The sequence below is a fragment of the Chaetodon trifascialis genome, chromosome 5 (genome assembly GCF_039877785.1).
Source record: "Chaetodon trifascialis isolate fChaTrf1 chromosome 5, fChaTrf1.hap1, whole genome shotgun sequence".
Classification (NCBI taxonomy): Eukaryota; Metazoa; Chordata; class Actinopteri; order Chaetodontiformes; family Chaetodontidae; genus Chaetodon; species Chaetodon trifascialis.
In genome coordinates this window covers 12,263,940-12,336,028 of record NC_092060.1, presented here as the reverse complement: position 1 = coordinate 12,336,028, position 72,089 = coordinate 12,263,940, and the positions used below count along the sequence as shown (strand labels likewise).

The 72,089-nt window shown below is 42.5% G+C and overlaps 3 protein-coding genes and 1 non-coding gene across 10 annotated transcripts; all 4 read right to left on the bottom strand.

The window, feature by feature from the left end:
- Positions 1 to 12,685: 12,685 nt before the first annotated feature.
- On the bottom strand, positions 12,686 to 14,183 carry LOC139331460 (homeobox protein MSX-2-like). The gene is made up of 2 exons (XM_070962929.1): positions 13,883 to 14,183; positions 12,686 to 13,236 (listed from the first exon to the last, which is right to left on the bottom strand). Exons 1-2 carry the CDS (start codon positions 14,166 to 14,168, stop codon positions 12,788 to 12,790), a joined length of 735 nt encoding a protein of 244 aa, XP_070819030.1. The 5' UTR covers positions 14,169 to 14,183; the 3' UTR covers positions 12,686 to 12,787.
- Positions 14,184 to 19,471: 5,288 nt separating this feature from the next.
- Positions 19,472 to 19,636, bottom strand: LOC139331889 (U1 spliceosomal RNA). The gene has a single exon (XR_011602230.1). It is a non-coding gene; the product is annotated as a U1 spliceosomal RNA (small nuclear RNA).
- A 7,003-nt stretch (positions 19,637 to 26,639) lies between these two features.
- Positions 26,640 to 37,815, bottom strand: LOC139331098 (cytoplasmic polyadenylation element-binding protein 4-like). Of its 7 annotated transcripts, none has more exons than XM_070962414.1 (12): positions 37,672 to 37,815; positions 35,594 to 36,710; positions 35,379 to 35,477; positions 34,463 to 34,553; positions 32,755 to 32,805; positions 31,722 to 31,745; positions 31,126 to 31,302; positions 30,773 to 30,862; positions 30,554 to 30,672; positions 30,116 to 30,230; positions 29,828 to 30,009; positions 26,640 to 29,667 (listed from the first exon to the last, which is right to left on the bottom strand). In XM_070962414.1, exons 2-12 carry the CDS (start codon positions 36,653 to 36,655, stop codon positions 29,440 to 29,442), a joined length of 2,238 nt encoding a protein of 745 aa, XP_070818515.1. In that variant the 5' UTR covers positions 36,656 to 36,710; positions 37,672 to 37,815; the 3' UTR covers positions 26,640 to 29,439. The 7 variants fall into 7 exon arrangements, with proteins under 7 accessions (XP_070818515.1, XP_070818511.1, XP_070818512.1 ...); XM_070962410.1 differs by having other exon boundaries at positions 34,463 to 34,556; positions 37,672 to 37,799; XM_070962411.1 differs by having other exon boundaries at positions 34,463 to 34,556; positions 37,668 to 37,779.
- Positions 37,816 to 41,864: 4,049 nt separating this feature from the next.
- On the bottom strand, positions 41,865 to 48,499 carry stc2a (stanniocalcin 2a). The gene is made up of 4 exons (XM_070963446.1): positions 48,167 to 48,499; positions 45,979 to 46,121; positions 45,154 to 45,365; positions 41,865 to 44,923 (listed from the first exon to the last, which is right to left on the bottom strand). The coding sequence occupies exons 1-4, from the start codon at positions 48,303 to 48,305 to the stop codon at positions 44,572 to 44,574; spliced, it is 846 nt and encodes a 281-aa protein (XP_070819547.1). The 5' UTR covers positions 48,306 to 48,499; the 3' UTR covers positions 41,865 to 44,571.
- Between the last annotated feature and the right edge of the window lie 23,590 nt (positions 48,500 to 72,089).

Sequence of the window (72,089 nt, the reverse complement as noted above, 5' to 3'; positions counted from 1 at the left end):
TAAAGTGAAGCACTGCGTGTTTGAATATGAAGAACAGGATGCTTTGCCATAATCATTAATAATTACCTCGAATTTGATGTACTGTATTTATTTTTTATGTGCTAACTAGCTTCATGAGTTAGCATCAGAGAGCATTCACAACACAAACAAAAGATGCAGGCGCTTGCACTTGGCTAAAAGCGATCTCTTCAGAACATGCAGGTGTTATAGAGGTCTGACCAATGAACACATGCTTTTATGTTAAACTCATAACAGAAGAAAACAGCTGCAGCGTCTGCTTCAAGCTTAATAAAGGTGTGTTTGTCCAGTCAAATCCACTGTGTGGTGTATGTGTAATAAGCTGTGCAGCGCTGACCTCCACAGATCAAACTTCCTGAAATATTTTTCACACCATAGTTTAAAGGGAAATACTTAGGGGGACCAGCTGTGTCTCACATCCAAAATTTCACTCTGCAGCTTCATGTGTCTGTTCAGCCTGGTGATGTACTGCCATCATTAGCAAAGTGAAGGGCCCAGTCTGGAGTCGTGAATAGCCTTGAATAATAAAGTGAAGCCACCACTGTGGCACCTCTTAATCTCCACTGTTGGCTTTGCTTCTTTCATTCATTGTACTGAAGTTGTTTTTCACCCTCAAGTGATTGATTGAACACTTGCAACAACACCCAACAACTAAACATGACATCTGACCCACAGCTGGAACGAGGACACCGAGGTGATTCTAAATTTCAGTTTTCACTGTTTCAGTTGCTTCTTGAATGATAAATTGATTCAAGATCAGTAGATTTGGAATAAAGTTTTGCTTATTAAAGCTCATGCATATCTCTGCAGATGTGCCCGCTCTTCAATAATCGTAAAAATCTGAATGAGATGATTTTCAGTGCAGAACAATTATTATGTTTGATCACAAACACTGCAGAGTCATTACAGAGTCATGAGCGACTCTCATTATACAGCAAGTCTATAAAGAAATTTTCAATCAAATTAAGTTTATGCTCTTTGGAAATATGTAAAAGTAAAAATACTGTGATGACAACTCTCTCTCTCTCTCTCTCTCTCTCGCTCTCTCTCTCACACACACACACACACACACACACACACACAGACACACTCTCGGACTGTCCTTGCCTCTCTGAAACCTCCTCAAGCGTGCCACGGGAAGGGAACAGCAATTAATTTGACTGACATCATTCAGAGTGATGGCTGAGGTGGCGACAAGACTTGGTGTGTGTGTGCGTGTGTTTGTGTGTGTGTGGTGCAGCACCTGCTTCAGCACCAAACCCAGAGTCCCTGCAATGTCAACTGTACTCTATAAATACAGGGAATTTGTTCCGTTTCTCTATATTTTTGTTTCAGTGGAGCTCATGAGATTCTCAAAGCAATACTGGCTTTTTAGATTGGCACATCAGAGAAGTGACGTTAGACATGGCAAGTTCAGATGATGCTAATGACTGGCCCTGGGGAAATGATTTACTAAGACAGGGAGAGAAAGAAAGGGGCAAGGAGAGTGACAGAGTCTTACGTAAGTATCAAGCAATAGCAACAAAAAAAAAGAGATTCAAAGGATGCTCTGTAAATATCACATAACCCACAAGTATCATCAAAGTCACACTGCTGTCCCATCTAAAATGAACTATCTTCTGTGGCCACATGCTGTTTGCTTACAGGCATCGAACGCCTGGCCCTGTGAAAGTGGATTTTTAATGTAGTTAATGATTTCCTCGTCACCCTCTCTCTTCAGGCGGGATCTTGAGGAATTAAGATGCAATTAAATAGTTTGCAATAAGCTGTATTACTCTCCATTAAATATGTATTAGTCACAACAGGCAGAGCTATCATAATTGAGCTAGAGTCTAATGCATTTTTAACACCTCAAATGACACCGAGATAAGCATAATTGAGAGTGAGCTCATTGGTGACTCCAGCCAAAGTGCGTCAACGTGGCTACACGCCGACAGATGTGAATGCGCTCTGCATGTAGAAGAATGTCGCTCTGTCAGCCTCTAGTCTGCTCTCCTTGGCGAGGTAAGCAGATGCTCTATATTCATTTCCAACTGATAGAGAGAGGAGACATCAACAAGATGAGCACACATCAGGCCACCGGTGCAACACTACTTACTCATTGAAAATGTAATCACTTCAGGCTTCTTCAACCTTGGAATAAATAAATAAAATACATTTAAAAAGGATGTAAACATATGATTTGATCTCAGCAATAGAGTCTTCTATCCAGCACTCCAAATAGATACGCAAGCCTCTGCGCATCTCTTGACCTTTAGTGTTCGTCCTCTGCGGCAAGCCCCCCCGATTCCTCTTCCCAGTTTACTCTTGCTCTTCATTTCTCTTTCTTATCACACCCCTCCGCCGTCTTCCTCCACCCTCACCCTTGCTCTGTTTACTGTTTGTGCTGCGGGCCGCTGGCAGTGCCGTGTTGCCATTCGTCACTCCAACTGGCTCCAGTGGAGAGGACAGGCCCTCTGACCCCACCACTGGGAAAGGAGCAAGGGAACGAGGAGAAGGGGAGAATCACAGAGGGTTCTTAAGAGAGAGAGAGAGAGGAAAGCATAATCACTGTAGAGGACAGAGAGGGAAGCCACGAAAATCGAGGATTTCCTGACTTCAGCAGTGCTTTTTCCACAGGGCAAAAAAAATTTCAATACCCAGATGCATCACAGATTAAGGTGAAAAATGGCATAAAGTGACTTCTTAATGTGTTGAGCCACTTCAAGACACCAGAAAAGCTTCCCTGTGCCACGACTCAGTAAGTCTCTGCTGGAGGGAAGAACATATTTCTCCAAAATATATGTGATGCTGGTGATGAGCACCATCTACAAAGCAGCTCCAGAATCTCCCATAGAAGCTATGTCTACTGTGAAGGCCAGATCATATGATTCAGATCACTTTCATCAAACCATTCAGTTGCCCTCATGGTGTGCGGATGCATCCACATTCATTATGTTGTTTTGCCTATTCGATCAGGTTTTTCCTGTAATTTGTCCTACATCTGTAAATGGTATGAAGGGAGAGCACAAAATGATGCAACAGGCTTTATCACTTCATCTGTTTCTTTGTAGCTTTGTCATACTTGTGTGTTTTTTGTTCCCCTCACAAACCTTAAACTACCTCTACTGAGGCCTAAATCATCTGAACTAAATGTCAGAGAATATAATCCCTCGGAAATTGACACAGATTGCAGTGTCACACTGTGTCATGGAGTGACCTCTACTGGAGAGGGGCCGAAAATGGAGATGAGTTGACCGGGGTCTTTGCTAAATTCAGCACAATTAAATCCTCCAGAGAAATAAAGACAGATTTAATTCATTGGCCACATAATTGCTCGTATCTCTGGCCTATCGCAGATTGTCAGCGAGGCAGTTGTAGAAAACATCACTGAAGCATGTTAAATGAGTCCTAAGCCATGTCAGTGAAGGCATATGAAATTATAAAATGAATAATAAGATGGGTGCAAATGAGGCTGGCTGATGAATACTGTTTGCAGCAGGGGTGACGTCCACTCCAGCCACATTCGGCAGCTTAGCTGGAGAAAGGTGGTGTCTGGCAAAGACGGCTCTGAGTGGAGATTATGCTATTAATGATGCCGATGATAATGCTCATGCTGTTAGGATGCCTCATGGGTGAATTGTGACGATGTGAATGCTAATCAGCTAGTTTGTGGGGGAGAGCAGATGTGTCTTATCTCTTTAAGAGGACAACATCAGCAGGAACTGACAGAGACAGTGTGACAGTTACAGACAACTATGCAGGGAAACTGAGATAGTTGTCCTTTCCACGTGGGTTTCACATAGGTGATGGCCTGAGTGTTTTATTAGACAGCGCTGGCTATGAGAGGACTGGAGCTGATGCAGGGCCACGCCATCACCAACCACATTAATGCAGCACTCAGACTGAAAAAACGTTAAATCATTAGATGTTATAGTTCCATCCACAACACCTTTTAAAGGAGAATGAAAATAACAAACAAAGCATGTGACATATGATGCTTCTGTGCCAAAGGCTGCTTGGGAAACTACTGCTCATCATCAGAGATAGATGGATAGATTAGATAACTCACACTGTAGCTTGTAATGGTAATGTGTTACTACTGCAGTTTCATTTTTCAGTGGAACGCCCACATGAGGTGTTGATGCAATTTCATAAAAATGTGTCAAATTCTGTCTTCTTTCACTGAAGTTACTGTGATCTCACATGGCCACGCCTCCATCTCTCACAAATGTCTGTAAAGCAACTCTCGGTTAGCTAATCCAGGCCCAGTCTTTCGCTGCCAACAGTCAATGTATAACTGGGTCAAATATTAGGCCATTTTTTATTGCACATGGGTCATGTGACAGGTGGTAAAAAAATAAAATATATTTTGTTTTCACACAGTAAATGGCTGATTAAAATATTTCTTGCAGGAATAGAAAAACACACAGGACAGGGTGGTGTAAACACCAACTAAAACCATAGCCAGGGTCTCTCAGGAGAATGGCATATTTTTTAAGTTCTGCTTTGTGCATCTGAAAAGGGGATTAACAGAGCGGGAGGGGAGTACAGAAGAGCACTCAGCAGCAGACATCCCACTCAAGTGACGGCATAGTGACAAGCTGAACAAACATCCCCGACAGAGAGACAGAAAGAGCAGGAAGGAGAGGGGCGGGAGATGAGGACGGCGGGACAGAAAAAGGCTGCTTGGGATTTTGGATGGACACTGGGAGCAGACAGAGACATGGGGTACAATAACGAAATAGCTTCTTGAAGGAACTAACACTGAATCTCTGACAGACAATGAAAAAAAACATTAGGACATAACCTTGTTTATACCGTCAAAATGTTTCATTTTGTGCTTATGAGAAGCTAAAATGCTGCCATACTTTGATGTTACAGGTTAAGTGAGGCATCAACACCAAATCTCCAGGTTGCTTTCCTCTGCCATGCGTGAAATTGTGAAAAGCAGCATTTGCACTTTACAGCGTACTGAGCAAGATTCAAAAGTTAGAGGAAAGAGTAAAGAGTTCAATGAGTCTTCCCTTCAGAGGAGAAGAAACTGGAAGTGCTGGTGGCGAACAAAAATCCATGCCAGAGTGAGGTGCATTATTATTCTAAAAATCACTGATTCAAAGCCTTTTCAAACAGATTCATGCCTGATGCCAGAGTGACTCATTCTATCAGTATCTCTTAGCATACTGAAGCAAGCGAAGCTAATATTTGAAGCACTGAGTGAATCATTACACCAGTCATAATAATGAATAAAAGTAAAAGACATGACCAAAGAGGAGAGTCGGGGCAATGCAGCTTCCCTCAGATGATCCGGGAATAGAAACACCTCAAACATTCATTATAGCAGGAGGATGTGGCCGTGCATATGTGCTGCTTTTTAATTCCATAGGAGGTGAGCAGACAGCAGACACAATGTGGTCTATTTTAGGAAGGGACTTGTCAAACAGGAGCACAGCGGGAGCCTCTTTCACCCTCTGGAAAGTTCAGATGGGACCACAGGAGCAAACAGGCTCACAGGCGCACGCACACACACACACACACACACACACACACACACACACACACACACACACAGAGGAGACGCAGCTGTGAGACTGTGGGAACAACAATTTTGGATCCTTCATTTGTTCGAGTCAGAGAGCCAAAAAACATTTTACTACCTCTGTTTGTGCCACGTAACGGTTTAATTGAGCGTCACACTCTAATCATGTGAAACATCAGGCCTTTCCTCTCACTGTCAGCGATACCACAGAGAGAGAAACTTAGACGAGAAGAGAGGGCGGCTGACGGCTTTTCTGTGGCTTTTTTTTTGTGTTAACTGATCAGAAGAGCCCATCGCTTTTACAGCCATCTGTCTTCTACACTTATGCAGCAGCTACATGACAGGAAGTAAAGCCGTGAGCTGAAAAAAACAAAACACGCAATTCTCCAGCTGACCAAATGCTGCTGTAACCCATGTAACCTGCTGTAAGCCACTTTAGGGCTTACTGTGCATGTAACAATGTAATATGACTCCCATGGGGAAAAATTCTCTTTTCCCTGCTTCTCCTCCATGCTGAGGTCAAAGGTCAGGGCCAATTACAGAACACTGTGGCCAGCGAGGATTCACTGTGCTGCTCAAGGACACGGCAGCGGGGTGAATGCTTGGGGGCTGGAACCCAGATCTCTCCACTCATTACACCACCCTGATGCCACATTACATTACCTCTAGTGCACAAGAAGAAGCACTTTCTAGGAGAGTTCATTCAGCGGCAGAGTTTGTGTGTTATTCGCCAGATCTCCCTTCGGCTGTGTCTTAATCTATCACAGATACATCAGTATCTGAATGCAGGCTGACACAACTCGTCTTAAGATTAAAACATCAACCTCAACTGATCTGACACGGTCCTGATAATCTTCATCTCAGGTTATTCTGCTTCTGTTTGTACCTCACAGTATGGAAGCATATTATGATTATCAACTGCTTGAATTAACTGTGATTTAATAAGATAATACGCTCACATTACCCTTAGATATATCAACTAGTTACCTAAGCCAAAAAAAGAAAAGAAAATAAAGAGCCATGCTCTGGTAGCAGCTCTTTTAGGCCATACTTTCAGCTAAATACTAACATTAGCATGCAAAGCTGCCAATGCTAACATTCTGATGTTTAGCACGTGGAACCAGGATTCATCCTCTGGGGACAATGAATGTCTCTGTTGTTGAGCATAGACCAAAATGGTGGACTGACAAACTGATCAACCAACAGGCGTTAAAGAGGTGGTAGCATTGCTAGTAAGGCGAGTAAAACAAATAGATGTTCAGCTGCAGCCCTCTATTTAAACAAAGGATTTGTATTCATTTATATCGACAGTGTGGAGACAGAGTGCAGCAGAGGAAGTGGAGATGAATGCTTTTCCTGAGGACTATGTTCATCTTCTTTAATTATCCCATCTGGAAGTCTGCTCCCCTGCTTAGCCCACCGTCTGTTTATCAATAATTCAATATGTGGCCAAACAGGGTTCCAAGCCTGCTTTGCTGAATTATTTGCTTTACAAGACCGACTTGGGTCTTATTTACATGCAAATGTGGACGAAATTGAGCACAAACCCTTCAGTCATTTGATGATGTTTTGCTGGTGTGAAATTGTGGACGTCATGGGCCAAATGACTTCTTCCAGCTGGATTCTGAAGTCTCTTAACTTCAGATAAAACCACAACATCACCGATAAAGCTAGCCGACTTATCTCTTTTATCCAGTGCATAGACGATAAACATCTTCACAGATGAACCTAAATGAAATGGATGGTGAAGTATCCAACTTCAGATTTCAGATGCAAGTCAGAGACTAAGAGATGAAATCAGACTTCAGCAGTTTCTCAAACAAAAAAAAGTCACATCGGTTTAAGAGAGCCTCTGCAGAGAGTTACAACACAGTCGCTCTTCTCCATATTCACCATAACTCAGATTACAGTGTTTAGACCATCTGTGGAGTTTAATCCCCATTGCATGTGTCCGTGCGAGTCAGTATTTGAGTGTATCTGGGTGCATATCTCATGTCAGCGAGTGTGTTATTAAGTAACCAGGAAGTGTTGGAGGGCTAGGTCTCCTTCAGTACAATAGAGGCCATGGGGGAGATTGATGACTCACAGGATCTCGAGAGAGAGAGCCGGTGCACAGATCTGTAAGGAGACACGGACAGCGGTGAAGGCTACAGATGGCACTGCTCTGAAAAGGCTCGAACACGGGGTAAAAGCCTCCCACAGGGCAATGTATGGATGTCACTACAAGGTGCTTATTCAGTTGACATTGCGGTGTCCGATCTGAGTCACTTCAGAACATAAAAAAAGACCTAATCTTAAAGCTATGGCGTTTTGTAGGTTTAGGCTGAAACAAATCTGGAGAAAATAGGACCATATGGACCGAATGTGCAGTCCTTCAAACAGTAACTAACACGGAAGTTCATGCTGTTCTTCAGTCTCAGAGGTCAGCAGCAATGTGAAGCCCAGATGCGTTCATCTAATGAATTCAAAAAATCATGTCAGTGCACACAATGCTAGGCTGCTGCTTTGGAGGGGGTAAGCAGAGTTTTCCCACAATAACACCCTGAGAAATAAAAGATCCACAGGGGTCGAGAGTTAGAGACAGAAAACACACAGGGTGAGACAGAGGGAGAAGAAAAGTGCATGTATTTCAAGCCTTACACATGAGAAGAAATAAATAAATAAATAAATAAATATTAACCTGTACTCTACTGTTCTTATTTCTGTGATGACTTCTTCCCTTGTGGCCACTGGGGCCCCAGATCTTAAAAAAGTAAAACATAAAAAAACAGCCATAACCCCAGAGAAAGCTTTCTGTCATATAACCTAAAAGCCAAAGCTTTTAGGTGTGTCTTTATGCTTAAATAGGTCATGTTGTTTGGCTGACCTGACTGAGGGGCATGTCTCTGGAAAACCAGCCAAAAGAACGGAACAAAAGACAGAAACTGCTAGAGGTGGGATTCCTCCGAGCACAGCGGAGGACGTGTGTGAGTGTGTTTCACTCAAGAACAAGTTCTCCCAGTGAGGAATCTGTCAACTTGTTACCGTATCGGAGCCTGGTTTCATCGATCAGCACAAAAAATGGACTTTACAGCAAAGTGATGGAGGCTGACTGGATGCTGAACTACATTAGGACTGTTAACCCTGCGCGCATCATAAATAAATATGGGGAGAAGGTATAAATACAAGGGACAGAATGAAATTTAAAAAAAAAAAGGTGTTAAGCGATGCAGAACCTGAAAATCCAAAGTAAAAATGGGGGATAGAGCTGGGATTGTTTGGGGGAAACACACCTGCTCCACAGCTTTGAAGAAGAGATGAAAGCAGGTCCTCTAATTACAGCACTTCCAGCACAAATATCAATGCTTTTACTCCTCTGGCCCATGAGGTGTGTGGAGTGAAAAAAACAAAAACAAAACAGAGCTACTCTCACTCTCACCCTCCTTTATTTGTCATAGCTCACATTACTGCCACCCTTGTGAGAAGCAATCCTCAAATGTGTGTTTTTTTTTCTGCTGTGCGATGTAGCGCGTGCTGTATCACAGCTTCGCTCCTGCGTGCAGTTAGTTGGTGAAATGTTCCTCTGAATCTCAGTTTGGCCTAACAGGCTGGGACAGGAGAGGAGCCAGCCAGTGAGAAATCCCAAACTGCCTCTTCTTCTTCCTCTTCTTCTTACACAATGCCTCTGACTGCATTGTTTTGCCTTAGACACATTGGAACAGATTCACTGGATTCATAAACTGCACGATCATGTTTAATGAAACGCCAGCGTGGTAAGACGGAGAGGAGCAGGGAGGTGAGGAGGTCTGCACACTTTTTCACTGCACTTATTCTCAAGCAGATTCAATCTTGCTCTCAATCTGAGCAGAAATTATGCAATGTTGCTTTATGATGCATGTGTAAGGACCCAAATGCGCCCGTCCCCGCAACACTGAACTGAAATCCCCAATCCTCAAACTCGTGCCATTTACCACCAGCACAATGGAAGAGGCCATAAGAGTTTCATCTTTTATTCACTACGGCACTCATGATGAATTAAACAGACATTATCTAAGAGCTTGTAAGTTGCAAGCAGATGTAAATCTCTATCTAAGATGATATGTTGTTACTTGAAGTGTTCTGAAATGTCTTTTAAATGCCAAGAATAAATTTATTAATATTAGAGTAGTCAGGACTGTGTGGCCTTGTTGGAATCAGTGAGCAGCAACAGATGGGAAGCTGCTACACCTAGTGGATTTATGACAGAACCGCAAGAGTTTAGGAGCAAGGCTTATGTACTGACGGGCTGATTGTATCTCTTTCAAATCTATTTACAAGTTCATGAAGAGGAAATGTAAGATTTCAGGAACAATACAGTTCTTTTGCACAACATAATGCTGAAAATGCAACAAAAAGCAGACCTTTAGGGCAACACAGTGTATGAAAAGAGTTATCAGTTGCTGCAGGTGCTGCTGCTGTCCATCCATACTGGCCCTGAAGAGATCCAGAGATCCTCCGAAAACAATTACAGTCTAAGAAACGGGAGACAAAATCCACAGTCCAATAAAAATGTATTCTACAGTTCAGCCAAAGTTTCAAACCATTTTAGCACAAAATTTCCTCTTCAAGTTAATGGAGCGAGAAAACGCTGTCCAGGCAAACACCTAGAGGGACTTTGGCACTAAAACGGCTGTATTTTTGCAAGATATGCACTTGATTTGTCTAATCCAGACTGCTGAAGCCTCATATTATCATCAGATGAATATTAGAGAGTATTTTTGCACAGGACGACGGTGGTGGATTTTGTGGTCCATTGATTCCCCACATTGAAATCGAGTTAGGAAGGAACCTCAGGAAGGACCCGATCATTGAGGCCTCTATGGATTCCTCTGGACTCTTCCTTGCTCTCTTGTCTGAGGATATAAAGCTTGCATGACTTGAACCTCCGCTGACCGTACTGCCTGTGAAACTCACTTTTCTTTATCATTCTTTTCTTTATCAGAGGTCAGCTGCTCTACTTTGGGCGGTGATCATTTTCTCCACCAAGGCTTCACATTGAAAACATCTGAAACTAGAGGCTGGGGTTATTGGGTAATCAGGGCCATTAAAGACCCCACTATCAGCCTAATGCTGAGTTAATTTCAAAATGGAGGGGAGCAAATGGACTGTGAAATATGTGCTAATGGTAACAGGCTTTCCCAAGTTAACAGAAGGGGAGAGAAAGCGAGGCCATAGAATGCCCTGTGCTGTTATCACTGAGTCTACACATATAATTTCACAGAGTTTTGGAGTCAGAATTCAGGGACAAGGACAATTAAACCAGGGACGGCCTGCTATATAATGCAGTGTTGCAGAGTTCACAGAGAGAGACTGAGGTCATTGAAAGTATACGGTTTAAAAATACAGCTCAGATCAAACGAATAAATCCCAACCTCTGTGATATCCAAGAGCAATATGAAAACACATGTTTGCAATTAAGACAAAGTGAGATGTGCTATTTGCCGCAAACACTCATTTTTGCAAACATAATTTCACATCTTTAGAGGAGATTTGGCTGGATAAATATTCATTAAAGAGTGCAACACCTCCTCTCACTCAGGCCACCCAGTTCAGCATCCGCCCATACAATACATACAGTGGATCTTAACTTATTCTGCTTCATACATGTGAGGTGCAGACAGCGATACAGTACTATAACATGCTTTTAATCTACAGTGTAAAGCTCTAAAGCAGATTAGTGGGTTCAATAGTTCAGTGGTTCAACTAATATGTTTTGGTTCTCTGTGCACAGCTTCCTTACTTCAAAGATGCAAATGTTTCCTTATCCAAAGCTGCCCTGGAATATTTTTTGTTTCAACTGAGTTTAAGAATACAACCACAGCAACTCCCTTAATACATGCTAAGTATTTAAGATTGCTCCACTGTTGTTAGGCCAAGATGATTTACTGTTATTATAGTATGGACAGCTAATCAGCTTACATAATACAATATGCTCTAAACTGTAAACTGCAAGATTTGCATACTTTTCTTCAACAACAAATCCAAAGTAGAAGAGGAGACGCAGAAAGAGTGACCAGTCTGCACAGCAATGTGCAGAGCAGTCACTTCTGTCCAGGGTGGAACCATTTATGATCAAGAGTTAAAACCCAGCATGTTGAAAGTCGGTCTTGTAAAGCAGATAATTCATTGTAAATAACAATGTTAATGTCAGAGTGTCATGGCTTACTGGCACACTTGAATAGACCAGAGTCAGCCTTCATGTTGTTAGTAACACTTGTGCTTTTTTTACTATGACAAGTCAAAATGTTTGCTGTGAAAATTCTAAGATCATCTGAAATAACTGTGATCCATAACACCAAATGTCAAGAAAAAATCAATCTGGTGGAGCTCACAGTGCGGTGAGAGGAGGAAAAGCCACGAAACTATCAGCCCCGACTCTATGACTGCACATACAACTGATCTCAAGCACGTCTGTTCACCATAGAGATCTGATCAGAGGCTTCCTGCCACCATCACCATGCTGATGTCTAACTGCTCTGAGCATAAAAGAAACACAAAAAAAAAACACACAGCTTGCAAGTACCAGAGAGCATCTTGCTGGATGTGGAGAACAGAAGAGGAGGCAGCAGGAAGTCAGGAGCAGAAGGAGCTGAAACTCCCATTAAAGGTTGTGTTACATTAAACAACTGCATTGTGCGCCACAAACAAGCAAAGAGAACAAAACTGAGAGTAAAGAAAAAGCTTTAATGTAATGTAAAACACATAAAATATTACCTTTAAAAAATGTAAATATGCATCACGGCATAAATGAATCTAAGGGCCATCATAAATAAATGTGTGTCATTTGGGAATGCTTTGGCTTTTAAGCAAGCGTGCACTCCACCAGGCCAGAATGTGCCCTGCATATTCAAGGCTAACAAGTGGAAAATAATATTCCCAATGCCGGGAATATTCAACTATTAGAGAAAAGGCTACAATACATGCAATCTGTTATTCAGGGCAATGATCAAACACACGGGGCCTGATCAATATCCCATTCATGATCAGTGACCTCTGCTGAATCAGCAATAACAGACACCAAAGAAGGATCTTTGAGACGCTGCATCCTTGTGCCTCTGTCGCGAAAAGTGAGAGAACTTCTAGAAATTCTCTTTGTAACTCAAGACCAGTGAAGATCATGAAGCTTCAGCTCCACTTCAGGTCCTCGGTCAGGTCTTTAATAAGGTGCGTGACTTCATGATATACTCTTGTCCTCAGATCCACAGCACTTGGTCTGTGTATTGCTGCTTCCTCTCAGGAGAGATGGAACAGGCTGTGCCCAACCTGCGAGGCGTACATGGCCAGATGTGCAGCAGGGAGAATGGGGCTGCGGCCGTACGAGCAGCCCAGTCCGTAGAGTGCTGCTGATCCAGCCTGCAGGTTAATACTGAGGGGGAAACCGAAGGACGAGATGCCCGGGTGGAACACAGCTTTGGGCCCGATGCCAGCCGCTACTTTGAGTTTCTCCACCTCGGCCTCCTGGAGCCTCTTGGCTTTAGCCCGCCGGTTTTGGAACCAGATCTTTACCTGCGTCTCGGACAGCGACAGGGAGGAGGAGAACTCGGCCCGCTCGGCGATGGACAGGTACTGCTTCTGACGAAACTTTCTCTCCAGGGCCAGGAGCTGCGTGGTGGTGAAGGGAGTGCGAGGCTTACGGTTGGTTTTGTGCTTCCTCAAGGGGCAGACTGCTGGACTGAGCTGTCCTGGAGGACATGAGACACATGTTAGGCAGAGTTAGGTGTCCACTTTAATGTTAACATACTACTTCTTTGATTTAATATCCAAAAAACTGAGTATGAGCTAAAACGATGAGTCAGTTATCCAATCGACTGATAGAAAATGACATGACAAAAAATGTTGATCATACTTTATCAATGATAAATACTAACCCTTCCTTATTTGCTTCTTCTCAAAATGTTTGCTGCTATTTTAGATTTTATATCAATGTAACTGATTATCATTGGAGTTGCCTAAACTGAGCAATTCTAAGAATAAAAAAATACTGTAAAAATATCATCAGACTCCGCCCTAAATAGAAAAATTACAGAAAAAAGTAATAAAAATTTAAAAATTAAAATTTAATTTACTCTTATATCAAATTATGTTTTGTTCTGCCTTTCGTGTGTGAATTCCTCTACTTAAAAAAATGAACTGAACCTGTTTATTGATTTATATTCATTAGACGAGCGCATCTCTCTCCTTAATTGTTATGAACTATGAAGTTTCATGTTACTTTGGATTCTTCCTCGAGTGATTTAAGGCACCCAAAGACGTCCAACGATTACGTAAGGCGTTCTTAAACAGTAAAGCCGTATCATATGTTTCAAGACATGATCCGGGATCACTTACGGGGTGGTGTTGACATCTTAACGGGGCTGGGTATCCAGGGCGCACAGTCCCCTTGTTCCGATGGCTCTGATTTGATGGACAGTAGCTGTCTGGACAAGTCGTCCGGCCTGTGCGCCTGATGATCGGTCACAGAGTTACTTCCCTCTTTTCTGTCCGTCGCCTTCAGCGGCCTCCTGTCCGACATGAGCGCCTCCACGCTGAACGGCAGACACGACACCTGCGCCAAGCGCTTCTTCAGCCGCGGTGGTTGGACACCGTCGTCCCTCCAGTCTCCAGGGGAAGCCATGCTTTCTCGTTTGTGGCCGAGATCGATATTTAATTCCAATGCAGAAAACACATAACTTCTTGGCCACGGAGGGCAAAATGCAGCGAGGACACGTTGAGGTGTTAAGTTGACGGAGTTGGTGCTGGAAAAACTTCGGGAGGCGCTCGGGACTTTGAGCCAATGATGCGTCCTGATCCCGGGGATGGGGGGAGACTTGTGATTGGACGGTGTGTTTGGGGTGCTCTGCATGGGATCCCTGTGGTGCCACACCCTCAGCTAGACAGCCGGTCAGCTGCACATCAGCCTCATTTAGCAGTAATTGCGCTGGGAGAAGATTGTTTCTGGAAAATAGCTCACACTGTTTTATCATAATTACTGACAGTAACAGCCCGTATTTTATTCACTTTGCAAACTGCAAACCCTCAGCTGACACTGAAAGCACGGGAAAATAGTCCTGAATTAATGCAAAGGAATTTTGGACGTGGGTGAGGCTTGTATTTTGTGTGGGGGGAAGAAAGCCCTGCTAATAGAAGTAAATCAGTCCCCTGTCTGCTAAACTCTACTCCATCCTGCAATTAGGCTGGTGGATTGTCCGGGCCGTGTCTCCAAGCATCAGCGGCACCAGGATGAAAAGCATCAGTGTGACATCTGGAGAGCTGTACTTCCACTTAACAAAAGCTGACAGAGCTCCTAATTCAAGCCCTGACTCGCAGGGACTGACACACCAAGTGTGGGAGTAATCACAATGGTAATCAATAAGAATCACAGTGCTTTTAAACTTCAGATATCACTGTGCAGCAACCACACACTTAAATGTGAGAGGCAGTTGGGAGATGGATTATGGTTTTGGGAAGGCTTTAAAATGACTGTCATTACATTGTTATTATTAACACCTTGTAATTAGGCCTGTGGAATCCGGTTCTTTTAAGCAGGATTTAACGGTAATGATGGAAAATTGCTACCTTCCTGAGGTGTGTGGCGCCCGCTGCGATTAGTCCCAGTCTCTGCTCTGTCGGTGGAGACAGAGGCGTCTCATGACTGTTTGAAGCTCATACCTGTAGCGCTCCAGAGTATTAGGAAACATCATGAGAGGTACAGCAGCAGCTATAGCCTTCTTAAACATGGCCTCTAACCACTGGCTGACAGGATAAGGCGATGCAACATCCTGAAAAGCAGCCAAAAAGGGCAAGGATGTTACAGCTGACGTAAGGAGATGAAGAGCAGACAATTTAATGCCACTCTGAGAGAGATTTAATGCTCATTCAGCCAAGACGTGCACAGCAGCTGATGCAAAATTAATGTGCTCATTGCATGCTGTACCCTATAGTCTGCTCCCAGTTTCTATCTATACTCTCACGTCTGCCTCCTTGTCTGCTGTATGTCTCGCTCTCTCTCATATACACATGCCCACGCACACAAAGGCCACCAGTGAGGTGACTTGAGTGTGCTGTCCAGAGCTCTGTGATCTGTGTGCTCTCTGTAATCAGCAGGATTACAGTGGCATCAGGGGCTCGACTCCCCAGCGCCTCAACATCATTAGTCTCCACATGAAGCAAAGTGCTCAGGCAGCGTGAGCTCACTCTCCTGTAAACACAGGCAAATCAATCAAGGGGCCTAACTGTCATTTCAGCGTGCTTCCTATGGGTTTATGGCGAGCGCGGACACGTGGGCGTGAGAATGTGTCTGCATGTGTGTGCATGTAAACAAAATTGCAAAATTAATCAGGGCTTACTGGAAACATTTGGCCACAGGTTGATAAGAACGAGATTTCTGTAAGATCTGATTACCTGGAAAAATCTAGTTCAGGGGTAACAAACAGCGAGGTGGTTGGTTAAAAGCATGTGATGGCAGAGGTGAGGTTGGGGAAACTGTAACTCCATCCATTTATCCTCCAAACACAGCAAGTGTGACGGTGGGAAGTTTATTTTTCATGTTTTATCTGTTGACTGCATCCAAACAAATCTGCAGTGTGCTTAATAATGTTAGCCAACGTTAGCCTGTCAAGTTCCATGAAGATACATGTCAGATGCTGACAGGACATTTTATATGGGTTGAGGGTGTTAAGGCAGAGATTACCCAAAACAGTTTGTCAGATAGCCGAGCTGCTGATGAGGTTTGTGCGCTTGATGAGCGGAGTCGAAGCTGCCGGCGAGCGGTGGAGCGGCAGGTGGAGACAGAGGCAGGGGGGGCATAGATCAACACATGCTACATCTAAGACAAGGTAAGGTATGAAGGGGTCTAGCCAATGCCTGGAGAGAAAATCAGTTTATTAGCAAAAATGCATTGGCTTCTTATTCCAAAATACATCATACTCCATCAATGTGATTTAGAAGTAGTAGCAGAAGTTTTCGTTTTTTTCAGTGTTTAATCCTGTAGAATATAATCTACAGGAGTATTGATGTGTTCGAGCTTAATCGGCTAGTTTTAAACATATGCAGACAACCAGAAGTAGCGGGATTTCTTAATAATTTGCAATTTGTCTTTGTAGCCTTTCCTCCAGTAGCCAGGCCCAAATAGCTTGCTGCTGGCCTCTGGTCTCAGCGCTGAGAGAGTTCCTGCTGGGCCTGTCTCCCACTGTGGGGGAAGACACACAGAGGAAGTCACTGACAGAGCTGGTGCAGCCTGACCATCCAAGCAAAGGTTACAGAGCCAGAGTGTCTCCGTATGGGGCAGAGCAGCAACAGACCAGAGAGCTAATGTCCTCGGCTCGCACTGATCACCCCAAACACCAATTAGCACTGCTCTCTCTTCCGCCTCGCTTCACCTGCATTAGTTCTGTTAGCAACAGAGTGCAGCACACACACACACACTCACACACACTCACACACACACAGCTAAAACGTCTACAGTTTGCAACCGTAAATCTTTGTTAGTGTGAAAGTCAACACAAGAGCTTTTCTACAAAGATCCACACGCATTTTGGGAGACTAGATCAGGGAAAAAATCTTTTATAGATACCCTTTTTCTCTCCTCTTTCATCTTACAGGATACAGAAAATTATAACCATTAAACCATGCTGTCATGTGCAGAATATTCCTGAATACTAAATCCTGCTTCTGGTGCCACAACTTGGCATCTTGCATATGAAATACGGTCAAATAACCTTCCACACAATTTTTCAAAGTGAGAGTTACGTCGACTTCAGCCATGGCGTTTCTTCCAGGACATCCTTCATCACGCTGAAACGTGCTAACGACTGCCACACAGAGCAACCCACAGACTTTTTCACTGTAGCAATCACAGGCCAATCAAGGCAGAATCAATATTTCATTCGGAGACAGTCAAAATAAACTACCTATAAAAAAGAGAGGCACAACCACGGACAACTTCAAGATAACTGATGTTTAATGTTGTTTTAAGTATAGGGTAGGACGGATTACAGCTAAAAGTAAAATGAGCTCTCAAGATGTTTTCCTGAATCTAAGGAGAGGAGTTTATTTGGGGTGCATTTTGGCCTGCATGCCCTTCCATGAGTGTTATAAAGCTGACACCCACCACTCCCAAAACTGTTTATTTACTACAGCGTGGCGGTTACAGCGTGCTGTCTTTAACGTCAGCATTGCTCTGTATATTAATGTACGTGGCTGCACCTCTATGCTTTGAAAAGACACATTTCAGACGTCAAAGGCAGAGAGGAGAAGACTATTATCAGTGGTGCCCCCTGAGGTGGATTTAAATTAAGCTTTAATCAATGTCAGAAGTTGAACAATGACAAGAATCCACAGAGGGAATTGATTAGGCTTTTGCATATCTAACTTTTCCAGACACTGCCATACAAATGAACGTGCAGACACAGGGCCCCATTACAATTAAACTGAGGCAACAACACAATTAGTTTTTAATTGTAGCATAGCTATTGAATGCAAATATAATCAATGTAAAAGACACTGCGTCTTCATTTTAATGCTATTTGTGAGGATAAAGGGAAAGCCAGCTTCAATCTGGGAGGCTACTCATATCTTGGGATGCTGGAGGTGGTCAGATGTGTTTTCTCACTACTTCATGGCTACTTGGTGGATCAGTGCTTCACTGTGTTTCAACACTGTTGTTTGAAACAAGCGATTCTAATATTATATAAAAAGCCAAAACAAATTAGCACTGCAGCAACTGTAAATCCCCATCTCACCACAACAAATACCCGTCATGCAAATGTGAATGTGGTAAAGTATCTCTGAGTCTCATAGTGTGTCAGACTTTTTAACCTTAACCCACATTTACTGCAAAGGGAAAGCCACAAAACAATTTTCAGTGACATGACCTCACAAATTTATTATTCAAAACTTTTTCCTGAAAATGAGCTGAAGCTTCATTCACACATACATTCAACGGGGAAATATTAGTCATTGTACGATTAAGATCACGGGTGATATTACACATGCAACCACACTGGGTAAGGGTGCTGCTGCATGGTTATTTATGTTCAGCACTGCAAGAAAAGAGGAAGGAACAGCAACCCCATGTCACTGAACTCTTTCTCTACCATCTGCAAATATGCAGCCATTACTACTGCATGTGGACTGTATTGCTCTGTATATAGGGAATATGTGCGCTACAACATGTAGACAGGAAGCGAGCCGAGCTGGTTAATGTGTCTTCTGTTCCCTGCAGATGCCACCAGAGCTGAAGGAGACACATTAGTCGAACACTTGACAGCAGTTTGCTCTTGGCTTGCAAAGTGCTGCAGACTGTTGACTCAATTAAGGCTGATGAAACTCAACCTGCGGATTTCAACACCCTGAACGCTGTCTGGTAGTAAAAATAGTTAAACGCTTTTAAAGAGCTGGTATCTATGTAAAACACACGAGGCACCGTAATCACATTATGGTTTAACAGAATGTCATGGTGATAATTATTCCATTCTTTCGGGGAAGAAGAAGAAGAAGAAGAAGAAGAAGAAGAAGAAGAAGAAACATACTTTTATTCTAACATCACACAGTTAGTTGCACACTACATGCACACGTCATGCTTCCCATGAAATTATTTTCTCCGTGTTTAACCCATCCATGGTCCGTCCTTCCTCCGCGGCAGACCAGGAGCGGTGGGCTGCCAGCCGACAGCGGCGCCCGGGGACCTAACTCTCTCCGTCACCATTGGTCAGGTGGTGATCTTCTTGCATGTTTTTAGTGGGGGTACATTTTATGGAGGATACCCCAGGTGAACATGGGGAGAACATGCAAAATCCACACAGAAAGGCCCCTTTCCTCAAGCAGCAGGCACCGAAGACATGGTGGAGGACACGCCCCCCCGGCACCCACAGCGAGAATCGAACCCGGAACCTTCTAGCTGTGAGGCGACAGTGTTACCGTTCCACCGTGCCACAAAATGAGGGGAGAGCGCATACGCAGTCCCCCACTACCACAAATTATGCAGTCAAGATTCCCACATGGGGGGAATTCGCACGGGTCAGCACATCCCTTAGTGCAATGGATGCGCCTCGCCATGGGTGAACCACCCTCTTGATCATGGCATCTCCCCTGCCAGGTAAGAAATGAAGGGAAGTGCTGAAATGGCATCAAACATGCTTTTAAAAATTCTGTGGGTGCTTCTGCTTACTTGCTTGGTCGAGTGGTAACATCAGGAAAGACAAAAAAGAGTTCAAAGTTAAATCAAAATCTTATGGTGGACATTTAATGATTCACTGTGTTGGACTCAGTTTTCTGTATTGGCTATGTAACTTATTTCTCATAGTCTGACAGCTCTGGGATTTTGATCGATTGGATTTTTGAAACAAATACTCTAATCAACATTTTTAACCACTAGCAGCTATGGAGACAATATGAGCCCTCTCCACTTCTTTGACCCAGACTGAAATATCTCAACAACTACAGGATGGACTGTTGTACAATTTAGTGCACACATTCTCGATCCCCAGAGGATACCTGTAATAACTTTGGTGATCCCCTGACTTTTCCTCTACACAAACATCAGGTCAAATCTTCCCGACAGCCTCGTGTACAACTTTGTGTTTAGAGCAATTAAGCAAATGTCAGCGTGGCAGCTCACTAAACTCACATAGTGAACATGGTAAACGCTGTACTTGCTAAACATCAGCATGGTAGCTTTGACACTGTGAGCATGTTAGCATGGCGATATTACCCTTTATCTCAGAACACAAACCTGTACAGAGGCTGCTGAACTGGCCAAAAAATGCAGTTAAGTTCAAAGTTTACTCTTTTTTTCAAATGTCAGTCATTAAACTCATCTATCCACTACATAAAGATGTACACATGTAAAATGTACACATCTGTAATCAAAGAAAAATGAACCCAGCTATAGTCCATTTTTATGATGTCCTTTATTTTGTTCTGTTATCAAACTCATCGAGATATTACAACAGGGGGAAAATCTGTCAATGCCAGCAGAGACTCTGGATCCTGTTGGTGATTAAGACAATGTGACGACTTATCAGTGGAGGATTAAGTACCAAAGTGAGATGCGTTTGACCAAAATGACACAGCGTTTTTGCTCATCGCATGAGCTTGGTTGCCTGCTGCTTATTTTGCTCTCTGTCAACAGGTGGCTGGCAATATGTTTAATACTGCTCGTCCTGCCAGTGTCACAACACAGCTCTGAAATCTGCAGACATTACCAGGTCTCTCACTGCCATGATCAGGTTTCTCACACTGAGCCATTTCAGACAGGATGTGGTACAGATGATGTTAACAGATAATGAATCATCCATCATCATCAGAAATACCACTGTGCTGCTATTTGGGACGCCAGCATTTGAATAATTCCAGCATGTACTCCAACCTCAGACACCTGTCTGGAATCCAGAAAGAGGCTTTGCATTTACAGCTGCAACAACTCAAGGAAATCTTATAGAATTCACAGCTAGGCCCAAACAATACTTTGTACACATACTTCACTGCTTTATATTACATTTTATAGCTCAGTGTCTTTTACTGGTCTCCTCTCCACCACTGTTTCTGCTGACCAAGTTATTTTCTGAGCAGGTCCTGTAAAACAAAACCAGCTTGTTTCAAGCTGCAAACATCCTGGGGCCTCTGTCCATGTAAACAATGCAGCAAACCGCTGGTCAACAGGCTTCACAGTGTGGTCTAGAGGTAAAGCTGCCACAGTCTGCCAGTCTCCTAGCAGACCACGGCTCTGATTAAAAGGCCCGTTTAACTGCTAATCACCATCCCAACAGCCATTTATCCTCAATGCTGTGAAAGCGCTCTCTATAAACTGCCTGTTTACTGATTCAAAACCACTAGCTGTGTTTGCTTCAAAGTACAGCAGCCTGTGCTCTGAAAGATTTGTTTGTGAATCAGAGTTAAAGCATCTTCTCTATTCTGTGTTGACACAGGCTGAATGTAGCCTGAGGTGATTGTAGTTGTATTATATAAAGGGAAGTGATAAAATCATGTTTCTAAAATAATAACTTGTTCAAACCAGCAGTGCAGATTTTGCTGCAAACCTTTTAGAACGCAATGAATTTGAGAGCACAACTCATCAAACTTCTTTCAAATAATAGGCTAAAGGTGCAGGTAAAACTTGGTGCCAGGACAACACACCAATGTCTTAAATGCAATGAAAGTGACAGTTATCAATGCGATAAGCCCATAAACGTTGAACGATACAACAAATTTGTGAGTGAAATTCTGTTCAAAATATTCACAGCTTTTGTAAATATGGGTCCTGATCTAACTGTGCTTGTACACTGAACACCTCTCTGAACTTTACTGAGAGCTCTGATAAGGCTGCCATTTTTGTGTTCGGGGCAGAAAAGGATCAAATAAATAAATAAATACATAAAAGGCCTATAAACGCAGAGGCAATGAGGCTTATCAATCTAAACAGTATGAAACTGCAGAACAATTTAAAGTAAATTGTCCATGGTTTAACAGTAATTATTTTACAGTTAAAATAATCACAGCCATATGCTGCTCTCAAGTTGATTTACTAATATAAATCCTGATAAAAGGAGTAAACATTAAATCTCTGCTGACAGATACAGCACTGAAGTATTTGGTCAACATTTTCAGGTCAATACCATTATTCAACAGTATTCATCATTTTGGTCAAGTTGAAAAATTAGGTTAGCTTTTCAGACAAACTACACACAATCTATAATACTTTTGTCATAGGGGCACATAACAAGGCACTGTTTGAAATTGGCACATTGGCTTGTGACATTTCTATGACATAGTGAATAGGAGTGAAAGTATAGAAGTATGTAGTGAACTACCAAAGCAAACATTGATATCAGAGGAAGTGCTGCCCTCTGGTGGATAATTAAGAGAGTTTCACCTCAGACTCTAACGCTGATTCTTGCACCATGATGCACTATTAGTGGACTCAGTATCATAAATAACTATTCAATCTCATGCAGAACTTTATAGTATTTTTTTTGAGAGCTATTTCTAGTGTTATCATACTATTAATGTGTAAATAATATTTTGGCCACCTATTGTAACTGAGGGGGACAGAATACTTCAGTATGTACACACTACAATATTATGTTACAATGCTGCTCTGACACTGTCTCAGCCTACACTTGTATGACAGCTATAATGTAAAAAACCAGACGACTAATTCGAATAAACACTTTAGCACAGCAGTTTGAATATGGACTCTTTTAATAAAACAACACTACCCTGTGAACATTGTCTGAAACACACTTCTATCTGACAAACACATTTTCATGCAGATTGCTTTATGGTCTCACAGCACATTATCAATTGAACCATTGTGCCTCATTGTAACACTGGTTTTCAACACCGCATGCTTAAGGAACAAAATGTTTCCACAAATTTGAACTCTGATGTGAAGAAACACAGATAGAATACCAGTAAGTAACCTGCTATGGTTGTGGACCACTTCAGTCAGTCAGTGCAGCTTCAGTTGGCATGTCTGAGGGCAGCCAGTCTCTGTCTGATGAGCTGGTTCTCCTCCAGCACCGTGCAGATAGTCCTAACAACTGCAAGCTTGGCCTATCCAGGAGAGGGGATGCATTCCCAAGAAAATAAAGAGGGAATACAAAGACCTCGGTAGTCTGGTTGGTGGGTACAGCGGTTTTATCAATAGGACCTTTGAAAGAAATCAATTTGACTTGTCATAGTAGGAAAAGCACAGGCGTTCCTGATAACATAATAATGGCTCTGTTCAATTCAAGCGTCTCCATAAGTCATGACAGTGTACAAAATAGAAATCAGCCATCAGTAGTTTTATACTTGTGCTCCTCCTATTGTGGCATGTCAAAATATCTGCTCTGAAAAAGGTCTGAAAAGTTTGCACTGCTTTAACAGAACACACACACACACACACACACACACACACACACACACACACACACACACACACACACACACACACACACACACACACACACACACACACACTGACCTGTATTGGCTAACATTCAAATACTGGTATTAAAGACCAGATGAAAGATTAAATGAATGTTTCCCTAGTTATACCTTATCCAAACAAATACTGTAGAATAAACAAGTAGATATCGCACACATATGTCATTCATCAAAGCTTATGGGTGGACTAAACATAGTGTCTATGACTAGCGGTTAAATTTGAACTGACTGTGGCACACGTAGTTAATGTTAACCTCAAAGACGCTGCCATATGCAGTGTAGCTGAAGATACACTGTGAACGTCCAGAATAATGCTCCTGCTTGTCGCGATGAGGGGGAGGTACAGCCCACCCTTGCTTTTGTCATTCAGGCATGTATAATCTCCACTGCCACAGAGGAAGCTCAACATGGAGCTGGCGACCTCAGTACACAGTGATGACTTGTTAGTTCAGCACAATTTTTACGTACAGTGGGCCTAATGGAATTTTGGAACTGATGTGTTACCATGGTTCTTTGTTTGTTATTAAGGAGCTCAGAATAACGTTTCTGAATGGACTGTTTTTCTTCTGTTCAATGTCGTCTCCTGTTAGTCTTCATAATAGCCCGTAAAGAGTACTCTGCACAGGGCTTACCTTTTTCTTCTCGTTTATTGCTTTGCTGGTGGGTCCTTGGGGGAAAGAGAAAACATCTCCACCAACAGCATCAGAATCAGTGGCAGCACCTGAGAACAAAATAAATGTGAACATGAGGCATTTGCTGACAGTGAAGTCCACTTACACAATATACTAGTTACCTCACTTTGGCTTAGTTTTGACAATTTCAATGAAGCAGTTCTGTGTATGGTATTTTATTGTCCAGCTAGCTTGATCATTCATTCATTCATTCATTCATTCATTCATTCATTCATTCATTTATTCATTCATCTTCTATACCGCCTATCCCTTTCGGGGTTGCAGGGGGTGGGGCTGGAGCCTATCCCAGCTGTCAACAGGCGAGAGGTGGGGTACGCCCTGGACCGGTCGCCAGTCGATTGCAGGGCAACATACAAGACAGACAACCATTCACACTCACACCTAAGGGCAATTTTAGAGTCACCAATTAACCTAATGAGCATGTTTTTGGTCTGCTGCTCCACCGTGCCGCCCCTAGTTTGATCATGATAACTTAAATCATGGTCACCCATTTTTAAGGTTTTACCCTTTGGAAGCTGATCTGAAAAGGTTTGTGTGAGAATAAATAATAAATAACAGATCTGCATCTGTGTGTTTAATCTGAGGTGAAACAGATGTTCATGTTCTTGGGGTGGACACAATAACAATAATCAATAATGAAAACAATTTAATGTAATACTGTGCACAACACCACAAACAATAAAAGCCAAAAACTGAATATTGCTATACCTAATATTTTAGAAAAATAGTTTGCTGCAGGAGTACTCCACTGAACTGTAGTGATTCAGTCGTTTAGGTTGTCACTCCTCAATGGCAGAATAGCAAATTTACATTTGACCCCAAATCACTGGCCATTAGTTATGAGCAGTCCAACCAAAAAAAATATAGTTTTGTTGTTTATCCATCTAACTTACTTACACTAACCATGCACATCCATCAACATCACTGTGAATTTGAATGTCAGCCAAAAGGCTCATTATAACCCAAAGATTTCATGGTAACCTCCAGGTTGGGAACCACTGCCCTGTAGTGTATAGTGTGCTCCTCTCCTCCAGTCAAAATAAACGGGTGTACATTTTGTTTTGCTGTGTTTAGTCCAGTCCACTGGCAGCCAATTACCATTAGCCAACTAGCTAGCATTAGAGCTAACGGAACTGGCTAACTTATGCTAACATTAACTCCACCTTTTCTGCTCTCAGTTGTCTTGGTTTTATTAGCAGCAGTCTCTGATATCAGTCTTCTCTGTGTTTTGTCCTCCTTTGTCGCCTTCTTGTTGAGCTTTGGTAGTTTGACTTTTAAAATGGACCGACTTTGTTCACCTCTAACGTTACGCCGCTTGTTCGCGCGCGTGCCCCTCTGGCCCTGACAGGAAGGCTCAGTCTGTTCAATGGCGCGGTCTGGTTGCGGTTCATCTCGTTGACTGGGGCCCTGCTGTGAGTCAAACCAGGGCACATACACTGTCTTTACTGGCGGCATCTTTTTCTCTCTAAATTCTACGTTAGAGACACACTTCTGTTTATCTTGGCCAACCGGCTGTTTCCCTTCCTTTCTGAGGTCCCAAATTGTGCATGTAGTGCTGTCAACCGGCAGGTGGCAGTATTACCCGGATAATGTCAAAAATGTTTCTATGCAATAATCTCAAAAATCCCATTATGTGTAAATTGAACAGTTGCTTACTTCTGTAAATTGAATCCACAGGCCTATCTGAAAAGCCTCATGTACAATTACAGCCTGCTTTCCCAAGATGCAGTAGAAGAGGAAGGACTCACTATCTATGAGTACACAAGTAGCAAATTGTCCCCTTTAGCACCATACTACTTTATTATTGAATAATTTCTGCTGATGCATTAACGTGTGATTAGCATTTAACTATTGTGTTTGATCAAGGTGGAGCTCATTTTAAGCTCTTCATACTCAAGCTTAATCTATAAGCAATGCACCACAAGTTTTGTATGTCAAATCTTAATTTGTAACATAACTAGTAACCTAAAAATTAATGGAGTAAAAAGTACTTTCTCCTCTGAACTGTAGTAATAGATTTTTAAGAAAAACATAAAGCCACTATCTATTTGGAAGACCTCCCTGATGAGATGGGCCTTTCACTTCTGAGACTCTGGCCAGTTTTAAGTCAAATTCTGTTTATATGTAATAGTGCTGTCTCAGTGACCTAATTCACGATATTTTGCTGCCCATGTGAATACCTCTGAGAGAAAAAAAACAGGCTTTTATAGAATGGAAAAGGTTTTGTTGGGACAAAAGGCAGGAGGTTTAGGTGAGCTAAATAGCACTCACTAAGGCCTGAAATAAGCCCCAGCCTATAAATACCTCTGACCTGATTCAGCTGAACCAACCAGATGTGCCAAAATAAAGTGCTGTCACACAACAGTGGCATCAGGTGTGAGATTTACCAGAAAACCTTCAGGCAAATCAATTAACAATGCCCTCTCAGAAAACACTGACACAAAGGGAAAAACTGTAATTCTTGTAAATCATCATTAGGCATATAATTCTTCCTCACAGCCGTTTTATTCGTTCAACATCTCACATTACAAATACTTCAAATGTATGCATACAGTTACAAACAGTTGGCAGCAAATGAATATATGACATTAGATCTTTGTTTTACTTCAATACTACAAACCAACTATAAAAACTGACTTCTGTATTGTAGCGGAAATTAATCAGGAAGAAAATATAAAAATTGGAACTTACGTATAAATGTGAAATGACTTAATAAAAATCAAAATGATATCAGGTAAAAAAAAAAAAAAAAAAAAAAAAAGTTAATAAATATAACCTTCCCAGCATACAATTAAAAACTATTGAAATTTTGCAATCAAGTAATACTAACAGACATAATCAATCAATTCTTTTCATCTGAAAATGTGGAGCACAATACAGCAATTAGAAAAACTAGACACAACGAGTTTAACACATCACCCCAAAAATATAACAAAAATCTGATCAAAATGATAGTTATACATTTCAATTGAAAATATAGCAAATGCTAAATACATTATCGACCTAGTATATACAATGTTTTCAATCACAGTAGCATGGTAGTAGCAAAATAAGTAAATAAGCACAAAACTAATGTTTAAAAATAAATTCAGGTATAAATTACTTATTTTTTCTTGCAGACATCAGCATGAACAATAGGAAACAAATAATGTGTAAATGACTGCATGATTTATATGGGTTAAATGACTTACACTGCGGAGACTTGTTTCTGGAAAGAATAAGTATTGCACATAATGGCTCAAAGTTAACTTGCAACATTAAATCACATTCAGGTTATGTCCCAAAGCATGCCACATCACAAAGGGGGTCAAGTGATCAAGTCTCCTCACCTATGTCCTACTGAGTGTCCTCTACATTACAAAAACGCATCCAAAGTGTTGTCACTGTGTAGATTGCATAAACATCATGTCTGTGTAAGGAAGGCAGACTCCATCATGTAAAGAGAGGCTACAAGAGAGGTGATCTCAAAGAGATAAGGAAAAGAAAGTTAAAAAGGAAAAAGGAGATCTAGTGCATTACATTAGGTCCTGCATGAACACTAGCCATGTTATTTCTGTATTACATTATGCATGCCGAGAATAAGTAGAACTTACAGGCAGTCCCAGAAAGAGGATCTAAATATTCAAACAGCTGATATCCACTCCGCTGATAGAAGGGAAGTTTTCACATTGACCAAAGCCAAAACATTTACCCTATTGATAATCTTACTGACTACAGCTAGGAGAGAAATGTCAGAATATATTTTCAAGACTATCAAAATCAGTTTAGAAAGGTCTTGTCATGCCTTAGGATCCTGTAATTATGTTTATTAGGACAGAGGAGAATCCATATATGACTGGCTATTGATAGCCTTATTTTTTTTTTTTATCTACAGAATCACACCAATGCACCAGACAATTTTCAGATTTACCAGCACTTAAATATATAAAAGCTAATTGAAAATTATATTAATATCATTCATTTTCTTTTTTAAATTAAGTTTACCATAAATGCAGATCTCTTAGTAACAAAGGTACAAAATTATTTTTCACCAAGTGAAAAAAATGAGGTATTGCAAAAGGAGTTCTCCCATCTGTGAAAAATGTGCCTAAAATGACTATTGAAAAAAATATTTAGAAAAGTAGTGCATAATAAATGTATATATGTTCATGACAAAATAATCAGCTATAAAACACTGTACAAAAATCAGCAGGCCATGTATAAAATAATATCTTTATCTCTGTGACAGCAAATTCTAGCTACTACCATATCCAACCACAACACTTGTGATAGAAGCTCCAGTCATGGTAGAGCGTGCAGTGGTGCACCATGAGGACAGCTCAGGGAGACTGGTCTGTGCATTCCCATTTGTTTGTACTACATTAGCATGTCAGCTTCCAGTGCTAATATCCCTGACAATATAAAGTGAGCAAATACTACTGCCAATACCTGAGCCCTGAGGGCTGTGTCTTTATTAGCCGACACCCACAAACCGAAACTCCAGACGCCTCCAGCCTTTCCTCCGCCGTGCGACGAGAGGACATAACATTATCCTGAAAACCCTCAGATCAACATCTGCTTTTGATGACGTGTTTTAGGCCAATCTTTGGTTTGCCCTTTCTGGTTACAAAGTGTCGACTTTTAAACCAAGACCTAAAACCTCATGCCAGCAATCATTATAAATCAAGCGTGTGTGTCAGACTGAGGGGAGATTTTTGTTTTTTGTGACGTGGCCTGATGCTATACACTGAGCTTCTTAAAAAAAAAACTCAATCGCCTGACCATCTGAAACGGTGTTCCTCCTCTGTTCAACCCAACCATTTGCACTCCTCAACCTTTGGTAAATGGTACAGTTGTTCTCTAATCCTGCAAGCAAAAAGTAAGAAAATGCACCCTTCTTAAACTCAACTTCCATAGTTAGTATACTGATTTAGGTATGATGAACCTCACTTAAATTTTATGTTACTCTTGACAACAAATGTAAGCAGCTTTGCCAGCTAACACGAAAAGAAAGTACAGTCAAGTCAGAAAACATCTAAATCCAAATCTAATGCATCCATATGCTCATGCACACTTAAAGTCAAAACATAAATGGGATTTCACTCTCTTCTTAGCATTTACTTCTTTTAGAAGGCCAAATTAAAAATAAAATGAAATAAAAAATAAATTAAGTTCGTTTTTGTTTTTTTAAATTTAAAAGAAAAGTGCATTTATTTTTCTTATCGTAGCCCGTACCCCTTCCCTAACTACCCCTTCCTCTCAGTCCCTCCCCAATCCTGCGTCGTCTCCCTCCCCTGCCCTCTCGCCTCAGTTCCAGCGAAAGGAGATGTGTCGTGGTCGGTCCCCTCCCTCCTTCACCAGCGGCTTGTGGAACTCACGGCCGGCCCGAGAATGGATGGCTGCCCAGCAATACTCACAGTAGTACTGCAGACAGGTCACGTTGGCGCAGAAGAAAGGAGCAAACTTCCCCCCGCAGCGGGTGCCCTGGCACTCATCACACAGCTGGTCGTCCAGGACATATGGCTTCACTTCCACCTGAGAATGAGAGACAAAATGGATGACAAGAAAACTGTGTTAAAATGGAGGTCGAGAAAACTCCAATGCATGCACAGCAGCCTGACAGATAGGTGGGAATTAATATTTCATGAACATCCACGCTTCTTTTTTAAAACCTGCAAACATCAGATGCACTCACCCGTTTATCTATCTCCCCATGCTGCAGTTGAACAAATCGGGCACTAATGGCTGCAATGTAGCTTTGCTGATTGGAGAAGGCTACTCGCCCCGCCCCTTTTGGATACTTGAGTTCAGGGTCTGTGTCAATCCCAGCGTAACACACTCCCCCATACAGACGGTCCATGATCATGGCGAGCTCCACTGGAATAACCATGTACAGTGAAAAGTTAATGTGATCAAAACAATGTCAGCCTGCAACACATTGAGAAGCCACCACATACACACACAAACACACACACACACACACCTGCACGCAGGGGACGAGGGACACCTCCTACAAAGATCGTTTTCCTCGGGTCCAATGGCTGAGAGCCGTCCATTACAAAGTCACTGTCATTTAGGTTCCAGGGCCGGATCTGGACCTACAAAAACCAAGATGGACAAAACAAGAATTTCCTCTCAATCAGGAGCTACTGCTTTGTGAGCAACATACGTTTTGGACTGTGATAATGAACGCAGCTTGCTGCTTGTGTAATATGGATTAACACATTTCGTCAGTTCATCCCTGGAGTGAAATACCGTAGATGTACCAACCGGTGGGGTCACCACTTACACATTTGTCCTCCTCTGTGCTGTGGAGCAGAATACTGCAACATCTACCGAACATACTATACATGAGTGAAGGGGTAAACTGAGCAAACGAACAGAGATGGCCAGCATGCATGTAACAGAATAACACACTCACAGGCTTGTCTTTGATGGTGGGACTGGAGACACACAGGTACAGCTTGCCATCCTCCTGAATGCAGGCGTCAATCAGGGCCTGAACGGAGCTCTCGTCTTGAAACAGCAGGAATGCATATCCTGGACAGGTTGGACACGTGGAGGAACGAGTGAGCACATTTTCACAGCGCTGTAGACAACACACTGGCTAGAAATATAATGTTCAACCAGTCTGACTCACCTTTTGGTGGAAAATAGGACTTGCTCTCTGCCTTATGGGGCCAGTCTACAAATAAGTGACCAAATCGGCGGAAACTGGCAGTGATTTCATCTGAAACAGAGAATTCAGTCAGCAAATCAGTATTGGTTTTTAGTGCTCAAAGCCAAATTTGATTTTGAGTTTCATGAATAGTATAACTAAACGGAGGTAGTAGAATTAACATTATTTTAATTCCCCAAAATTATAAACATACAAAACTAATGGATGACATAAAAACAAATAAAGAAAAAAGTTCAACATTATATGTTAGTTACAGCTTTTGACCGTAGACCAGACGAGCTAAAGAATCATCTGCAGCTGTGACATGTCTGTACCTTCATCTATGTCTGGGGGCAGCCCTCCAACGAACACCTTGCGAGAATATCTCTCCACGCGTTCACCGTTGAGGTGGGGGAAGCAGTGGGCTGAACCGAGGCCAGCAAGCCCCTGGTCACCTGACTCGTCCTCTCCGAAGGAGCGCTCGTCCTCCATGGGGAACAGAGACGAATGGCCTGGAGGAGAGAATGATCTGGATTACACATATCGGTTCACCACAAGTCAAGCTGAACCACAACTCGTACGATTTTGAGAATGTATTAATATCACAATGAGCAGGGAATTTGATTAGATGCAAATAAATTAAATCAAGTCAAGAAACACACAGAAAAGCAGCCATGAGTGCTATTTATGATGACACAATTTGAAAGCATGAGCATTATCACTACGAGGTCTCGGCTGGCGACCTTGGAAGGCTTTTACATCCGACAGAAACAGGGGCCTAAACCCTGACAGTATTCAAGGCACAGTAATCAATGACAGTGAACAGGCAAGCAGACAAACACAGAAGCAAAACCACAAAGTCATTATTTCAGGGCCCATTACTGCTTTCTAAATAACACTGAAGAGAACAAGACACATTCACAAGCTTTACCTCGTCTTCTGCCATAACTTCTCGCTGCATGTAAAACAACACAAAACACTCTTGATATGGCTTTTTAAAAAAAAAACAAAAAAAACAAAACAAGGCACACAAGATAAACAAGTCAAACAATTCATTTGTTGGATGGCCAGCCAACATGGTGACAATATCTTAAAGGGGCAGCCATTTTGAATTTCCGCTAGCCAAAATGCTTTTCATTAAACATCCCTAAACCTTTAGAGGAAAAAAAGACATTCATCTGTTACATCTATTTTCACCTTCATCCATAAACTGGGATTGAAAGTGGAAGCAATAAAAATATGTGCTGCATAAACTAGAGGGAGCTGAAATCATTCATCATATAACACGGCATGTAATTGTACCCCAGAGTGATCAAATACCTCATTAATCACTTATGTATGTAAAGCAAACTGAAGGTGACCTGCATGTTTACTTAAGATTTCTTGTGCTGCACATTCAGTAACTCCACATACGACTGCAGAAACGCGGCATGAATCAACGTGTTTGAAAATAAAATGCTCATCATTATGCATGGAAAAACTGGTGTCTGGATTCTCATTATCACTGCAAACATGAATACGATTACAAAAGTGTATCATCTGCCTTTGACGGCGTGTTTGTGGAATCATTTATTTGCTCTCTGCTGTCTCTGAATGACCCCGACAACAGCGTTATTTTCCCACTTGGAGAAGCCGGTTTGATTTGCTCTGATCTCCTTTCAGTGAGCCATTTTGGATGTGTACCACAGTGACTATCAAAGCAGTTTTGAAAGGTATAAAACAAATGATACGTCTTGAGTCATTTTATGTTTTTACCACTTGTTTTATGGCGTGTGGTTGTGATAGCCAGAGGTTTCTCTGTGGTTGTTTTTTCAATGTGAGCAAATTCCACTCAACTACATTTTAATGGCAATGAAGTGCTGCATTTTGATTGAATGACTTTTTATCTGCGTTTGGCAGATCGTAATCACAAGCCCTGACTTCTGCTACAGCCTTGGACATTTGTATGCATGTCATTTACATACCATTCATAGGTAGAGGCCCGTCTCCACCCTGGTGAGAGAAGCTGTAGCGTCCTACATGACAAAAAGAGGAGAGGCTTCAGAACAACATGCCATGAATGATTCCCAGCATTACAATAATTAATTTCCCTTACGTACAAATTGCTCCCCAAGCCATTGCTGTTATGCTGAACAGTTGAGACAACAAGCTCTGTTCTGTGTCTCAAATAATGCCTCAAATGTAGTTCAGGTTATTCTTAGATGAAAACAAAAGTTCACATTAGTGGAAAATCATATGCAAGAAAAATAGTATGAATAAGTTCAAGAATGTGTGTTAGACTCAACAATTGTACAAATTATAAACAGATTTTTTTTTTTTTTTTTTATTGAGGAAGCTAAAATCCCCTCATGGCAGTCGTCTTGCCATTTGTCATAAACGAGAAGTTTCAAAGAAGCTGCATGAGCTGGCCCAGATTAGCACCAGTCGAGCTGGCTGTGATGGAAAAGAGGTTCATTTAAGATTGACTGCAACAAATCTGAAGTGAAATGTTTTATTAATGAGAGCGTTAGCCGAGATCAAAGAGTCGCTACAGCAAAAAATGCTGCAGGTGATTGTTTTCATGAATTATGGAGAGAGACAGAAAAGTACTGTGATGTTCGACAGAACTGCAACCCATCTAAGTGGGTCTCATTCATGATGTGTTCAAACACCCAACTTCATACTTTTGATACTTCACTTTGAGAAATATAACCAAAGTTTCCCACAAAATCATTTCACTGCACAAAAGAAGAATAGTTCATCAGCGTAAACGCTTTTAACTAAAGCTGCTATCAAAGTACAAATTTACCTAAATGAAGTACTCTAAAATGGGCAAATCACTAACTATCCGATCAAAGAATCAGTCCAGACATGCAAATGTCAGCTTTTGTCTGCTTTTTGATACTCACTGCTATGTGCGCATTGTGCTTTGTACTAAAGAAACACTGACGTTTAGTATCCATCAATTCATATGCTGCATTTAAATCATATTCTATTGAAATTAAGAGGGGAAATTCTATACAGGAAGACATCTCACTGCTGTCCAATACTAAATATTAAATCCAATATATTATACATTTTGAACGGTGCTCCCCAGCCCTCGTATGAAAGGTCACTTATGCAGAGAATCCTACAGGACACAGACAAAAAAAACAAAACTGTAACATCTAATACGCCTAGTGCTGCCGATCTAACCTCAATACTTTATGATTACCACCCAAACTGTGCCTGTGGCGTCCTTTTTAGCATGTCCCAAAACTCAAGTACCATATTGTCACCAATATTGACAAGTCTTGAATGATGGCGAGACCCACAAGAACACATGAATCTGGTGATGCTTATGAGTATTTGCTTTTGTTCGTGCCATTGGTGTGTTATTTATGTGATGTTGCAAGGCACAAAGTCACATGACGACACATGCATCTGTATGAACAAAGAAGTGTATTCGCAAGTAAATACTCACTAAAACTGATTAAAAGACAAAACAATGTATTGGTTTGACAAAACTTCAACAGACACTGGTATTTACCACATTTCTGTTGTTTTGTTAACCCACAATCAGTTGTTAAATTGTGAAAGAAATCACTAAATTTCTACTTGCTGTCAAATACACGAAACGAGCACTTGTATTTATCTACAGCCTGCAGAGAGAAAAACTATCCTTTCCGAGCTATTGTTAGTGTGGGAACCAACCTTTCAAGGAATCCTGCTCAGCCCTCATAATGTCAATCAGTGAGTTCTCCAGAGAGTGCATGCTGAAACCATCAAAGGACCGTGTTCTCTCCTGCTGAAAGAGAGGAAGACAACAATTAGCGTCCTCACTTCCCACATCGCCATCTAAAGCAGCACAAGCTGCAAGAGCCCAGACAAAGTTTGCTATGATGCCAATAGCGAATAAAAAGCTGCAGAGTATCCCTGTAAAGGCATTCAACAGAAAGCACTGTAAACATAAAATGGAGTCCAGAGTGTTACACAAATCCTATCTTTCCAGTGTATTTGACAGCATCGCTTGAAGAGCTGAAAAAAATGCACCCTTCCTCTTAGCCTATTTCATAGCTAATCTGCAAACATCCATGAAATCCTAAATGAATAGCCTAAGGTAGAAAGATACATTGGCATTTGAAACTATTCCAGTAACGTTATGATGAGTAATACATAACATGAGCGAGGCTGCTTCACTGAGTGTCTGAATGAGTTGAGACCTCACAGAGCTGCAGTAAAACACAAGACTTCTCAAATCAGGACAAGAGGAAGGCCATGTGATCAGAGCAGATGATAAGACTGCTCTCGTTCACTGAAAAGATCTAGATAAGACCTCAGACACAAAACGCACACAATAAGTTTCAACTCATCTGTTTAGCCGGCTTAGTCGTCACATATCCTGTTTTGCTCAATGGCTTATTTGTTGATTTTGATACAGATGAGTGTGTTTAACAGGAATACCTTAATTTGCCCCTGAAGGACACACTGGCAAAGTTTACAATTTGCTGTCATGTAGGACCACAACCCAAGTCGAGTGAATGTCAACTCAAATGAACTTAGTCCTACTGGGCATCGCACCTAGTAGTTTCTGAAACCCCAACCTGGGCTTTACCTGTGATAAGCTCACCTGGAAAGGGTAGACACTGTCGCTGCGGCTCATACTGTCCTCCACCCAACCCTTGTGATTGAAGCCAGAGCTATTTCTGGGGAACTTCTGAGAGGGAACCTGTAGCACAGTTGGATGAGTTTCAGACATGTCTCCTGGCCAAATGTACTGTGTGTCATCATATCAATGAATGCAACGAGATTTATTATGAAATGAACCATGAGAATCGCATCTACCTGGTTGTTAGGAAAAGACTTCTTCAGTGGGGAGATTGAGTTAAGACCTGTCATCCCTCCACCTACCCCCCGCCGGTACTCTCGAACCCCCTGTGTGCCTCCCCAGCCACCGTACCCACTGGGGCTCCAGGAGGTGGATGTGGGAGTGGAGGGGCTCTGGTAGCTTCCCCAAGGTGAAGGGGGTTTGCTCTGGGCGGGAGCGAGGTGGGGCAGCTGGGTGAACGGTCCAGTGCGATGGGGATGAGGAGGGAAGGAGGGCTGGGGTGGGTGGGGGCTAGCTGGGGAGCGACGGTGCTGCTGAGGGACCCCCTGACCGTGTGGGTGGTAGTGCTGGGGGTGAGGTGTGGGTGGGTGGTGCTGGGAGACTGGTCCAATCTGTGGGGAAAAACTACCTCCTGCTCCGAAGCCAGGCCCAGCATGGTGGGAGAAGTTCTGGAACAGCAGGGGAGGTCCGTTGGCATTTGAACCAGATGGGCCAAAGAACCCGACATCTTCCCCCACCACTGGAGACTGGGTGGATGGGACAGCAGGAGACCAGTTGTTAAAGCTGGTCAGCGAGGATGACGAGGAGGTGGATTGTGCACAGCTCGTACCCATTCCCAGGCTGTCTTGGTAGTCGAACCCGCTTAGCACGGGGGACTCAATCCTGAGCTTCTCCTTCCCACCACTGCTCTCCAAGGAGCCCTTCTCCAATGAGCCGTCTTCGGGAAGAGCCCCCTCAATCTCTCCTAGGCCTCCCCCGGCCTCCTGTTGGCCAGGAGACAGGGCCTGGGGTTGGGCCTGGACCTGAGACTTGTCTTGCATGTCCTGGAGGTCCAAAGCCTTGGACTTGTCTGACTCCAGAATCTCATCTTGCATGTTACTGTGTTGGGCTACAGCAGGGAACAGCCAAGCACTGCCCCCATTGGTGGAGCAGGTGTTGTTTACGAAGGAAGGGGGGCTAGGGGGGTTGGAGGGGTGGTGAGGGTGCTGGGGCTGGAGGTGAGGAGGGATCCTTACAGGGAAAGCAGATTTGTTACCGCTGCTGTTCTTCACCAGAACTCCAAACCCGTAGTCCCCCATTTAGGACACCCAGAAAATCTTCAATTCACTTTTGGCTTTCACCGTCTTCTTTATCCTAAAATGCGGGTTGGGGGGGCAGGGAGGGGTAGGAAGGGGTGACAAAAAGCATTAAGGCTGTTGCACCTCAAGTTATTCTGGCCTATGAAAAAACAAACAAACAAACACAAAAAACAAGCCTCGCCAAACCCAGTGAGCGTGCTTTGGCTGCACCCTGTCTGGTCTTGTGATGCAATCAATGAGATTACGTTAAATCATTGACTCGCTTGGCCATGGGAGGCCTGGATGAAATATAACCCTCGAATAGCAGGCAGGCAACCACAGAAAACACCCAGCCTAACCAGCGTAGGCAGCTAGCAGTCCGGGCTGGTGAAGCTGACGTCTCCAAAGGTCGTTACGCAGCTAGCAGCAAGCTAACAGCTGCTCCGCCACCTTCCATGTGCCCTATTAATCATGCAGATCCCAGCAGTCAATTTCAAAGTGCGTTTATGCATTACAGTGCATCCGTGAACAGTCAAGCGCTGTGGTGGCTCACTGCACGGACACTTACCGAATAATCTTCCTTTTTCAGCAATGACCTCCTCATACGCAACCATTTAAATACAGGAAAATGTTGATGACGTCTCCTGTCTGTTCTGAATCTAGGGTAGTTCCCTTCAGCGAGCCGCTAGGCTAGGATAATAGCCGATACCGCAGAGACGCTGTAGCATATTTGCAAACCAGCCGGGAGGCGACAAACGAATTCAACGGCCACGACGTCTCTCGAATTCCCAATAACGTACACGACACCCTTATCAACGACAACACGGCGGAATTTTCTAGGACACGACTAGTTAATTGGAAATTGTGTGTGGCTCTTCAGACGACCTCGTCTGTTTCGTGTCCTGTATGTTCAATGTCACACAGCCTACCAATCCTTGTCATCATTTTTACATCTCGAAATACCGTAAGGCAACCTCGACCGCTGTTCAAACGCATCGACAAACATGTGTATTTGGTAATATGTCGTGCATACCTACCTTCAGTTCGGCGTCATGACCTTATCGTTTTGATGTTGCCATATTTTAGCGTTTTCCCTTTTTCTGCATTTCCTAGGCAGCCGGTGTAAATGGTCTCCTCTCTCTTCTAGATGACAGCTGGACCAGTCGGGAGACACTTCCGTCTATAAGCCCCGCCCCTGTCATAATCCACCAGCCACTGTGTGTAAGGATTTCCCTGTAAAGCCCTGCCCACCATTCCTGAAATCTAACATGTGATTGGGTGAATACCTTGAGGTCACGCCTACATCACCCCTTCTCAATGAATGGCACATGCACTCAGGCCGTTCTCCTCCCAAATAAGGGTGCCTTGCAATCAGTGGGAGGAGTTGCTCCAAGGGAAATACATTAAATTTCTGTCTAAACCCTCAACTAAGCCCAAAACGAGATATTTTAATACAGGACTACTGTGAGCCAATGTAGCACAAAGGGTTAAAACCCAAGGTCTAGAATTTGCAACCCTTCTAAATACAGATGAGTAAATTTGGCTAAGCAAATGTTTCCTCCACCTCAGCCTGTAGCAGTTGATCAGGTGGGTAGTGTATCAGACAGGACTGGAAAAAGCAAGGATAGATAGATAGATAGATAGATAGATAGATAGATAGATAGATAGATAGATAGATAGATAGATAGATAGATAGATAGATAGATAGATAGATAGATAGATAGATAGATAGATAGATAGATAGATCATTTAGTTGCATTTGGTTGCCTGTTATAACCCAAGGCCGAAACAAAATGCTGCATAGCAATCTCATTAAAATAAGCTGCTGCTATTTTAAGCATGTGATCGAGCTAAAGAGCTCAATTAATTTTACTTTAGTCAGATCTGTGCTGTGCTCTGATCATACCACCATATCATACCTTCAGTTAGTAGAATTTAAATCAGCGTCTATATATGGCAATGTGGTCTCCCTCATCCGACGTCTAGCTGCAAGTCAGAACCTGACATAGATGTGTTTATCCCTTTGCTAAAACCAATTCATTAAAACCATAATGATCATTCACCAGGAGAGGAAAGCGTATCCTTTTTAACAGAAGCACTCCTGCTGGATCTGCAGTACACATTACTCGAGTGGGAGTAAAATTACTTTTGTAAAAGCTGCTTAAGCAAAAGAGACTTTTTTGAACGTTTCTAGTAAAGCTGATTGTGGTCAATATTAACATGAATACTCAAACAACAAATTCCTGTGCAGCTCAGTTATGCTGTTGTGGCTCGTGACCATTTTGTCTCTGCACACATTTGAAAAGTTGCCTTATTTAGGAAAGGACTTTCAAAAAACTTCATGACCCATAACACAGCAACTGTGGGCTGCTGGATGAGGTTGTTTTTGTTCTCTAAAAACAGTTTTAGCAAAATCCCTCATCAAAATGAACCTGCGGATAAAGGTAGACTCACTGGTTTTACAATGTACTCAAAAAGGCAATAAATAAATTAATAAAATAAAGCTAAAAATAAGCTGAAAGAGCCCCCAAATTGAGCTACTTTCCACCCCAGTCTTTCAGAGTATTATTTTCTGTTTACTTGCTGAGTTAGTCTTGTTAACTCCAGCCCCCCAAGGCAGACCCACCCTTCATTTGTATCCTGTAGTAGAAGCACACAAAACCTCACCCCACTCCCATGTGCTGCAGGGCCTGTTGGAGTGGTTTAACAACACAACAGTGTGTCTTGATCTCCTGGTTTCTTCTTGAAAATAACAGACTGCTAATCCTGGGTTACTGGTTTGCTATCTCCAGGCCAGTATCTACCAACTTGGTGAACCGTTGGCGGCTAATGCCACTCTGTTGACTTAATATCACTGGGAAATGCACAGTGTGTGCATGTGTAAAGTTGTGTGTTTGGATATGTGCAGAGATCCACCATCTTGTGCAAACTCCTGCCTGCTATAGGTCTTTTGAGGCTGACAGTAACTCGAGCACAGCGAGTTGTGTCAGCGTTTTCTTGCCTGAGAGCAACACACTCTGTATTCCCCTGTGAAACTGAGCCTTGCTGCTGAGGTTCCACTTATTTTATGAAGCTAAACAGGTAGGCATGACTATTCATCACACAGTATGCTCATTCTTTGTTGTACTAACTTTAGGTAGATATAGGATATTTATCTTTCTGAGGCCCACCAGTAGACACAAGTGGGGTGCACTCATTCACCCGAGATGGTTCCTAAATGATTCATCCATGGAACTTAGGCACCCAGTCATTAATTCATTAGTTCACACTGGAGCTCAGGATAGATATTCACAAAGCACCCGCAGCTGACTGTCTCAGGTTTCTCAGCCAGAGACACAGTCTCTCTCTCTCTCTGCTGCTCAGCCTCCTCTCAGATGTGATCACTGCTGCCTCCATATTGAGAGGGCTCCGTTGCCATACCAACATGCAAGCTGGGAGATTTCTGGTACAGCCATCAGCCCATTGTTTGGCCAGGAGGTCATCCATCTCAGACTCCATGTATTGTTGGAAGCTCAGTGTGACACAGCATAATTTCTCCCACATACTGTAGTCCCAGTGAATGTAGCACACTGCACCCTGCGGCCTCACTTATCAGCACCCTGACTATAATGTGACACCAACCATGTGCAGGTGACAATGTCAGCATACTGTTCAGTGCTCGCACTGACTTTTGCAATTATGGGCAGGGGAAGAGAAGAAAAATTTATTGCAGAAGCTATACAGTAACTTGTCTGTAATAATGATGCCAACATATTTGGAAATTAGACGTCATCCTCCCAGCAGTGTCTTTGGAGGCAAAGTTGGAGTTGGAGTCGTCATGTATCAAATGTATTATCAGATTTAAGGGGCACTCCAGTGATTTTGTATTGCCCTTCATTAAAGACAGAAGACACATCAGAGACAGATTTTTAAAAAGAAAGGTCAAAAGTGAAGATATTCTGACTGTTATATCAAAATCTGGGTCAAACTCCAAAATTTCTGCATTCCTCATAATGCAACTTGAAAATTTTTCATTAGACTATCCCCGTGTATTGAATCCACCTTTCTTTCGGACCCTGCACCTACAGTTTGTATTTATTTGTTAAAAATTGTCTCAAAGCTGACATATCTACCAGAACCACAGAGGACGATATACATCTGTTTTCACAGGCTGAGCAATACTCATCATGACAGAGTTCAGCTTCATCAGTGGAGTCCTAACATAGTAGAAATGCAAGTGTTGTTCCTCATTAGACTGCTTGCAGACATACTGTTCATGCGTGCTTCCTGTAATACAAAACAAAGGGGGACAACAGGAAGTTAAGACATCAAATACTTTAAGTATTTGATGTCTAAAGTGTCTCAATTTTCTGTGAATAGTTATGGCTATTAAAAATCATAACAATTTCAATTTAATTTCATCTTTGAAGTATGTGTAGTCTCAATCAATTAATTCAACTCACACCTACTAAAATTCTAATACTTGCACCTGCTTCCACTCGCCGCCTTTACGTCAATAAAAAGAGAGATGTCACCACCCAGTGGTCATTTTGTGTCACTACACATTCAGACATGACTTGGTAAAAGCTGCGGCGCTGTTGCAGAACGTGCAAGGCAGCTTCACAACTGCAGATATTGCAGAAGCTGTGTGATATGTTATGACATACAAGCATCAATGTCACACTCTAGACACACTGAAAAAAAAAGAAGTCAAGATTTGGGTGTCAAATTTCCCTATGTGGCCAGAGCAAATGCGCCTCAGTATACTTAACTTGACTCTAGAATGGCTTAAAGCTCAAAAACAACAGTTGGAAGTCTACCTTTCAAATCAGAGCACTGTCTAAATGTTTAGTGAGGCAACGTACACTGTTGGGACAACTCATAAAAACTGACACCCTGAACACACCCCAAGCATTGCATACAATCCAGTGCTGCTGACGTAAATGTTTAGGTCTTTCAATAGGGAGGATATTTCCAGTCCTTGAAATTTTAATCACAGCCCGTATTTCACTGTCAGAAACTAGGCAGCAAGTCAAACGAGAATAGGGTGTCTTTTAACTTGTGTATACCTGAGACGACGAGGCCTTCTCTGCTAACCTGCTCCCAGCTTGCTGAATGTCTGAAAGTCACTGAGAGTTTTGCCCTCTTGTATGAATTCTTTGTGCCAAAAGAATGTGCTTGTCATGATGTTTGTGCCCTGACTTCAAGAGGTTTCAGTATAAGTAAAAACTATAGTGACAGACACAACATGTACAAAATACAGACAAACATATTTTAATGATAACAAGATACATCTGACTTCATAAGTCCAAAGATATTCATAAGATCATATGCCCAATGTCTTACAGGTGAGTTACAAACTTCTAGACCATGTTCTGTATTTTCAACGGTGAAAGCAGAGTCCTTGTGCTTAACAGAGGAAAACACATAATATGGTGATTGAGCACTAACAATACAGGAAACGTGGTTAGTTTTATTTTCCTCTGAACACATAAAGAACAGCCATTCAAGCCACTACATTATTACAAAAAGCCATATCAAACCTAATGACAGAGAGCTGAAACAGATTGTCACTTTACACACATACAGTACATTCTCAATAGGATTAGCTTATGTCTCGTGTTGGGATGTCACAGGAATCCCAACTTCCACAACAGAATAAAAAAGAAAAGCCTGAAAGCCTCACTGATGATTCAATCCCTTGGAGCTTATAATAGTGACTAAATGATTTGGAGGAAAAGCGTTACCTTACTGTAAGTACATCAGGGCAAAAAAGTGAAAAACCCCTTAACTGAGCCACAAAATCTGAGCATGTTTTATTTTCTTTTTGCACCAATTGCTCCCCAGCATGTGGTGTAGCGCACTCACAAACTGCACTTCCACAGCTAAAGCATGTGACTGGCCTGAAATGGTCAAAAGCTTGTGTCTGCGACCTAAAGGAGGAAGAGAAGAAGAGTACTAGGAGAAGTAACGATGGAGTGAATCATCATACATATATATATATAAAAAAAAAGGCTGAGCATGTCTCTCTCCTTCTCGCTCCTCACTGCTCTCTGCCTCTCTGTGTTGCTGGCTCTTGGCTGTGGCCCAGAGGAATTCTCTGGTGGCCTCGGTAAATATAACATTTAGAATAACAGCGCCAGAGCCCCCGTGTGTGGACTTAACCCAGTTCCTGGGTCCTCGCTGTGTTGCCTGCGGCTCTAACGGGTAGAATAACAGGCCTTCATGTCTCTCCTGACCTAGGTAAGGGACCAGAGAGGAATAAGGGCTAATTTAGAGAGGCCAGAGATCTGGAGGGTTTCTGTCAAGCCTCGTTCCTGCCCACTGGGACACCACAAAAGAGTAACATTGCTCTTCTAATGAAGGGGCTCAATCTGGTCCTAAGGAGCATGTGGGGATACAGGACTTGGTGCTGTACTTAGTTAGTTGAGTAACCAGGGTGGCCCGAATAAAATATTCCATACGGTAAGGTCTGATTAGAGGGTGACTGCTCTGGTAACCTGGCCTTACGTCTGAACCTGTAGCAGTCCATCACAAACTGACAATCATCCAAAGTGCAAAATCTAAGACTTTTGTGGCTCAACGTCATCATAAAATTGTTCGTAAATGAAATGTCCCCATGACACAGTGTCATCCATTCACTTAAATCACAGAGAAGCGGTCACTGTGGACAATAACAAGTTTAGGCACCTTGATGTGTGTGATTTTTACATTTGAGAGGACTTAGCATCAAAACTTGACGAGGCGTCCTCTCTTTGCTGCAGTTCACTGATAGCTGATGGTTGGATGGAAAAGCAACTCAGAGAGAATGTATAACATTTGACAGTTCAATTATGATTTGTGAACAAGAACAATAATATCTCCTGAAGCTATGAACATGGCATTAATCTGTAATGTCACCGAGACACCGTTTCTGAGGCTCTATTAACAATGAATGAGAGTGATGCGATACTTTCTGCATCCCCACGAAACACGTCAGAGTTGCACTATGAAACAATAGTCCATACGACTGCACCTGCTCTGTTTGGTCTCCCATTCATTGGTGCCCAGACAGCGTTGCTCGATGACATCAGAGATCAGTCTTGGCTCTCTTATTTCTAGCTTGGTGAGAGACCTATCAATACATACAAGTGTGAAATAACTGTCCATATTCATAGTATTACATTTGCATCCTCTTTAAAATGGATTTTCACTTTAAGAATGCACAAGTTTGTTGGCTTGGTGGCCATCATGCACTACAATTCATATGTGCCAGAACTGGACTTGAAACCTGTACAATTTGTATTTAACCATCAAGTATCTATAATTATAATACACATTCCCACTCTGAAACAACAAATGGTGTATGTTACATATCTACAGACCAATGTGTGATGGGTGCAATACTGTGAAGAGAACAACAGACAGCACACCATATACTATGTCTTCTATATCAGTATTGCATATTGTAACTATATTTATACATGTTTATATAAATATAGATAAGTATATTTCTATGTACATTTTGATATTTCAACATTGCATAAAGAATAAAATAAATAATACAAATATAATCAAATCTTACAGTAAGTATGATTTGAGAAATGCTATATTAGAGCCAAAATAGTCCTAACAGTTGAAATAATCATGATAATAACAATTATTATTCCATTAAAAAAAAATCGTGGCCTACAGTCTGGCATAACAGTAAAAGCTACACCACAATTACCCTGCAAGTTTAACACGTGGGACTGCTGGAATGACTGGAGAGGGTGGAATAAGGACAGGAAAGGTCGGGGCTTGTTTCCTTCAGCTCAGTCTGTCTGGGAATTTGTGTGTGTGTATCTGGAGAAGAGTGTATCTGTGTGTGCAAGGGTGTGTTTTTGTGTGAAGGTGTGCATAAGTCTGCAAGTGTGGTTTTTTAAACGTTGTAGCGGGTCAAAGGGCGGGACAGTCTCCTGCGCTTTCGCCTCCGGATGTCAGTGGCCTTCTAGGTCTTCCTGCTCGGCCACCACTTCGGCCTCTGGACTCTGGCGCCGTGGTCCCTGACTGCGATTGCGTGGGTGAGCATTGAAGCCCGCCTTACCGGGTTTGTCCTTGTCACCTTGCCGCGGTGGGCGGGGGTGCTCCGGCTCAGGGTGGGAGGGCAAGGGGCGGCGATGGTGTTCGGCGGCAGAGCCGGCGGGAGACGGAGCCAGGGAGGAGCAGAGACTCAGGCTGTCACACAGAGCCCCCCAGTTCTGCTCGCACTGTAGCCGGACACTCCGTGTCAAAGCCTCCTTCACCTCCTCTCCGCAGCTCAGGAGAATATTCACCAGCTCCACATATGGACTGAAAAGAGAGAGGCAGATAACTCACATGGAGCTTGTGATTTAACATTTGGAAGCACAATACATCTAGGTCTAGGAAGTGACAGGGATACATGGGATGGTACTATTACTATACATGGACAAGCTTAAAGTGGCAGAAGAGTCCAGGGAAGATAAACAATCAGAGAGAAAAGAGAAGGGACAGGCTAGAGGAAATATTTTCAAAACATGCTCTCCAGACCAGCCACTCACCCTTTAGGGAAGAGATCCTGGAAATGGATCATCTCCACCATGACGGCCACATTCTCCTTAGCAGCAGAGCAGAGGTTGTGTTTGATGTAACACTCTCTCTGGAGCTGGAACACCATCTCTTTAATGGACACACACTTCCTGCTGATACAACTGAACTTGTGCCGTAGCCCATGCGCCATACACTTCAGAGCATCCTTGATGAAGGACTTCCCCTACATGAACACAGACACATAACTGTTGAGCAAACTCTTGAGACAGAGTTGTTGTCTCCTGTATTACTTAGAGGTTTTGGTTCTTTGGAGATGTCGTGCACCTGTTTCAGCAGTGTTGGAGTGCATGTGTGGTTGTGTTAGAGCAAACTTTGCAAACTACACGCTTCTAATACAGAATAGGGTGATGGAATTCTGCATGAATAGCAATGAATCATGTAGTCTTCTTTGTCTGCCATAGATGTAGCTTCCTAGCATGTAACACTTGAGACATATTAAGGGCCCAGTCAGGCCTGGCTTGGCAGGGCTTCAGCCTCCACTATGTATGAAAAGGGAGCTAACTGGGCTTCTGGCCAACTGGCTCATGACCCTTGGTCATAACTGTACATGGACCAGTCCACTGAGAGGGAGGTGAACTTACCAAGAGAGGAAAAGACATTATGTGATGTGTGCATGTACTATGGCACTTCTAGAAAAACTGATATGTAGAAAAAAAAGCACAAGTAAACAAATCTGCTCATGGATGAAGAGGGTGGGGCAGTGAATCAGTGAAAAGGAAAAGGAATGTTGCCTCTGGTTATACCATTTTTTTCAAAAACACAGACTAGTTTAGTACCTGAGAGTCAAATTTGCCAGCGTTGTGCAGGAACGTCATGCAGATTTCCTGTAGCCCTCGTATCTCACAGGAGTTATTCTCAAAGCACTCAAACACACCACAGCCGACATCCCCTGCACTCACCAGGCAGTGCTGGATCTCAGCTGGAAAGAGAGAACAGGTTAGGGGAGGGACCTTATCATCTGTTCACAGCAGAGACGGCAGCAGATCGTTACAGGCGTGTTGGCAATGAAGACCATACGGCTTGAAGGCAAAACTCCACTTCAGCACTGATTGCTGCGCGAAATCACAAAGCTGATGTGGCGCATAGCTATTTCCACAGACACAGGCGGTCGTTCGTGTGTTCATGACCTAGAGTCTGAGAGAGAAAGGGGGATGCAGGGTGGTGGTGGAGGTGGGTGGGGGGGGGGGGGGGGGGGGGAAGTCTAATTTCCCAAGCTGAGAGGTTCCTGCAGAGGAACACTTGGTGACAGATATTACTGTGTCATTCTGCACCACAATCCAGCACTGCCTAGCATTGAGATGGGATGGTGCATTGCAGATACAGCCTTTACTTGTGGAGGAAACACAAATGCAGTGATTTCTGTTGCCTGTCAACTACATGTGCATCAACAAGTTTCTCGTTATTGCATTTGAAGATGAGCTGAGATGCTCAAATAGGGTCATTAAAAAGGTGCATTGTTAGCTAATAGGGGTGGGGTGGGGGTGGGGGCAACAGCAGCGTTACAGTAAAAAAATATCTAATTATTTCTATATTTTATGTGTGAATACATAATATCAGCTCCTATAAAACAGATGACTGAAGACAGAAATTACCAGGAGAAAGTCTCTGTTTTAATCCCAAACTGCTTGGGAGCATGCATCACCAGACATCTAAATACCAGAAGGGAGCCCTTCACAGAAACGGCTGCTCACCCTATGTGACATCGATGGGAGGGTTTCATTCTTAAGTTAATATGACAAATTACATGTTGTGTTGTGAGCCAGCAGGCCGCATAGTGTTTCACGTTGGCTATGAAAACCCAAACTGTTGACCCAAGTAGAACATAATTACACGCGTGATTTGTCTTGGAGCTGATAACTGATGCGCGCAAGAATATTTATTCCCTCAGTCGGAGGTGCGCGCCGGTTGCGTAAAGAACACCGTCTTGACCACAGAAAACAATTTCAGTGTGACTTATTCGAAAATCACGGTTGTCAACAAAGAACCTCTGTTGGGGGGCAGTAGTAGAGGGGGTGGGGAGAAGAGCTGCAGCGGGGTTTGTAGGCACAGAGTTGAACTTTAGTGCGCAAGAAAAGTGAGCCGCTGTCAGCAGTGCTTGTTTTGGCATCATGGGAATGTGCTTGGATCGTACGAGCTTGGCCGCAACGTGCATTGAATTACACAGTGGTGTGACCAGGGTCTCTGCTGTGAAACCTGCATTGGAGTTTGTCCCTATTTTTCAGCGTGTAAGCGAGATAACAATTATGCTGTAACATTTTGACATACGCTCACACGGTGGGTCGCAAGTCATGCTGTGTACGAGGAAAAAAAATCAGCCAATGTGAACGACAAGTTTCTGGGAAGAGACAGCACTCCAGCTTGGTGTTAGTGCTTTGTGTTAATAAGGCAGATCACACTTGTTTTTTAGTGGTATTTAAGCACGATTTCCCTGGAGGACTGGTTCAATAAATTAACCTACCTTCGGCGCTGACCAACCAACACGCTACTACAACCAGAACTGCTCTACTAACCTGCTTGCACACATCACCCAGCATTCATTTCCAGAGACAGCCTTCAGCCAACACATGCAAAAGCCAGATTTCCTCCAGAAAACCTCAAACTGTTACCTATAACTCACGCACATACGTGCTAACGCGCACGCACACCTAGATGCGCGGCAGTATACATTACCTATTACCTTGCGCCATTCTATTAATAGTTTACTAACATATTGAATTTCTGTCCGGGAGTATTTACAAGATATCGTCTATCTGAGTAATCGAAAAGGGTCAGGGGTGCGCACCGCAGCGCCGGGATTTAAGTTAAAAACAGCGGATTGCTCAAATCGCCCGGACGAGTCCCCAGCATGGTTTAAATTTGCAGCCACAGAAACACGTGTACGGACAAACCCCGCGTAGATGTGTGAGCAGCTGCAGCAACCAATAAACCTCCACATTCTTATCTCCAATGACACTTATTTCTTACCTGTATTCTGCAGGGAGAGCCGTCCTTTCTGACTCGCAGGCTTCTCCGGGAGGCTGTCGTGGACATCAATATTATCCGATCCCACCACTTGCTCCAGCACTGACAAAACCAGCAGCGCCACGGCCAGTTTGACCAACATTGCGTCTCCGACAGCGCGCTTCGATTCCCAGTAAAGATCCGGCTGTGTGGGAGTGTGTGTGCGTGTGTGTGTGTGAGCGTTCACCTTGGATCAGTGATCAGCGCAGCTGCGGCTTGATGTCTTACGGGGCAGCTGTGGGACTGAATGCATGAGCTGGAAGGGATGCTGCCTATATTTCTCAGAGCCCCGGGTGTCAATTTGGATGAAGGAGTTAAGCAGGTGTTGTCGGTTGGGGCTTCACAACCAATCAGAGACGCAGACATCCACGTCCAAGGTTTTAGGGGAGTGTCCAGTGAAAGTCCCCTTTTTGCAATAAAACTGGCGCCATAAAGCAATATTCACGAGTAAGTTGACTGTGACAGCTCTGAGATGAGTGTTTCAGAAACCAAATCTGCAAAAGTCAACCGTATACTGTCCAATATAGACCTCTAACAACACACAAAGACATTATTATAATCTTTCAGCAGCCCATACGTTTTGCATACATTCCAAGATAACTGTAACTGTTTGCTGCAGCAGTGAAAAGTCAATAGAAAGTCTGTTTTTGCCATAAAACTGGAGCAATTATTGAGGCTACAAGGCTAAGTATGAGAGCAGTGGGAGGATGAAAAAATACCAAGCTTGCCAACAAACTGGAGAAAATTGATGTCCAAGTGCTCTATTTAAAATACCCTTAACATGTGGGTCTAAACCAAAGTCATTAATGTGAAATAGTAATTAAATTAGCAGCAGCTTCAAAGGAGTCTGCAGTCACAGACACAGTGGGTGAAAAGTGCTGGAAAATAAACATTCAATGAAAATTGACTATATAGTGTAATTTTGCCATCAGTGTTCTTATAATGAGCACACAAAGACAGCAGGATGTCAGAACTTTATATATAGTCTATATTGATTTTGAGATCACGCTACAATAACTGCATACTTACAACTGAAAGCTCCTATAAACACAAGGTCTTCAACTAACTTTTTTTTTATGGGGAAGTGAATATGAAGAGGTCTGTTACACAATGCCCAGTTTAGTCTGTGACAATGAGGTCTGCTAACCACTACTACAGAGGGTGATCTAAGAATAGAGACCAACATTGGCAGGGTTGCACATTTGGAGACGTTAGAGGAATCTTTTTCAGGAGCAACACTTGAGGATGCCGTGTGGAATAACTGTGAGCAGACTGAGCCTGCTGCAGGAACATAAAGTCCCTGTCTTCACAATGTTTCCAGTGACCTAATGGTGTTACCACGCTCAGGTAAAGGCCTCTATAGGAGCTAGTTGTGCGAAGAAAGCCGGCACATCGCTGTTTCGCTCGCCATGCAAAGGGGATACCAGAGGACAGGAAGTGGTACTGATGACAGGAACTGTCAGGGTGGGCAACTGCAATTGGGTCCCAAGCCTCTAGGGGGCCCACTGATACTAATTGTTTCTTATCCTCCTTAATTACAGCATAGCAGAAGACCAACCTCACTATAATAAAGACAACATCCAACTGTCTACACTTACAGACAATGACAGGCCCAAACTGCATTCAAAACTGCAGGTGGTCTAGATTTTTTATTTCACTTAACCCACAGGCCCTGGAGGAAACCCAGGTGACATGCAAACTCCCACAGTCAGTGGCTGTCTTATCACCGATGGTTTACTGTCAAAATTCTCCAATTTGAAACAAACTTCAACCTCCATCGCAGGGTAGAAGAATAATGAGGAACAATGAGGTGGTTTAGTAGCTGCATGTGACTGGGTGTGTGTGGGGACCCCAGTAAAACCCAGACCCTGAGACAAATATGTTACGCCACTGCTCAGGCGCCCCATAAACGAACATGGGGAAACGATTGGGCGTGTGTGTGTGTGTGTGTGTGTGTGTGTGTGTGTGTGTGTGTGTGTGTGTGTGTGTGTGTGTGTGTGTGTGTGTGTGTGTGTGTGTGAAAGACAGACACGAGAAGAGACAGACAAACAGGCATCTGATTGTGGCCGGTCAAATTTCATAGATCTGTGACTTTGAAATCTGTTTATCATAACATGTCATTTATTTTCATAAAATCCTTGAAGCTTTGGCTTTGTCTGCTGGAAAAACTTTAAAACCCAGGCTATATTTAGACAAGGCTATCAATGAAATTAGCCCAGAGCAGGAATTGGACTCCCACTCTAACCTAACCAAAATGACGATCACTTAGCTCTAAATATAGATAATTATTATCAGTATCTATCGTTTTAATTGAGGTTTTAGTCAGTGGAATGAATTTTGGAGAAGTCACCACAGCTGAGAAATGGGAGGTATTTTGGCCAAGAGATGGTGCAGTGTAGAAAACCTCAACATTTCAATATTCCCATTATATTCTTATGGTGGATGTGGTCTGTTGTGGCAGGAATTTATGATCTTGTCCCACTTTTGTCTTCTATCCTAATGATATTACTGTCATAGGAAGGTTAGCTTTGATGTGATACTGGCATGGTCTAATCTGAATTTAATATGGCATCACTACAGACTTTGTTCGCCTCAATAAAAAAAGTTGTTCCACTCTGTGTGCCACAAATTGGCTTAAGCTTGACAAGCACAGAACGGAAATTGCAATGCAGCAGTATTTTCAAAGTCCACTGGATTTCCAGCAGGCTCACACAGGAGGCTGAAGCATACTGTGGCACGCGTCTGGAGATGGGCTCGGTGCGTTTCCACTTGTGCCTATACCACAAACTGGAATCTCCTGCTCAATTCACGTCTGTTAAAAGTTGCCCACGCTGTGAACACACCCTCGATTTAGCCCAATCAGTGTGCTGCACTGGACCACAGGCTTGTAGCTATTAGAGTGCATCGCGGCTGCCTACTGGGGCTGCATTCAAGTCGTATGGGACAAACTGCAGGAGGTCTTCAAGACCAACTGCCCAGAGGTATTCAACCATTATAGTTGCTTAGAGGCTTTAATGTTTCTGTTATTAGTATTTTTCTACTATAACTCACACAGCACACTTTAGTGAGTTAACAGTAGACCAAACGCTGAATGGAGAAATAAATTCTCTGGAATAAACTTCAGTTGGCTTTTTTGACAAAAAAAACAAAACAAAAATATATATATATATATCTCAAGGTCAATTTACTAGCCTTTTCCAGTGTGAGTAAGTGCAGAATATCGTAGGAATAGTACAGGCAGCAGTGTGTCTCTATGATCCTCTTGATCTTCAGCAACTACACATTGGTACTTGTCACTTTGATTATGAAAGTGACACCAGTCTGTAGAGTGCAGAGACTATAATATACAACAGTATAGGATTGAGCGTTTATAGTATGTAGCATAGAGAATATTATATATCTAAGACGAACTAAGACGGAACTGACAGAAGCCTGGGATTGATAGAAAAAGGTGCTGTTAAAAATCTGTCTGTTAATTCAGCACCACAGACAGCACCATGGATTTATCAATACACAGTGCAGTTAGGTTACTGATACTTCAGAGCCATGGTCGATTCTAACGCGCACCAATCACAGTCAGAAAGGATAGGATCATTGGGTAAGGCAGACTAGGGGGTGGCAGTTTAACAAGAGGAATGCATTTTGGTCATTTTGCTAACAAGGGGCATGGCACCCCCCTCAAATCAGAGATTATAGGATATAGGATTCCAACTTTTATGGAAAATGGCTTTGCAAATGGAAAGAAATACATTCAAGACATTTTTCAGTGCGCAAGGATACACCCAAATTCATCTGGGGTATAACAGTGAATGTAACTGTAACTTTTGTTTGTTCACAAGAAAACTCCACAGAGAACCTTTAAGTCAGGGAAGTGTGGGCACGACTCTGATCACAAGGTGAATGGTACCTTTAAAATCATTTACTGCAGGAAAACTCAAACGAATTCCTGAAAGGTGGAGAAAAGTGGTACCCCAAGTGCCATTCATATTTACTGCTTCACTTGAATGCAACACAAAATGCCAAGCATTGGCACTGAGAACAAGAACATTCAGTGGTTTGACTGACCAAATGAATGAACGTCATGATTTGAAACTTTATTCACAAGGTTTAAAATAATCGTTGAATTCATGTTTTCCAGACCAGCTTGCAGTGAGAGAGCATTCAGTGGCTAGTTACTGTTTTGAAACATATCTATGAACATTTTTAACATTTGTTTAACATGTTTAAAATTTGACAAAGCAATCTCTCTTCAACCTCAATTTAGTCGCAATTCTGGAGCTTTCAATCATATCATATAATTGTCAGTGGAAGGAGTTGTACATGTCCATATTTCCACTTCCACAAGGACATGTCACCCATACTGGCTTAAACATTAAAAGAGTTTAAGTGTATGTTTGAATTTAATGTTTTGTAGGATGTCACAGGGTGATGTTGCACTCTGTATGAAGCTTCCAAACACTTGTCATTCACAACTTGGCTGCATCTGTTACAGTCACTTGGATATCTGAACACATCTCAGAACTGTCACTGCCTGTAATGACAATCATGTATCTAAAGTGTGAGGACTGCCGTGGTCTGTTTGCCACAGTTGGTTGTGTGACAGCTGGAGAGCTATGTTTTATATTTTTCTATTCAATCTGCCTGTTTTCAGAGGTATTTAGAATCTATTTCATGTTTATGTTGCACAAAGGCATTGTCTCCTTTTGTGACACTGTCCAGAAAATAGACAGAAGTATGCTTTGACAGCAGTAACATTCATTCACTTTGACTGCTGTACTGTAAACATACAGAAAGCAGACATGTGTTCTGAGTTGGGACCCCTGGGGCCCTGGCAAGTGATCAACCGATGAAACCACAACAGAGAGGCCAGCCTGGGGTGTGTGTGTGTGTGTGTGTGTGTGTGTGTGTGTGTGTGTGTGTGTGTGTGTGTGTGTGTGTGTGTGTGTGTGTGTGTGTGTGTGTGTGTGTGTGAATGGGGGGTCACTTCACTGGAAGGGAGGCTTCTGTAACAGCAATTAATGTTAGCAGTTTACAGACTCCTTATAGTCCTTTACTGGAAGCATGGGGGTGTATTTCGGCTACAAGTTCAGGCTCCGTGGTGGAAAGCTGCTGGACAATAACTCTTGACTGACCCCACTGACACTTCATTCAAAAACTTATAGTATCCTCTCCATTCACACTCACGCAGTGGGTTTCTGTTGTCAGATGAGTGACACTACAGATGATGTTCAAAAAGTGGCCCCAATCTGATATTTTTCCGTTGTGTGCATGAATCAAATCCTTTCAGCATGAACAGTGACCAGACAAATGTAACATTTTCATACATTTCCTCTTTGTAGTCCTAAATATGACACATATTTTACTATGTATGTGTATATTTATATCTGTACAGGTACTTGAAAACAAAGTACAGCTATAATGGAGGTATTTGACGTCGGAGTTATTTTGAAATGTAATTTGGAATTTTGGTTCAATGTCAAAACAAAACAAACAAACATATTAAGAACATCTCTGAGTGGTGTAAAAAGCTACAGGTAAACAAAGCACAGAGGAATAGTTTGATATTTTGTTAAATACACTTGCTGGTATCTCATTTGTTAAATATGGAGCTACAGCTGGCAGTCAGAACCGAATAAGCATTTCCCCAAAGTGTAAATCATTCATTGTTAAATCATCAAACTAAAAATATATATATGAGTCAGTTTTATACTTATAATTTAAGCAATAAATCTGTTTGATGACACGTGACTTCGATTTCATTTGCATACTCCTCCTCAGGAATGCTAGTTGTTCATTCTTTGCAGTAATGTTGTTATTTGGCATTAGGCAGTTCAGACTGATGCAGGATACGGCCACGAAAACATGATGTGAACAGTCTAAAAAAATCTGAGCAGTAGAAAGTCTGGCAGTGTAAACATAACTTCTAAAACCCCTCGAGGAGAAAGAGCATGAGAGGGGAGCAGTGTTGGGCTGTGAGAAGCAGGGGCCGTGAAATATCAAATACCAAAGTCTTCGAGGAACCTGAAGATGATATCTTAGTTTCTAAATTCGGCTCTGTGTGTATGTGTGTGTGTGTGTGTGTGTGTGTGTGTGTGTGTGTGTGTGTGTGTGTGTGTGTGTGTGTGTGTGTGTGTGTGTTGGTGGTGTCAGGTGAAAGCCTTGTATCTCCAAAATGTTGACTTCTTGGGAGCCGCACTCAAGAAAAACATTGGTGCTTTAGCAGGATGACAGTGCATTTTTGCCCTCATCCAGCAGAGTTCTATGAGTCCAAGAAGTTGAAAAAGATTGAGCTTCAAAATCTTTTTCTCTCTCCCCTGCATTAATGCGCTCTTTGGTGTGTTAACTCACCTGACTCGTGAAAAGAGAGGTTTTACTGGCCCAGCTCAGCAGGCCAGCTCTGGGCTCTGATTCCAACCAGTGTGAAAGCGCCACATCTCAGACCCTCACTTAACTCGCCTCAAACAATGTGCTATTATAGAGTTTGCTCTGTATGGGTTATATTGCTACAGCGCTGGCAGATTACAAAGTGCTCCATCTCATTACTGTCCATATAAGCCCGCAGGCCTCGCCAGCACAAAGGAGTGATTGAGTGATAAGGGGAAAGAGATGGCCTGTAGCTGCCCATGAGAGCCCTCACCTTGGCTGCTCTGGCCTCGATGAGGGCAGAGGTGATGTCATCATGGCTAGAGACACAGGGGTCGACCCCTCTGATAGGTGGGCATGCTGGGACAAAACAGAGCAGCTGGGACACAAAGGCCCCATTTAATGAGAGTGAGACATGGGGCCAGAGCGGACTCCGTGGGTGGCACATAGTGTCATAGCTGCTGAAAAGACCGGTGAGCAATTAATCATCTGATTCAAGAACTGGGCAAAGGGCTTATTATGTAAGGTCAGTTTAGACAACATTGTTGAGGGAAAGGGAGACTTTCTGGGTTACACTTCTGTTTGATCACACTGATCCCCCAAATTTTACTAGATCCCATAATACTGGATCCAGGGATGCTATATTTATCATGATGGTGAGGTCCAACAATTGTGCAACATAATATGACACACTTACCCCTCATTAGAGATGAAGGGTCCTTTGTGGCAGCCTGACAATCATTAAAACTTCTCCCCTGGCTTGGCTTGTTTACTCTGTGGTAATTACCAGGTGATTGTGTAGCCTGTGACCCACATTCAGAGTCAGGTCAGCCAAGACATGGGGGATAATTGACAATGCTCAGAGAAGTGCACGTAGAGAAAGAGTGTTAGAGTGGATAGTCATTTGTTCCTGCCTCATTAGACTGTGTTAGAAGACAAGCTGGCTCACAGTATTCTTGCAGTGGGACAATACCTCTTTCCACCGTAAGACCAAAACATGGGCTCTGGTGTGTAAATGTGTTTGGAAGGGCATATTGCAGCCTCGTTTATCCATTTATGCATTCATTTATTCACTCACTGATACTATGGAAAATAAATGAATAAACTGACTGTGTAATGTATATGTCTTCAAGGTGAGCTCATTTTGAGCCAATATGGTTTCTGAGGCATTTTTGGACGGCATGCATGGTTCTTCAGCTCCACCCATTTCACCTGTATAAGTGAGTGCACCACTTCTCCTACCATGGCAGAATCAAGTGATTGACTGCCTCCCTTAAATACACAGACACATGCAAACATAAAACCTCTGCCCCATCTTGATTCCTTCACCACCATATATACACACACACACACACACACACACACACACACACACACACACACACACACACACACACACACACACATGTGTATATACATATATATATACAAACGTATAAAGCTGGAAGCAGACCCAAGTCTTTATGCCCTCAAAAAAAGAAGTAAACAATTAGACGAAGCCCAAAACATTAGGCACAAAGGACTGAATGTAATAAAATGCTGCAAGTCTCATGGCATTGTTGACCAATTGCAGGTGTGGGCCTGTAGCAGGATGGTGAGCAAGGCTCTGTACTTGTAGCTTGGTTTTGGTTGCATCATGCACTTTTGTTAGTGCACACACACCAGATTTGATTTCAGTTGAAGTACTGCAGACCCAGAGCGTCATAAACTTTGGGTTAAGACTACGCTGGTCTACATGTAATTAATGTGTATGTGCAATTAATTTTCTAAATTGGAAAACTTTTAAAGAAATATTACTCAACTGAAAAGAGTACCATTACACTATATAAACATATTAAGGTAGGGTAATGTAATGGTTTTGAGACAAACCCAGCGTCATCCAGTTTCCAACTGTTAGCCGTAACTCCAATTTCACAAATGATATGTTTGATGGAGTATTTCACCCCAGAATGAAACAAGAAATTGAGTTAAACTTGTGTTAACCACCAACATAATTTCAGGCTTTTGACCAAAGCCCCATCTAAATTGTGAACCAGCTGCTAAAAAAGGCTAAAACACACTAACTCACTGCTCGGTTTTAGCGCCAAAGCCCCAAAGTAACAATATTTAATTTCCATTTCACCAACTCGTCAGCTTGGTTTCATGTGGTTGTTAGAAGTCCTATAAGAAGTCAGATTCTGAAGGAGAAATATCCAAACTTTAATTTGTGTCTGATATTATCCAGTACTCCTCAGACACATCTTGGATCATGTAAAACTATGCATTGGTGAGCAATAATACTCCTTTTAGGTAGCTCATTAGAAAAGTGTTATTTGACATGGCTTGATTGGAGAACATTGTTTCTATACTGGCGCCTGTGTTTACAGAAAACAGCATTGGACTGTTATGGTGATAACATAACAGCCTTATATAAGACTACCTGTCTGTAAAAAATTGAGCATTTTATTGTACTGTTGAGGAGTACCATATGCATTTGGCATTTATTTCTGTGTTTGGGGAAAAAAAAGAAGGAACTATTTTCTGATAGTGGTATAAATAAAGCACATGATATATTTAGAATAGTTGAGGTTAATTAGCCAGCTCATGAATTAGTGGTTGGGTCCAGATCAAACCAACATGTCACAGATGCTTGTGAACCTCAGTGCCATGAGGTTACAATTGTAGGATGTTTTGGGATATTTGTTGTTTACGATGTGTGTTCTACAGTTAGGGGTAATTGATTGCCGTGATGGTGTGTGTTGGAACATGTTGTATTTTTCCGTAAGGCCAGCGGCTGAGAGGGGGGCTGGGCTGCTGTAGCAGATAAAAAAGCCTTCTAGGACCGTCCAACCTTCCCAGGAATTCCCAGAATTCCAGTTCCTAATTATGACATTCGTGGAGCAGAGGCCCAACAACCCCCCCCCCCCAAACACCCATTACAAACAGACACTTGCGTGAACACACACACACACACACACACACACACACACACACGCACAAACACATGCACACATTCCAATTACCTCGCTACTAGCATCATCACAGACAAGACACAGAAAAGTGACAGGGAAATGAAGGGAGAGGATAAAGAGCCTCGGAAGAGAAAGAGGAAGACAAGAAGGCAAAGGTGGAAAAAGAGGTAGTGTGTGTGGCAGAGAGTGGCTTCAAGTTAATAGTTCAGTCATTACTACTGCTACATTACTACTTGTACTTTCTGTCTTTCTGCAGGCATTTCAAAGTTCTAGCGAGCATACCTCAGCTTGGCCCAGTTCCTGGAGGTCTTTGGGATCAAATAACAGGTTTTTTGAAAGGTAAGAAACTGCATCATCTCCACATTTCAGGGTTTAATAGTTTGTATACAAACCGTTTACAAGTGTGTACCACATAAAAGTTTAACTCATGCTAGTTGTTGTTTATCTAAACATGTACAAGTGTAATCATCTGCTCTGGCATTAGGTGGATGTGACTGAAAGGAGAAAATGTAGGTGTACTTGTAGTAGTATTAACAAATTATTCTTTATTTAGTTCAACCCTCAATCCATTCAGAAGAGTAAATAGCATTCGCAACCCAAGTGGAGCTAATCTAAACTGAGCTAAAATAAGATAATCTCAGAAGTCAGCACAGTGCACACGCCACTAATTACAAGAGCCATATGGTTTTTTTTTTTACGACAGTTATATCTGCAATAACTAATATTGTTGGCCACTTGGGAGCAGCAGAAACAATCCCTAAACACAATCCTGAGGTATTATCACCTTTTGACTTGACATGTTGAACTTGTTAGCAAACAGTTGCCTATCCTGCAGATATATGATGAAACATTACTATTCATATGGAGTCATGTTTCTTTAAGTCTGGTATTTACTCTCTTTTTTAGCTCTGTTTTTGGTCTCTGCCAACTCTTGAGGGGAATATCTGGCTCATTAGCCGCTAAATGCTCCACTATGTTCACCAGTCACTATTTGCCTTTGTCGGTCAGCCAGCTAGTCTGTCACTGTACAGTCATTTTTTTAGAGGCTTTTTAAAAAAAAAAAAAAAAAAAATGGCTACCTTCTCTGCTCAAACACTTAGAGAAAGATACATTTGAGAACAGTGTAAGTGAATCAAACAGTGATGTTCCTGGAAAACCAAAACAATGAGCTGAAAGATGGTAAAATGCTTTCTAAAGCTGATAGGAACTGTAGAGTCAGGTGATAATTTTGTGTGTGTTCATCACTATGAGTGACCCCTTTCACATACAACCAGTCATGTGATCTATTGTTAACATAATAATATTGATTATAGCCACAATAGGAAAAATATTCCTTAAAAACTATTCACTATCTAGCCTCTTGCTCCCACATTTCCCATTCACAGCCCACATAGGGCTGATTAACTGGGTTGTCTGCCTGGCTTTAAGTATGGCCCCTACGTGTTGCCAGAAGTGCTTTGAGACACAAATTCTCTGGTGTGAGTCGTGGGAGGTACGAACTGAGCATGGGTGTTTCTGTTTGCTCTGTACATTTTGTTCCTTGGGGAAATCTCGCTGATTAAGTGCTACTATTTTGACAATATGTCAACTCACAGGGAGTAAAGATGAATTTATGTGCTTGGCAGTTCTGTAAACAGCATCACTGACCAACATGTTCCCAACCTCATCCCAATGCCACATGAAAAAAAGGGTCAGAAGACTGCCTATTTTAGTGCTGCTGTTAGACTGTAAAACTGTAATGAATCGTTTTAATTAAAACCCATGAAGTGCCTTCTCTTTCTTAATTTCTCTTCTAAATAAATCTTTGGTGTAGCATTGGTGAGTCTGCATGAATTCTCTATGACACATACCAATTCCTAAAATGCATATGTATGTTTCTTTATTTTTAGGATCGAGCCCCAGGCCAGACCACTGTGTGAGTCGCCGTGGGGATAAAAGGGCCCTTTATTAGAGATGGCACACAGGGGTCCTTCATAAGGCCCACATGAGCACTTTATAACATCTGACATAAGCATTTATGCTTGTGGTTCCATCACTGACACTGCGGGACTGATGGAGTCCAGTCTTATGGGATTGGAAGGCTTGCTCTTATTCACTTTCTCTCCCCTCTCAACTGCCTTCCAATCAAGAGAAAGAAAAGGGAGAAAGAAACAGATGGGGTTGAATATAGAAGCTGAGAGAAGAGAAAGGAGAAAATCAAAATCTAGTGATGCTGGACCAAAAACACACAGAGGCAGTTGGATAAACACCATGAACTTTATATAAAAGCTCTGAGGGGGCTACTAATCATTTTAGCCAGTGCTATATTAGTGTGCATCAGAGGTGTTGACTGACTTTATTGTTGTTTTATAGAAAAACAACTCCAAATCAACTCATATGAGTGTTTTCTGATCCTGTGCCCTATATCACTATGATGGCACTTTTGTCACTGTTTTCCAAACAAAAATTTGACTGTTATAAAAATGAATGATGGTTTCATTTGGTCAATCAACTTAAGGACAAATTGTGGATTGGGAAAAAAAAAAAAAGGCTAACAGTGTAGAACCATGCTAGCGGCTCTGGAAGGATGAGGTTAGCAGTGCTTCGACTGAAATGCTAACATCAACATGACAACATGCTCACAATAACAATATAAGACTCTGATGTTTAGCAGGTACAGTATTCTGTTTACCATGTTCATCATCTTAGTTTAGTGTGTTAGCATGCTAATATTTGCTAATAGCACTACATACAAAGTATCACCGAAGCTATTATGGTTTATCCTCTGAGTATCTTGAAGTACTGAATTTCATGGCAAACTGTCGCTGTCAAGACATTTCACTCCACCACGAATATCAACCTCATAGTGGCAGGAAAACTCCAGGGATCACTAAAGCCATCAAGATTCATCATCTGGGAACCAAGATTCTTTGAATAAGTGAAAACTTAAAAAGCCAAATGATCACCAAAGTCAGTGATTCATCCTCTGGAGACCATAAATGCATGTTTAAAAAAAAAAAAAAATCTTGGCAAACCATCCTTTATTTGTTGAGATGCTTCATTCTGGGTCAACTTGGTCAACTGACCAACCATGATGTTTCCATCTCTAGAGCCCTGCCACTAGCATTGCTAAAAACTTCGTAGTCAGCATAAGAAAAACATTATGGTTTTGGTTAAAAAAAAACAAAAAACTATGCGGTTAACTTTAGGGGAAGATTATGGTCATGATAAAAAGAAAACAATGTTGACAACAGAGAAAGGGGATGCAAACAGCAGCTGCTCATGTCACCCAATCATCTACTGTATTCAGACCTCTTCCCAAAGAGATTTTTTGCGGTGCAATAACAACATCATGCTGCTTCCACCTTTGTTTCTGACAGACAACAGTCATAATTCGCACGGCCACACAAGGTCCCTCTCAGAAAATCATAAACAGGGGTCATTTAAGGCATTTGAACAAACAACCAGTGCTGTATTTTTCTTGTAAGGACCAGTCTCCAAAATTAGCCAATGTCTTCCAGGTCAGGAATGTTAGATAACCTGCTACCAGTTTTCAGGCCATGCCCAAGTGTTTGTGTTTGTATCCGTATGTGTGAACATTCCTTGCATGGCCAAGCATCAGAGCTGAGTGCACAGAGGGGGGTCAGGGGAGTGCTTGTAGACCAACTCAGTGAACCCTGGAAGGCCGGTTCATCCTTCATCATTACCTCGTGCTGAAAGATCACAGTAAGAGAGAGGGAGCAGGCTGTCTTCAGTTGTTTGTGTGCACACAGAACACACTTTTATCCTGCTCACAATCCCTTATCTATCCCTTAAAACCTCACTTATCCATTGCCTCTGAGCACATTTTATTGAGTCTTGTAATAAATCTGTTCTCTGTATGGTTGGTTGGTTGGATTTCAAGGCATGAGACTAAAGTTATTTGTTATTTCTGCAATTTCTGAACCTTTTTCACACAGATTATAAGTCCTTCAATTCTTTACATAATAATTCTGTTTTCAAGAGCATAAACAACAAGATAGTCTGATGTATATAAAGCTCCTCATCATTAAACAAAATATATCAGACATTCATGCGTATTAAACAACCACAAATAGCATTTCAACCCCAAGGTTGAGAACTGAAGCTCTGCAGCTCTTGTGCAACAAGTTGAAATAAACCGGGCCCATAAGTACTTGTTGCAATGTTGATGTCTTCCTCCAGCATGAACCTCACGTTTGGCTCTGAACTCTATGTCAAGGGAGACCACATGGCAGAGCAAGACATTTTTAAGGTCCAGGGAGCCTAAGAGCAGCGAGGTGCAGCTTAGTTTTCATGACATAGCGATGGTGGGCGCCACTCATCTTCATGGTTGCGGATTCCAACCCCCAATCTGATGATTATGCTGTCTTGGCCATCCCAGCGTGCGTAGTCATACCTGTGGGTTGGATGGGAGCTGCAGACAGCTAGTGAATTGAAGTTGAGCAGTTATGGTGCGAGAAGAAGGCCCAGGGTCTAAACACGGTCTTAGCGGAGTCCGTCATGGTAGGTTTGGTGAGAGACACAGACAATGGCTCCTCCGGTGCCTCTGTGGTTATCGGCTCTTGTGGTTGGAGCTGAACTGGGCTGCGGTGTCACATGATTTGAGTTAGCTTAAACCTGTATGTCTGCAGGCTAATGCTTCTGGTTAACAGTTAGCCAGTTTGTATGTGTTGTGGGTTAGATTTAGGTGCTAACCAATGGCCAGGCGTCTTTGTGAGGCCCAAGCTGGCTGAAGTTGCTGTGCAGGCTCATTGCTGGTTGAATGTGCGCTGTTGGTTTGGGTTAGAGGGAGTTGGCCATTGGAGCTGAGGATGTAGCAGACATACACACTGGTGGGAAGTATGTGGTAATTATTGTGTTCAGGACTGCCATCTGTCAACTCTCCCCTTCTAGATATTTACTGGACCCACATTCCTCCTGCTGGGTTGGTGGATGGGATGCACTTTGTAGTGTGTGTGTGTGTGTGTGTGTGTGTGTGTGTGTGTGTGTGTGTGTGTGTGTGTGTGTGTGTGTGTGTGTGTGTGTGTGGTAAATGCATACATGCAGGAGACAAAGTGGTGTATATGGTGTGTGCACCAGATTCTGTGCCCTGGGCCATCTTCTGTCATCATACCTTATTGTCCAGTTCTTCTTCTCTCCCTCCCTCCCTCGTCTCTCGCCCTTTCTTATTTTCTTGTGGTTTATATCTCGTCTACAGATTCAGTTTGTGTTACTGAGTTATTTACATTTTTCAGAGACGCAGTTATTCATTGCATATACAAATATAACTCAGTCTGTTTATGTGTTGTGTGTATGTTAGATTCCAAACATTCTCCTTTCTCCTTGTAATGATACGCGAAGCATTAGGTGCATTAGCTGTGTGTTTTTGGGCTGGGGGGGTGAATGCTTTCCATTAGAAAAAACAAAATCCTTTCTGCATTTTTGGTTTGTATACTTACCCACAGTCTGGAAGGTTTAATTTGTCCACACTGTCGGTTTTAAGTGTACCTGTCATGTAGTGAACTGGGTTCACCTCCACAATTTGAGCAGAGCTCTTGGCTTTGCTCATGGAAATCAGTCTAGAGCTTATACATGGGCATTTGAGTTTTCTGTTTGTGCTCTACACTTTTGGAGAAATCAATTAAAAGTTTGTGTTTGAACTGATTTGACTCTGCAGGGAGGGATGAATAAATGAATACAGATGAATAATGACTTGCGCTTTACTTTCCGTCTGTCACTTTCCGGCTCTGTCTCTCTCTGTCTGATAAAGGAACAGTGGTTCTGGTCTCAGGAAGGAGTAGCTTTAGTGGCACTGCCTGTGGAGCCAGAGCTGACTTTGAGGATTATTATAATCCAGTTAGATAACAAGAATATTATTTGGCAAAGAGCTGAGAAGGCCTGTAAAATTGTTATGGCGTAAAAGAAAATAATGCACAAGAGAGACATGAGGGACAGACAGAGACAGAATGAAGGTGATATGAGACAGGCAGACATGAGGCAAGTTTCACCAAACGTCTCTTACTCAATGATCTGCCTACGTATCTAGGATGAACATGCAGGCATAGCTGCTTTGGTTTGGTCTGACATGCTTTCTTGTAGCCCCACACAGGTCTACCTAGCATCCCCAGACTGAGACATGTGGTGATGTCAGAGGAACGACTTATGTCTGAGAGCTGCTTTTGGCAACAGGCCAGCAGGTCGGTCAGCAAACATAACCCGTGTCCCCTGTAGCGTGTTTGATGTTTGGAAGTATATACAGCCGGCAAGGCCTGAGCAGTGGTCTTGGCTGTCTTGGTGGGACCCTTGAAGGAGTTTGTGTTGTTATAGGAAGGGTCCCAAGCCACGGCATTAGCTCTTATTCCCCACAGCCACTCATGACAAACCAGCAGGCTTCAGATGTGGCTTTTCCACACACACAAGAGCAGAGTGGGTCAGACTAATATTTTATAGACCTGTAAAAACAGCACCATAAACAGAGGCTTCACTGAGTAACACATGGGGGTCTTGCCCTGTGAACCAACAACCCAAAGAGGCAATGATTTTTGCGTATATGTGCGCACATGTGTGCAGCCGTTCTGTCATTATGATGCTGAGTGTTTAACCCCCATCTGTAAAATGAGCTGTGTGATTCTACATACAGTGTGTGAACTTGGCAGTTTATAAGACCTGGCAGTCGGTGATGCACATCCACTGCATTCAGTGTGGATGTAGTCTCCTTAGCACCGTGTCAGGGACGACTTTACTGACATCTCAGCCTTTCCTCAAAGGTCTGTGTTTCTCATGGCTACAAACTTTATTTGTTGGCTGCATCTCTCACTGGCTTTACTTTCAAAATCACACTTTTCTAAATCAAAGATTCCAGTGAAATATAGTTCTCTGAAATACTGTATAGTGGAGGTGTTCCTAGAATATGTTGTTCCTAGAAAACTGGGTGCTAAGTCTCAGGAATGCATCTCAAACCAAAATATGGTTGGAATGGTTTCTGCGAAAGCCAAACATGGAAACAGATTGACACCACGACTTTTGGCATTATCAAAATAGGGCATTGTAGGGGGAGATGGCATGGTGAGGAGCACAATGGAGGGGGGTGGGGGTGGGGGGTGGAGGTGTCTTATAACAATCATGTTGCTCATGATTCGGAGTGCTGAGATGACTGATCCACTGAGCTAGCATTCTCCACTCAGCAACCTTAGGTGGTGGGCACTGAGGCCAGCATTGTTATCTGAGTCACACGCATGCACACATGCACACGCACCCGCTGCTGCGCAAAGCCAAGCATGAGTGCCACCACACATGAATGGAGATAAATGCAGTGAGCGCCTGAGGTTTCCAACGTGGCTGTGTTATATGAGTAAATGATTAATCCACATACTTGGACCCTGTCTCCTGTCCGCAAGCAGCATACTCCAAGGCCACACAGCTGGTACCAATTTGCGTGCCCCCGCCACATCGTGATCCAACTGCATGTGTAGGAATCATGGCTTATCGCGGCAGTAATTCACTCCTTCCTCTCATGCCGAGGCTATTCTTGGCCTTTCTGCCTCTTTATTTTTAGTCACGGTTGCTTCTCTGGGTCATTGAAGTGGTCTTGATGTGGTGTGTCAGCTCAAAGCAATGGACCCTGGGTCCTAAACTGTCATGAATCACCTTTGGGATGCATGCTTCAGCATAGACACAACATCTATGACCAACACAAAAACTGCTTTGTGTGGCTTTGTTCCTCTGCAGATGGTCCTACTCACCTGGATGTGGTGGGTTCAAGGATGCATTGTTTTTCAGCTGTGTTGTGTGACTGTTCATGTTTGGGTGTACATTTACGTGTGAGAGTGCGTGCATGTTTGACTCTACCCCTCAGTGCATCAGGTTTACATGGTATCTCCCAGATTTTCCAGACTTTTGTCAGGAAAATCTGGGCCCCATTAAAGGTTTGGCAAATGAAAACACAAATAAAAATAGCCTGAACAGTCTCTGATAAATCTTCATGTGAGGATGTATTCTTTAAAGACATCAAAGTGGTCACTCAGGACATGTGTTGTATTTCAAGGCTGTGACAGACCCTGAGGTGACCTCGTAGGAGGACGGATGGCCCCCGGGCTCTTCATTTGATGACCTCATTCACCATATGAACTCGTCTCCCCATCCTCTGTGTCTTGGCTCATCCCCGGGATCCTGGGTGGACTGAGAGCTACAGGGAACATGGAGTGCATCCCAGATTAACATAATGGAGTTAATTGATCAACTAAAGTTCAGTTGGGGGACAGTCCTCGAATGCACTCACTCCTTTTCTGTGTGTTACTCACTGAGGTCCAAGATTACCTCACTCCATTCATTGCTTCATACCTGAATGTGAGCTCTCGGGTCATGTCAGATAGTAATGACAGCTTCCTTTGTCTGTTGCCTTTTCTTTGTTCAGCTCTCTTATTACTGTTGTGGTCAAAGGAAAATAACGGTAGATTGGAGACACTTAGCTCCAGTTCTTGAGAAAAATGTAGTGAAACATTTCGAAACATATTAAAGGAATAGTTTGATATATTGAGAAACTGATTTATATGCTTTTTGACTTAGAGTTAAATGAGGAGATGGTCTCATTTGCACGCTAAATACGAAGCTACAACCAGGAGACAGCTACCTTATTTCAGCATAAAGAGGGACTATTTCTTCACCGGGTACAGTGACTTCTGGAGTCTTGTTGTCACCATTAGTTTGTCAGGCACCCAGCAGAGACCCCAGGAAGTGACCACGACTGGTAAAGAAGTTCAACACTTAAAACCCTGTAAGACTGTGGCTAGTCCTTTTACATTTTACACAAAAACAATATATAATGTGTTGATTAGAGAGCTTTAGAGGTGGTAACTTTGAACAGGGCCAGGCTAGCTACTTCCAGTCTTTGTGCTGGGCTTAGGTATGAGGCTTGAATTAGACATCAGTAGTATCAATGATCTAATCTAAATCAATAATAATAATCAATAAATAAAAGTGTATTTCCTAAAATGTTTTACTAATTTTGCTTTAAGAACAAATTTCACAACACAAATTACTTGAAAAATCTAAGAAATTACCCATAAATCACGTAAATAAATGACCCATCTGTAGAATTTTGTACTCGACCCAGCTTCATCAAATGTGCTTTCCAACAATGTGAAGGCCATGACCACTATAGTTGAACAAACAAGCAGCCTACAGTCAGGAGGTATTTACGCACCACTGTGTTAGGGTGAACATTGGGCTCACATCATCGATGTCCTTCTTTTTTGGCTGGCTGTTAGTGGACGGGGGAGGTCCAGGTGTATGACGTGCTAATCCATAGGAGCATTGAGTGTTAACTGTGTTGAGCTACTGTTGGAGTGACAGAGGGACTACACCTGTTTGCTTCTTGTTTTTGCTGAGAACTGTGAAGCTGACTTCCTCCGAAATTTATTTTCTTTTTGGACTAACCACAAATGACAAAACTTGAACAAAAATGTCTTCAATAAACACCATTTGGTCTGGCAGCTTGTGGGGCCTGAGCTTGAACTAGCTGTTGATGCTGACCCGAGGTAAAGTCCCAAACAACCCACTGCCTGGCAGTTTTCACATTCCTTCCTTCCGTCTTCACTATTTTCACACAGACACACACACAAACTTTATGTTAAAAAGTGACTCCAGCCTTAACACTAAAAGACCAGATTGCAAGTCATTCTTGTAATAGTTGGCAGCAAACTTAATGTTAGTCCCAGTGACAACACAAACAAAAACACAACACAACTAAAACATTATGTAAATCAGACAAAATGTGAATGACTGGGAATAGCAGCATTTATCATGCTTTGGAGAAATGTCTAATTGACCTCAGTTTGCCTTTCTTCTGCACTGATGCACCCTGAAGAGATAAAAGTGGAATACAGCTTGAGGATATAGAGGAAGAGTAAGTGGAATGAATAGCAAAGCAAAGCAAAGCAAAAATAATGACAGCAGCCGATGACCTTTGACAAAGATTGAAGGAGACAAAGGGAGATGCATGAGAGGAAGTGTGAGGGGTGAACTGAGGTAACGATTAATGAGAGAGAGGGAGAGAGAGAGAGAGAGAGAGAGAGAGAGAGAGAGAGAGAGAGAGAGAGAGAGATCTAATCTGCCATCAGCTATTCGGGGATTTACCAAGATGGTGTTTTTACTATCAGAGTTACTGTTAATTACTTCTCAAATATCAAAGGAATATTGAATTTGGAAAGTTGTTTTGACAGCATTTGACATGCTGACAAACATTTGAAAGAATTTGAAAGTTTAACCACAAAGAATAATAAGTTAGAACTAATGTCTTTAAAAATATTATCCTATTCTATTAACTTAGTGATGCTTTATGAATCAGTATTAAGCCATAGTTCTTGGCTAGTGTCTATCCTCCCTCAACACAAAGCTTTTACTGTCAGCATTTTTTAACTAATTAACTAAGCAGCTGTAGAGCATTCGAACCAAAACGCATTCAATAACAATTTTTAACATTTAACATTTCTAATTTTAGATTTGATGTATATTTGTGGTGTAATGACTCTTAATTGGGGACTTATTAACAGCAGACAGTGAATAAGCTATTAAAAAACAGGGCTCCCACTAGTGGCCATCCTAGACAATGTTTGCAATTGCGCCATGGCGGGTTTCACAAGTGTCCCAGAAGTGTCTCTCCACTCCACTCCTTGGAGAATATGCACCTAGTCTATTTTTGATAGATACCATGTCAAGCTCCACAGAGCAGATTGAGCCAGACAGGAAGTCAGACACAGGAATGACAGAGAATCCATTTTCAAAATAAAACACCCTGTGCATACTCCCAATCGTATATCAACAATGAACACAATTAAAACAGACTAACTAAATCATGCTACAATTTGTCATACCTGGGAGTCCAAATTTGTATTACTGATTAATGAAGGGTTAAAGGAGTAATCCAACATTTTGGGAACTACACATGCTTTCTGTAGCTTACCATAAATACAGGAAATAGGGGCAACCAGCCTGGATCTGTCAACTATGAGGCTGCTAGACAACCAGTGAGACTTTTGGAAGTCAGTGTACATGGTGCTGGTTGCCAAGGCTGTGTCCAAAATCACATCCCATCCATCCATTATCTATACCGCCTATCCCTTTCGGGGTTGCGGGGGGCTGGAGCCTATCCCAGCTACAATGGGCGAGAGGCGGGGTACACCCTGAACCAGTCGCCAGCCGATTGCAGGGCCACATGCAAGGACAAACAAACATTCACACTCACACCTATGGACAATTTAGAGTCACCAATTAACCTAATGAGCATGTTTTTGGTCTGTGGGAGGAAGCCGGAGTACCCGGAGAGAACCCACGCATGCACGGGAAGAACATGCAAAGTTTCACACAGAAAATCCCCTGACCGGGATCGAACCGGCAACCTTCTTGCTGTGAGGCACGCGCACTACCTGCTGCGCCACCGTGCAGCCAATCACATCCCTATTTACTATATTATAGTGCACTACAGACTCAACTGTCTGCCACATTAGTAACTCTGAAATCTCACTTTACTGGTCACTATTGGACTACTATTACTACCTGTTATACAGGCAGAACTGACTGCATGAACCAGAGAGTGATTTCAGTCCATGTTCATGCACATGCACATGTATGCACTCCTGCACACACCATAGGATTTTATTTTATCAGGATGCAGGATGATTTTTTCAAAGTTTCCTGAAGCTCTTTAGAAAAGACAGACTTTCTCTTCAGCATGACAGCTAACTGTTAGCATACAGGTTCTCTCAGTAAGAGCCTATGACTCATAGGCCAGCAAAAGCCTGAACACATTGATTCACTGGGACGCGTACAGACTAATCAATGTTGAATTTAGTCATGTGGTGCATTTTTTATGTTTTTATATTAGGTTACGTAATAATGATTGTGACAGAACATGCTAAATGTCTATATAAGCACAGAAAGCAGGTATGATAATTATCATTTTAATTGCAGTGAAAACAGAGAGATATTAGTGTTTGGCAGGTGTATGTCGGGGCTCGGTACCCCATGCTTGAAAAAGGGTCAATTCTGGACAAACTGGGACATCTGATCACCATACCTCTGGTTCCAGCTCCATATTTAGCATTCACATATGACAGTGTTATATTGATCTATGTAACTCTCAAAAAAGTGAAAAGGGCGAAAAAAGAAAGTGAATAAGCACATTTCTTAAAATGTTAAAACTGTTTCTTTAATGTTTTATTTTTCAACCATTACTGAACCGTATATTTAGTTCCAACATATCATCCCTTCGCTCAGTATGGCTAATTAGAAAGCGACAGAATGAAGGTTTGTCATGTGCAAGTGTGTGTGTGTGTGTGTGTGTGTGTGTGTGTGCGTGTGTGTGTGTGTGTGTGTGTTTGTACCAGTCTGGATCTCAAATGAAAATACACATCAGCCAGCAAACCATCCACAAGCACATAAAAGAGCCAGAAGCCAAAAGAAAACCTAATTTTGGTCCTAAATCATTACACCTGTGTGTGACAGGCTTGGACCTCTCTGGGCATTGTGTGTGTGAGTGTGTGTGATTGAAGGTTTGCGAGCTGCCAACACTTCAGTTCTTCCGACGTCTGGCCAAGCACAACACTGGCATGGTTGCAAAATGGCCATAGCAAGTGCCTGGCAGGGGCATCCAAGAAGAGAATGCCAAGCTGAGGCAGCAAGACTCAAGTCTATGCAAAAAAAGGTCACACCCTCACCTCTGCCCCACAATCCAGGCTGCCACAACACAGGCTAGACTGACAAACTGGCATCTCAGTCTAGTAGCTATTAGCACACCAATGGATTCATCAAGTTACACCACCTATGCAGCAAACTGGTGATCTCTAATGACACCAGATTCATGCTCATATCAGTCATTGTAGTCTAATCTTTCAAGATTATGAGAACCATAGGTCCCAGACCACTGGCCTTGGCCTCTCGCTGAGCTCCAGCACTGACATAGAATCATATCGCAGACATTTATCATTATTAAAATTGAGGAATTGAAATCCTTCTTGTATGTTAGAATGACATTTGTATATTTGCACATTGCTTCTTTCTTCTTTCTTCTGCACCATAACTATTTAACTGTTTTCTGGGAAAAAGAAGCACTGGTAGATATTATTTGTCAAGTCCAGTTTTTCCACCATTCATCACAGGGGCAGGGGTAATTGTGGAGGGTACAGCCTATGGAACATTCCATTGAGGGAGGAATGATGGGGGTGGATAGATTCAGTATCTCTCCTGTGCTGGACACAGCCTTCTAACTGTCCTCCATTAAGGCATGTGTTCTGATGAGTGATTCAGTGTGTCTATATTGGGCAGGAACTCGAAACAGTGACATGAAAACGCAGTTGGCAGCAGCCTCACAAATCCCACATCAGGCCCAGGGAAACCATAATCACCACTTTCGTTTTTCAGCCTTGTTTATTTCAGAGGCTGGGGTTACAATTAAGACCATTTGCCTTGCAATTACTGTGTTAAAAATAATAAAACAATTTCGGCCTACCTAAAATACCTGCATTTTGTGTAATGATTCAGGGCGTGCAAATTGAAATTGCAATGTTTGGACATTGTCAGGGAGCTGTGTGAAGCTGCCAGAGTGATAGAACTATGTTTATCTGGATGTTTGTCTGCTTCTGGATTGCTAGCACTTTGTCAGAATGCAGCCAAACCCTGGTCACAATTTCTGCCTGACCTTCACAGGATAATTTTAGCTGTGTGGATGTATAATGTCATGATTTACTGCAAGGATTAGTTTTTCAACAGCCACAACGTAACTGAGGAACGTCTCCCGAGGGCCAGTAAGTAAATTCCCTTGTCAGTAATCCACCCCTGCTACATACAGCCCCCCACCCCCTCCACCCACATGATCCCCACCACACTACTTACCCTAATTTTCCCAATAAAGTCACACAACCCAGCCAATCTCTGCCTTCAGACCAGCATAGCCATGGATGCACACAACAAAAAAAAGCTCAGACAGAGAAGGACTCTCTATGTCTATAACTTTGGAAGCCGACAGAAGCCGTAATGTTTTAGGTATGCACCATTGATGACCTGATACATGTTTTTTGCAAACTGCAGAGATGGTAATGCAAAGGTGTGATTGGATGTGTTGATCCTGATAACATTTATCAGTTTTGTTAATGCAGCTAATTTAGCTTGTATCAATACTGCTTATGCAATAAATTCTCACTCCCGATTCGACACATAGGGACTCTTCCTTAGGACAACTAAGCATTGCTTTTTAAGACACTGGGTGCTTCTTTAGCATCATTTTTCAACATTTCAACAAATATACGTCACCCAGATAGCAATGAACGGTTACAGTTTTAAAATAAAGCTTGCTGTGAACAATAATGAACATGTGGTTAATGCTGTGAAATGGTCACACTTTCAGGGACCTCTGTTGGTCCCTGGACCTCACGTTGAGAACCACTAATCTATTTTTTCAGTATTCATCTCAAATGTCCCAGAAATTGTGCATTTATGTGTGCAAAAACCAAATTTTTGCAGCGTGTACGGGTGGGGTGGGGGCCCCAGGGATTTCTTGCTTGGAGCCCCAAGAGACCCTAGCAACGGCACTACATGCAGAC

Bases quoted from the DNA above. Each gene is read 5' to 3' on its own strand.
- stc2a (XM_070963446.1), bottom strand. From the start codon at position 48,305: ATGTTGGTCAAACTGGCCGTGGCGCTGCTGGTTTTGTCAGTGCTGGAG. The intron at 46,122-48,166 runs GTAAGAAATAAG...CTCTCTTTCCAG, and splicing joins GCTCTCCCTGCAGAATACAG to CTGAGATCCAGCACTGCCTG. The intron at 45,366-45,978 runs GTACTAAACTAG...GTGTTCATGTAG, and splicing joins CTGGCAAATTTGACTCTCAG to GGGAAGTCCTTCATCAAGGA.
- LOC139331460 (XM_070962929.1), bottom strand. From the start codon at position 14,168: ATGGCTTCCCCTGGAGACTGGAGGGACGACGGTGTCCAACCACCGCGG. The intron at 13,237-13,882 runs GTAAGTGATCCC...CATGTCCTCCAG, and splicing joins TAAGATGTCAACACCACCCC to GACAGCTCAGTCCAGCAGTC.
- LOC139331098 (XM_070962410.1), bottom strand. From the start codon at position 36,655: ATGGGGGACTACGGGTTTGGAGTTCTGGTGAAGAACAGCAGCGGTAAC. The intron at 30,863-31,125 runs GTACAGACATGT...TCTCTGTTTCAG, and splicing joins GCCCCCAGACATAGATGAAG to ATGAAATCACTGCCAGTTTC. The intron at 30,673-30,772 runs GTGAGTCAGACT...CAACCTGTCCAG, and splicing joins GTCCTATTTTCCACCAAAAG to GATATGCATTCCTGCTGTTT.